The sequence below is a fragment of the Peromyscus maniculatus genome, chromosome 14, assembly GCF_049852395.1.
Source record: "Peromyscus maniculatus bairdii isolate BWxNUB_F1_BW_parent chromosome 14, HU_Pman_BW_mat_3.1, whole genome shotgun sequence".
Taxonomy (NCBI): Eukaryota; Metazoa; Chordata; class Mammalia; order Rodentia; family Cricetidae; genus Peromyscus; species Peromyscus maniculatus.
In genome coordinates this window covers 11,047,193-11,119,281 of record NC_134865.1, presented here as the reverse complement: position 1 = coordinate 11,119,281, position 72,089 = coordinate 11,047,193, and positions in this window count along the sequence as shown.

Sequence of the window (72,089 nt, the reverse complement as noted above, 5' to 3'; positions counted from 1 at the left end):
GTTGTACCATCCTGGGTACCAAATCTCTGACATGTGAACCCTTGGGGGATGCTCATCCAAACCACAGCAGCACTGTAGTACACCTTCCCATCAATGGCTATTATTTCTATTGCAGGCAGAACATCATTTAGTATTCATAAACACATTTGCTTTTGCCTCTTCCTACAGTTTCCCTAAACTTTATTTTTGTCTTCCTTACTTTGCATTATGACATTTTGAGTTTATCTCTAGTTGCTTCTTAGAGACCCTTGCCATGCAAGTTCTACTGTGAAGTGCTGCGCTCTATTTATTGTCTGTGGAGCTAAGAGATTACTTTCAACTTAGTGGCAAATCCCCGACTTCGAAACCTTCAGTTCTGGAAGTCCAGAGTTGGAATGGGTTTCATAGAGCTGTGGATTGGGCTGGGGTGCTTTCTGGAGGCTCTACAAGAGGGTGTGTTTCCCTGCCCTTCCCATCTGCTGCAGACTACGTGTGTTCTTTGTTTTGGTGTCTTCTTTTGTGTATCACATAGATAGATAATTTTCTTCCCCCTTGTACTTCTTATTTTTAACCCTAGGGATTGAACCCAGGGTCTTGAGCATTTCAGGCAAGCAAGCACTCAATCAACTGAGCCAGGCTTCCCAGCCCTTCTTGATAATGAAGAACTCTTGTGACTTTGAACTCATCTAGATAAATGAGAATGGATTTCCCTATTGGAAAGTCAACTGTTTACTAACCTTAATTCTACTTATAATTTTAATTACCCTTTGCCAAATAACAGGAGGAGCAATACCATGTTCTGGGGGTAGGATGTAGATATCTTTGAGGCAGTGGTACTGATTCTGCGTCCTTCACTCAGTTGAGTGCAACAGTTACATTATACTCGGGTTCCAGCTGTTCCTTCCCACCTTTCCTCCATTTGTCTAATCTCTGCTGACTCTGAATGAATATATACAAACAATAGCTTTGATTTTTTTCATTTAAAGCATAATTAGAATAACTTACTTTGATATGTAAGTATTTTAAGAAAAATAGATAAATATTAATCATCCTTTCCCCTTTATTTAAATTATTTATATCAGATCCATTTTCTTTCTTTTCTTCTTTCTTTTGTAGTAGGTAGTATTTTATGCTGTAAGAGACATGGAGATCACTTTGAAAACTAAAACCGCTGCTGCATGGAAACATTTGGGTTACTAATGTGTTTTGTTTTTATGCACAACATATTTTTATACCATTTTTTTGGTGACTTGATATGAGGGTCACAAATGATTTGGACTTGCCTCCTTCTGAGTTGACTTTACTAGAAATCCATACAGTTCTGCCAGAGTCCTTCTGTGTTTCAGAACATACCACTTCTTTTCTCCCCTCTCCATTAAATACAAAGGTCCTAGCAATATCTTGAGTGACAAGCATTTGGTCTGAAAGCACGCAGATGATCGTCAGTAATTAAAACTGTAAGCTGCCAATGTCTTGATCTGATTGTCAATATTTAACATACATTATCAGGTAGTAAGTTTGCTATTTATGCCATTATTGATAGTCATTCTTAGGCATGATATTTCAGGCTTAGCAATAAGTGTATTTTCATATTTGGGATGTTCCTTCTTAAGGTAAAGAGAAAAGTACATATTTTGACTTCCCTGAAACAACTCCAGACCAGACTTACATGGAACTTTGGACTCCAATCAGGAACAGAGTCTTGGGAATTTTGGGCAAGGAAGACTTTCCTCCAGGTTTAACTTCTGCATAGAGAAAAGATATTCCTGTATATTAAATTTCAAGTCATTGTGCTCTGTCTGCTCAGAATGAAGCTATCCTTTCACACAGTCAATGAAACCAAGCAGAGCGCTGAGTTCAGTGCACATTAATAGTCACTGTCACTGCGAGTATGTTCTCTACTCACAGTGCTGGCAGAAAATGACCCCTTGCATTTTTAAGTTATATGGATACATTAGCTCTAAGATCTGAACTATCAGCGTAACCAGCTCCTCAGGTTGACTTCTCAGTTGCATGCTCTGAGAAGTAATTGGGACAGCCAGTCAGGTCATTTCTTTTCTGTGTGCATGGATAGGGTTAGTGTTTCTCCATTAATTAAATAGAGAGAGAGATTTTTTTCCATGGGTTTCAAGTTTTTTAGTTGCTTTTATAAAATGAGTGGGGAATTTGAAAAGAGAACCAGGAGATGGTCTGAGTAATAATACAGTAGAAGGACCACTGGGAGAAAAGGAAGGGTTCATTTATTATTCCAAATGCTGGAGATTTTACCTGAAAATGGTGTAAAGGTTCTAATAGTCATTTGCACCTGGTTCATATGCAAAACATGGCACAGTTGAGTAGCTACATAAACTGTGAGCAGCAGAATCTCAATTTTTAGTTTTGATACATCTGTGACATCCAGACAAGAGCTGGTAGGTGTAGCTCTTTAACTTGAAATAATGAGGGAACTTTCTCCTTTCTGAATTAGTTAGGAAGTTGCCACTAAAACAGCCCCAAGGCATGGACTGTGAATCCAAGTGTATCCATAGCAATCTGCCTTTCATTTAAGTCTGTTTAATAAATCATTGTCCTAACTGGAGCTGGGGGTATAAAAAAAAGTTCATGCCTCTGGCACACCGAAAGGGAGAAAGGGATCAGGAGCATGGGGTTTAAAAAAATGTAGTATTTTCAACTTATGTTTTCTCACATGTAAGGAAAAATCCCATTTAAAAAAATATTTCTACCTGAATAAGACAACTACCCTTTGGAGGTTAAAAATAGTATTTGGAAAGTCAGAAATGATTTGGCTTTGTCCAGGGTTTAGTGGATATCATGGAGGAAGGATGAACTGATAGTTCATGAGGCTAGATGACCATTGTTTGCCAACAGAATTAGTGAAAGAAGAAAAATTTCATTTCTTGACTTCTTCATATCCCAGTAAGCTATTTTGATATGTATAAGGAAATAGGATTTGTTATCATTGTTAGAGAATGATTTCATAAGAACATTTTTAAAATTTTTTCTTATATTACAACCCTACCAGTTTCCTCTCCCTCTTCTCCTTCTAGTTCCTACTTCCCCCCTACCCTGTCCTCTCATCCTCATTTCTCTTCAGGAAAGAGCAGGCTTCCCAGGGATATCAACCAAACACGGCATATTAAGTTACAATAAGACTAGGCACCTCCCCTTATATTAAGGCTGGATGAGGCAACCCAGTAGGAGGGAAAGGGCTCCCAAAGCAGGCAAAAGAGTCAGGGACAGCCCCCCACTCCCACTGTTAGGAGCCCCATAAGAACACCAAGCAACACAACCATAACATATGCAGAGGGCCTAGGTCAGACCCATGCAGGCCCCCTGATTATTGGTTCAGTCTCTGAGAGCCCCTATGAATCCATGTTAGTTGATTCTGTGGGTTTTCTTACAGTGTCTTTGACCCCTCTGCTCCTACAATCCTTCCTCCCTCTTCTTCCCCAGGATTCCCTGAGCTCTGCCTAATGCTCGGCTGTGGGTCTGTGCATCTATTTCCATCAGATGCTGGATGAAGCCTCTCTGATGATGATTATGCTAGACTCCTGTCCCAGAACATCTTAAAAGCAGAACAAATTGTAGGTCAAAGGTTTTGTGGCTGAGATGGTGTCTCAATTCCTCCACTGGAAGTCTTGCCTGGTTCGAAGAGATGGCCAGTTCAGGCTCTTTATCCTCCATTGCTAGGAGTCTTATATAGGGGTTACCCTTGCAGATTCCTGGGAGTTTCCATTGCACTAGGTTTCTAGCTCATTTGTGAGATGCTCCCAAATTCCAGTTGTCTCTCCCAGTATTCTCTCCCTCCATCTTCACTGCTTCCCCTGCCTGATACTTCCTGTTCCTGTCTCCCCTTCCTGCCCCCAGTTACACCCCCATGTCTATTCTATTTTCCCTTCCCAGGGAGATTCATGCATTTCTCCCCTGAGCCCTCCATGTTACTTAACCTCTCTGCATAGGTCTGTGGATTGCAGCATGATTATCCTTTACTTTACAGCTAATATCCACTTATAAGTGGGTACATACCATGTTTGACTTTCTGGGTCTGGGTTACTTTACTCAGGTCAATTATTTTCTAGTTCCATCTATTTGTCTGCAAATTTCATGATGTCATTTTTTAACATCTGAGTAATACATGATTGTGTAAATGTACCACATTTCCTTTGTCTATTCTTCAGTTGAGGGGCTATTTTATTTCCAGTTTCTGGCTATTGCAAATAAAGCTGCTGGGAACATAGTTGAGCAAGTGTCCTTGTGGTAGGATGGAGCATCTTAGGGTATATGACCAGGAATAATATAGCTGAGTCTTGAGATAGGTTGATTCTCAATTTCCTAAGAAACTGCCATATTGATTTCCAAAGTGCCTATACAAATTTGCATTCTCATCAGCAATGGAGGAGTTTCCCCTTGCCCTACATCCTCACTAGCATGAGCTATCACTTGTGATTTTGATCTTAGCCATTTTGACAGATGTAAGATGGAATCTGAGTAATTTTAATTTGCATTTCTCTGATGGCTAAGGATGCTGGATATTTCTTTACATGCTTGTTGGCCATTTGAGATTCCTCTGTTGAGAACTCTCTGTTTAGGTCTATTCCCCATTTTTCATTTGGATTATTTGGTTTGTTGATGTCTAGTTTCTTGAGTTCTTTATATATTTTGGAAATTAGCCCTCTATCAGATACGGATTTGGTGACAATATTTTCCCATTCTGTAGGCTGCTGTTGTATCCCATTGGTGGGTCCTTTGCCTTACAGAAGCTTTTCAGTTTCATGAGGTCCTATTTATTAATTGTCTGTCATAGTGCGTGTGCTATTGGTATTCTGTTTGGAAGTTGTCTTCTGTGTCAGTGCCTCAAGGCTATTTCCCATTTCATGGGGAGCCTTCCCATTTGTCTATGGCCATTCCTCTTTCACTTTCCCCCCAGGGTACTCTTGAGGAGGGTAAAGTGAGAAATACTTAGATAGAAGGATAGAGGGGAGAGAAGCAAAAGCACAGAATAACCTCGGGAGGGCTGGGTTACTATCCACTGGCCCCTTCTCTTTCTTTTAAAAAGCCTTTTATAAAAATGACAAGGGGTGGAGCAAAAGACCTCCCTCTAGCACAGCCAAATGCAGACCCTTCCCAATCACCTGGTAACCACACACATGGTCAAGCAATCTTCTATGGCAGCCCTGCTGGGTAAAGCAAGCTCAGATCTCACTAGGGAACCTTTGTGGGCCTCCACACCACTTTCTCTTCTGCCACGTTCAGTGTGTCTGGTTTTATATTGAGGTCTTTGATACACTTGGACTTAAATTTTGTGCAGGGTAATAGATATGAATCTATTTGCATTCTCCTACACTAAGACATCCAGTTTAGAGCAGCACCATTTGTGGAAGATATTTTCTTTTTTTTTTTCATTGTATAATTCTGGCTTCTTTATAAAAAAAATCAAGTGTCTGTAAGTATATGGATTTACATCTGGGTTTTCAACTCAATTCCATTGATTAAACTTCCCTGTTTTTATGCCAATACCATGCAGTTGATTATTATTATAGCCCTGTAATAGAGTTTGAGATTATGGATGGTGATACCTCTGGAAGTTCTTTTATTGTGGAGGATTGTTTTAGCTATCCTGGTTTATTCTTTTTACATACAAAGTTCAGTATTGTTCTTTAAAGTTCTGTAAAGAATTATGTTGGAATTTTGATGGGAATTGCATTGAATCTGTAGGTTGATTTTGGTAAGATTATCATTTTTGCTATGTTAATCCTACTGTTCCATGAGCATGGGAGATCTTTCTATCTTCTGATATCTTCTCCAATTTTTTTCTGCAAAGACTTGAAGTTCTTGTCATATAGGTCTTTCCCTTGTTTGGTTAGAGTTATCCCAAGATATTTTATATTATTTGTGGCTTTTGTGAAGGCTGTTGTTTCCCTGATTTCTTTCTCAGCCAGTTTGTTATTTGTATATAGGAGGGCTACTGATTTTTTTGAGTTAATCTTGTATCCGACTACATTACTGAAGGTGTTTACCAGCTGTAGCAGTTCCCTGGTAGAATTTTTGGGGTTGTTTGTGTTTACTATCATATTATTTGCAAATATAGATATTTTGACTTCTTCCTTTCTAATTTTTATCCCCTTAATTTCCTTTAATCATCTTACTGCTCTGGCTAGAGCTTCAAGTACTCTACTGAATGGATAGGGAGAGAATGGGCAGCCTTGTCTTCTGATTTTAGTGATTTTTCTTCCAGTTTCTCCCCATTTAATTTGATGTTGGCTATAGATTTTCTGTAATTTGCCTTTATTATGTTGAGGTATGTCCTTATATCCCTGATTTCTCCAATACTTTTTATCATGAAGGGTGTTGGACTTTGCCAAAGACTTTTTCATCATCTAATGAGATGATTATGTGTTTTTTCCCTTTAGTTTGTTTATATGGTGATTATGTTGACAGATTTTTGTATGTTGAACCATCCCTGCATCTCTGCACTGAAGCCTATTTGATCATGGTGGATGATCATTTTGATGTAATCTTGCGTTCAGTTTCTGAGTGTTTTATTGAGTATTTTTTTCTTATAAAGGAAAAACATTCAATTGGGGTTGCTTACATTTTCAGAGGTTTAGTTTATTATCATCATAGTGCAACATGGTGGTGTGTAGACAGACATGGTGCTGGAGAAGTAGCTGAGTGTTCTACATATCGATTTGCAGGCAACAGGAAGTGGTCTGTATCACTGGGCATGACTTGAGCACATATGAGACCTCAAAGCCCACCTCTACAGTGACACACTTCCTCCAAAAAGACAACACCTACTCCAACAAGGCCACATCTCCTAATAGTGTTATTTCCTTTGGGTGCTGTTTTCTTTTAAACCAACATATTCCACTCCCTGGCTCCCAAAGACTTGTAGCAGTTTCAAAATGCAAAAACGCATTCTCTCCAACTTCAAAGGTCCTCATAGTCTATAAAAGTCCCAAACAATATTTTAAAGTCCCAAGTTAAAAGTCTCTTCTGAACTGTGAACCAAAGGCTGAGGGGCCCCCAACTGGATCAGGCCCTCTGAATAGGTGAGACAGTTGATTGGCTTGATCTGTTTGGGAGGCATCTAGGCAGTGGTACCAGGTCCTGGGCTCGCTGCATGAGATAGCTGTTTGAAACCTGGAGCTTATGCAGGGTCGCTTGGCTCAACCTGGGAGGAGGGGACTGGACCTGCCTGGACTGAGTCTATCAAGTCGATCTCAGTCCTCAGGGGTGGCCTTGATCTGGAGATGGTGGGAATGGGGGGTGGGCTGGGGGGAAGGGGCGGGGGGCAGGAAGGGGGAGAGCGGGGAAATCTGTGGCTGTTATGTAGAACTGAATAGTATTGTAAAATAAAATAAAAAAAGTGAAAAAAAAGTCTCTTCTGAGATTCATGAAATCTCTTAACTGTAATCCCCTATAAAACCAAAAATCAAAAAGCAGATCATGAACTTTCAACATCTAAAGGCACAGGATGTACATTCCAAAACACAGGAAAGAGAGCATAATGAGGAAATATTGGACCAAAGCAAGACCAAAAACCAGCTTGTCAAAGTTCAAACTCTGCATCTCCATGTCTGATATCAAAATGCTTTTCAGATCTCCAACTCCTTTCAGTTTTGTTGACTGCAACAGAGTTCTTTATCTTGGGCTGGTTCCACTCCCTGTTAGCAGATTTCCTCCAGAGGGATCCCATGACTCTGGCATCTCCAGCATTGTGAAGTCTGTAAGGCAATTCACAGCTTCATGCAATGGCCTTTCGAGAACTCCATTCAGGGACATCCCTGACACATGTCCTGCCTTCCTTATTTGTGGCTTACATGCAGCTTTCCTTATTTGTGGAGGCAAATTCCATAACCTCTTTCTTCTATCCTTCACTCTAAAGCCAGGACCATGTGGCTGAAGCTGCCAAGTTCTGATGCTTGCTGGGACTGGAACATGGCCCCCTCATTCAATTGTATCTTTACCAGCATTCTGCTTTTTCACCTTTACTGCCTAAACTTGACTGTCCAGAAACTAGATCTGTAGGTTAGGCTACCTATTGAACATTTTTGCATCAATGTTCATGAGGGAAATTGGTCTGTAATTGTCTTTCTTTATTGAGTCTTTCCTCTTAACACCACTTTCATTGTGTCCCATGTGGTTCATTCATTTTCATTGAATTATAGGAAGACTACAATTTCTTTCTTTATTTCTGGCTTGACCTAGTAGTCATTCAGTAGGGAGTTGTTCAATTTCTATGTTTTGTAGGCTTTCTGTTGTTTCTTTTGTTGTTCAAACTGAGCTTTAATCCATGATCATCTGACAGAATTTTCTCATATATATATTAGACTTGCTTTGTGACTGAATACATGGTTGGTTTTGGAAAAAGTTTCATGAGGTGTTGAGAAGAAAGTGTATTCTTTTGTGTTTAGATGAAATGTCCTGTAGATATGTTAGGTCCATTTGAGTTATAATGCCTATTAGCTCCATTATTTCTCTGTTTGGTTTTTGTCTAGATGACCTGTCCATTGGTGGGAGTGGAGGATTGAAGTCTCCCACCATTAATATGTGGGACTTGATGTGTGATTTAATGTTTAATAATTTTTTTAAACAAATGTGAGTGACCTTATGTTTGGAGCATACATAATCAGAATTGAGACATTCTCTTGATGGATTTTTCCTTTGATGACTATGAAGTGTCCTTCTCCATTTCTTTTGATTAATTTTTGTTGGAAGTAAATATTATTAGTTACTAGAATGCCTACACCAGCTTGCTTCTTGGGTTCATTTGCTTAGAAAATCTTTTTCCAACCCTTTACTCTGAGGTAATGTCTATCTTTGATGTTGAGGTATTTTTCATGTATGCAGCAGAAGATAGATCCTACTTTTGCATCCAATCATGTGCCTTTTTATTGGGGAATTGAGTTTATTGATATTGAGAGATATTAATGACCCAATAATTATTAATTCATGTTATTTTGTTGTTGTTGGGTGTGTGTGTGTGTGTGTGTGTGTGTGTGTGTACGCGCGCACGTGAACACACACACACTTCTTTCTTTTGGTTTTGATGGTGTGATATTATTTATTTCTTATATTTTCATATGTATAGTTAGCCTCCTTGGGATGGAATTTGTTTGTATAGTGTTGGATTTGTGGATAGACATTGCTTAAATTTAACTTTTTCATGAAATATCTTGTTTTCTCCATCAATGGTGATTGAAAATTTTGCTGGGAATGATAGTCCGGGATGGCATCTGTGATCTCCAGTCTGCAAATCATCTGTCCAGGTTCTTAGTTTTTAGGGTCTCCATTGAGGAGTTCGGTGTAATTCTAAGGTCTGCCTTTGTGTTACTTGGGCTTTTTACCTCACAGCTTTTAATATCCTTTCTTTGTTCTGTATGTTTAGTGTTTTGATTATTATGTGGCAGGTGGACTTTCTTTTCTGGTCCAATCTATTTGTAAGCTTTTTATACCTTCGTAGGCATAATTTTTGGTTAGGAAAAATTTCTTCTATAATTTTGTTAAAAATATTTTCTAGGTTTTAAAATGGAGATGATTCCTCCTCCTCCTCCTCCTCCTCCTCCTCCTCCTCCTCCTCCTCCTTCTATTCCTATTATTCTTAGATTTGGTCTTTTCATAGTGTCCCAGGTTTCCTGGATGTTTTGGTCAGAATTTTTAAATTTAACAATTTCTTAACCAACGTATCAATTTCTTCTATCATATCTTACGTGCCTGAGATTTTCTCTTCCATGTCTTACATTCTGTTGGTGATGCTTGCATTTTTAATTCCTGTTCACTTACCTAGATTTTCCATCTCCAGGATTCCCTTGGTTTCTGTTTTCTTTATTGCTTCTATCTCCATTTTCAGGTCTTGAATGGTTTTATTCATTTCCTTCTCCTGTTTGTTTGTTTTTTTCTTGGCTTTTTGAAAATCTTTCTTAAAGGATTTTATTTGTTTCCTCCCATTGTTTGTTTTTGTTTTCCTGAATTTCTTTAAGGGATTTATTCCTTTACTCTAATTGCTTGTGTTTTCCTGGATTTCATTAAAGGATTTATTAATTTATCATCTATCATCTTCATGAAATTGGTTTTAGGGTCAATCTCTTGTGCTCCAGATGTGTTGGAATATCCAGGGCTTGCCGTGGTAGCATAGCTGGGTTCTGGTGTTTCAACATTGCTTCTGTTGTTGATGACTGTGTTCTTTCCCTGGCCTCTAGTCATGTGGGTTTGGGGTCAAGTGCCCATTTCTGAGTTTATCTTTGTTGGATGGATGTTTTTCCCCCCTTGGTTTCCATTTCCTTTCTTGTCTTATGGCCTTAGTAGCCTGTAGTTCTGGTGACTGGTGAGTCCTCATGGCTAGTAGGGTGTCTGAGCTGAGGTTTTGGTACCCTTTGTGATCTCTGGGGTTCTGGGTTTCTGGGAGCTGGCATGCCTCTGAGCTTCTGGATACTAGCATAGATTCTGGAATTCCAGGTACTGGTGTGACATTTGGTAGAGCAGTGGGCTTCTGCCAGAGTTGTAGGCTGGGTATGGAGAAGAGAGGAGGGGGTGATGTTGGGGATACTGGGAAGGCTCTCATCTTCATAAGAACTCAATAGAAATTTTATAGTTGTTCATTAAACAGGTTTGCAAGCCATTCAAAGAAGTGATGTGGCTGATTTTAGATGCAAAGTTTTGGTATTTTTTTTTGGTATTTATCTGTGCATTTACTAAGTATATTTCCTCAATATCTGTTCTGTGACAGGCAGTGAGAAGTGCCCTGGACACAAAAAAACACCACAGCGTATGTAGCCTTTGGAACAAAGATAGGTACCCGGTTATCATCCATGTAGCCAGTGAACATGCTTTCCATAGATGAACAAATGAAGAAAATGTAGAACATGTGGACAGGTGGCACACACCTTTCAGACTTAGCAGGCAGAGGCAGGTCTGTGAGTTCATCCACACAGGGAGTTCCAGGGCAGCTAGAGATACCGAGTGAGACCTTGTCTCACAAAAATAATGTGGTATATATAAATAAAAGAATTTTATTCAGCTATAAAGAAAAATGAGAGAATGGTTTTTGCAGAAAAATGGATGGAACTGGAAATTACTATGTTAAGTAGAATAAGTTAGAGCTGTAAGGAGAAATACCTGTTATACACACACACTCTTCCCATGGGATGGAATCATGAAGCTAGAAAGGGACCACCTGCCTGGACTGAGTCTACCAGGTTGATCTCAATCCTCCAGGAGTCTTTGCCCTGGAGGAGATGGGAATGGGAGGTGGGCTGGGGGGAAGGGGAGGGGGGGCGGGAGGGGAAAGAACAAGGGGATCCGTGGCTGATATGTAGAATTAAATTATATTGTAAAATAAAAATAAATAAAATTAAAAAAAAAGAAAGGGACCACGGGGAAAAGAGATTATAGGTGTGTTTTTGGGAGGAAGCAAGTAACGAAATATGTCGTGAAAGTAGAGGGGAATATTCGGGGGAGGAAGCATGAGAAGGTGAGAGGAGGCTGGTCACAAGAATAAAGAATGTACGAAAACCTCACAATGATACCCATTTTTTTTAAAGCCCTAATTAAGAAATACTTAAAAAGCAACACAGAGTAAGTGAAATAAAAGAGGAAGGAAGATCAGCGAACCACGGAGTATATAAGATAGAAATCAGACTCGGAACTGTGATGTTAGTAAAGGTTTTCAAGGATCAGTAACATCTGAGTGGCAGCAGGCTTACTTGTTAAGTAGGAGGAATCCCCAAGCCAGAGACAGAGAGTGTTAGCAGCAGGGGGCGGGGAGGAGGGGGTCTGTGAGCACTGGGAGCTCAAAGCACTTCAGCAGAGTGGGAAGAGGAGAGATTGACCCAGGGAGCAAGGTCTCAGGAAGAAGGGCGGTGAAAGCCAGGCCGGGGACTTGAGATGGTGTACTTAGGGTCTAACTGGGACAATGACTGAACAAATGAAAGAGAAGTACCTGTGATAAGAAGCTGCGGAAGGCTTTAAAAAAAAAAAAAAAAAAAAAAAAAAAAAAAAGACACTGCTGAGGGAGTAGCAGTTTGCAGTTCTTGCACAGGCTGTACTGTGGAAAACAGGTGAAGATTCAAGACCAGAGGGAAGTTCAGAGTAACCGTAGGCTCAGTCTACATCAGTGATGTACAGTGCCCTTCAGATGAGGTAGACATGTAAGTGCAGCGTTAGGTACCTATGGGCTAATCGACATACGTTATCTAGGAGACAGTCAAATGTGTAAGCTGGAAGCGTGCAAACATGTTCTGAGTGAAATGTGGTGATATTGTGTTCCCCAAAGTATTGTGTACCCTAATAAACTTATCTGGGGTCAGAGAACAGGACAGCCACTAGATATAGAGACCAGAAAATGGTGGCACACACGCCTTTAATCCTATATACTTGGGAGGCAGAGATCCATCCGGATCTCTGTGAGTTTAAAGCCACATGGGAAACAGTCAGGCATGGTGATGCACGCCTTTAATCCCAGGAAGTGATGGCAGAAAGCAGAAAGAGATATAAGACATGAAAACCAGGAACTAGAGCTGGTTAAGCTTTCAGGCTTTCGAGAAGCAGTTTAGTTGAGATCCATTTGGATAAGGACTCAGAGGCTTCCAGTCTGAGAAAACAATATCAGCTGAGGAATTGGCAAGGTGAGGTTAGCTGTGGCTTGTTCTGCTTTTCTGATCTTTCAGTGTTTATCCCAATACCTGGCTCCAGGTTTGTTTTTATTAATAAGACCTTTTAAGAATTCATGCTACAGTGAAATATGCATATTTACAGGTTATCGGCCTAAGGGTAGAGACAGACATAGTGGAGATTGATCCTGCTGCCTAGAGTACACAGGGATGATTCTTACAGCATGATCTTTAGAGACAGATGGTGTTTTTCAAACAAATAAACAGGAGGAGGAATTGAGGGAGGTGGGGTGATTAGATAAGAACAAGTCTATCGAGACAGTGTGGAGGCGACATATGTACCAGATTTAGATATAATAATGTGCCTTTGTGGGGAGGGAGGGGGACAAGGAAAGTGAGGGAAGGCATTCTCTCCCCCCACCCCGTGTATGTGTGTGTGTGTGTGTGTGTGTGTGTGTGTGTGTGTGTGTGTGTGTGTGTGTGTGTATGCATGTGCATGCTGGTGCCCAGAGAGGCTGGATGAGGATGTGGAATTTCTTGGAGTGGAGTGAGAGGTATTCGTAAGCCACATGATATGAATGTTGGGTACCACACTCTGATCAGCAAGAACATCAAGTATTCTTAACTTCTGCACCACCTCTCCTGCCCTGGAAAAAAACCAACTTACTTTATAAGAATGCCCAGTCTTGCAGATAGCACGTTGGGGTGGTGAGAGCAGCAATCACACTCTTAAAACAGAGGAGAAGAGGGCAAAAGTGAGCACACTGATTTTGAAATATGGCGTGTAAGGGGAGTCGAACAAGGAGATGGCACCAGGCAGGTAAGTGAGCAGCAGGAAGGTACATGTGCTCATTGCATAGATTTCTGTGTTTTGTTTCAGCGTGTGAAGCGAAAGTGTTTCCAACTGTGGATGGGGACAAGAGCTTGAAGATGCAGTAGGAGGCGTGGAGGAAAGAAGGTGGCATTGTGAAGGAAGAAGACCTCTTGGGGAAGCAGGCACAGGGCACCAAGAGCAGTTGTACTGTGGAAGGGGCTGGATTTTGGCAAGATAAATGCGGCCTGGATGAAAATGGCGTGGGTTGTTGTTAAGAGGAGGTGTGGGAGGCTTGAAGAAATGTTAGAGATGGCTGCTGCGGAAAGCAAGAAGGCTGAAGGAGGAGGAAAGAAAAAAAACAGCATCAGGCACCCAGTCTACGGTGAGTGCCAGGAACCATGGCACCAACGCTTCTTTCTTCTCTTTCTTCCAGAAGTGTCCAAGACCTGAGCCAAGGTGAGGAGAGAGCAGGCATGGTAGGCATTTCTGGCTGTGTGTGAGTGGAATGCAATTGGAGAAGGCAGCTGGGAACCCTGGAGAGGTGGCTGTGCAACGGACCAGGCATTTGTTCAGAAGTCTTTGTTCTTATCAAAAACTATCCTTAAAAGAGAACAAATCGTCATCTGCTCATATATTTTTGAAGCTGAAATAAAAATGTTAACACATAACATAGTTGTAAAATGTCTTATTGGTTATTTTATGTAATATACCTAAGTTAAATGTAGTCTTATTCAAGTCTTGGAGCATAGATTTAGCTCAATTTATAGATCTTGTCCTTCGGATAACCAGGCCTCATTGTGAAACTAGTCAGCCAAATCATCTGGTTACTTTTCACCAGAAAATGTTTGATTTCATTTTACAATTCCCACATCTGTCTTAAACCTCTGTTCTATGACAGGTGCATTGGTGGATGGATGAATGACCGGTAGTTAGTTGTTAGGTAGGTGGCCAACACCAGGTGCTGATAGGCTCTTGCCTTGTTTGTCCCTTGGTTGAAGGAAGTTCCCCTCAAACGCTTCTTCCTGAAGTTTATTTGGTTTAACTCCTAAGGATCTCCTTCAGGAGAGTGATTCTAGATGTGCCCCTCTTTATGACATCCTGGAATAATTCACAAAATAGGATTTAGGAGAGGGAGGGCATGCCTCTGTTTTGTGAAATGCAGAAGGAGAACACTTGAACGGTGAGAAAAGAAAGACTGTTAGATCCCAGAGTTTACAGGCTGATCAGCTTCAGGAATGATTACGAGATCTGGAAACTTGCTCTCTCTGCCTCAGCCTTTAGGGTCACAGGACAGGCTTTGTGTCTATACTTCAGCTTGAAAACCATTGCAATATTGGGTCAAGTCTGGACAACAGAAAGAACATGGGTGAGAGAAAGGGAGAGTTTGAAACAGAGCTTGTTGACTCCTGCTTGCAAGTCTATATTCAAAGCCAAAGAGGCTTTTGATAATGTCAGTATATTGAAGTCGTTCATTGTTTTGTTTCTTTTCTTTTGTTTTAAAGCAAGCAAAGTTTATTGAAAAGTAAAGGGATTGTGTGTTACAAGGGAGGGAACTGGAAAGTGAGCTGCCTAAGACAGAAGGTCCCACTGGGAATTGAACCCAGGATCTCCTGCTTATGAGTCAGGTTCTTTAACTCATTAAGTCATAGAGACGCCTGGCTGTTGTTTAGTTTCAATTGATTTGCTTCAAAATTAGAGATTCTGTGTTATGTTATACTGAAAGTGGAAGTGTTAAGGTGCATTTGTGGCTTGTGTGTCTGTTGGACACAGTACAGAGACTGGGCATTGGGGCCAACACACTTGATTTGTATCCATACTGTACCATTTCTTCACCATGGCCACAGGCAAACCAGACATCTTCTCTGTGCTCCATCGTTCTCATTTGCAAAATGGAAAAACAATATCTGCCTTTAGGCAAGCATTCAAGTGATAAATAGTTGCTTATTTTTACTCAGGTTTTATTCTATGTGTTACAAGGGATAATGAGTATAAAATGCACTTATTTTTAACATAAAAATAGATGAATCATTGGGAACGGATAGGATCATGTTTAGGAGTGAGAAGCCTGGTATACTCTGCTGTGATACAAGCACAGTAGTAATCAGGTCAAAATAGAAGGGAAATCATAAATATTCAGCATTTATTTTTTTCTTGAGGTTCATAAGGTTCTTTGGTTTTCTTTCCTTCCCACTTTTATCAAACTATATAGCAAAATATAACTTTTAGAAAGTTAAAAATATGAATCTTGTGCAAATATAAATAGTTGTCAATATTTTTATCCAAGTCATTTTTAAAATTAAAGAACCAATGTAAGGGTAAAACAATGCCCAAGAGTCCAAGAGTATTTGGGAAACAAAAGTATATGTGTTTGCTTATATGTATGCATATACATGGATCTATCTATCTATCTATCTATCTATCTTTCATCTGTATACCTATCTATTATTTTATCTGTCAGTGGCTTTAGAATAATATGTTAGAAGGATTTTAAAAAGGTTTGCTGTAGCCTGTCACCTCTGTTTTTTAATTTTTGGACATTCTTCTTAAACTCTGGAACCACCCTGTTATTGTCCTTAGTGCTGCAGAAATCACTTCTTTATGTTTTAAGAACAGCTTTGAGACTTTCTGAAATGTACAGATGACATGTGCATTATAATATATTCAATTAACACTCTTAAATTTAGAAAGGCTTTGGGTAATGCCAACGTTCTAAAAATAATATATAGGTCAAGAGAAACAAGGAAATGGAGTAAAGACAGAGCTTATAATGATTCTTTTGGGGCATTTGAATTAATCTCAGAAATCATATTCCTAGAACCAGTTCCCACATTCAATATTATAAATGCATATTGTATAATATGGCATAAGAGTAAACGAACCAGCACTGTCAATTTCGAAAGGTATTTGTCCAGAAATAGCCATGCTTCTTAGAAACAACCTTGTAGTTGGGGCAGACATATTATAGCTCTCATTTTAAGGATAAAGAATGTGAATTAGGAAGTGGTTCGGCAGCAGGGCCAAGGCTGTAAATCAGTGCTGCTACCCGGCTCTGATCTATTGGGCCTGACAGGCGGGAGATGCTTGTGAATGCAGCCTCCAGTTTCCACATGAGTTATGCTCCTAAGGATCATTTGTAGGCTCATTGTTTTGAGCTGGACACATTTTTTTACCCATTGAAATTATGAGATGACTAAAGGTTGTATTTCTAGTCCAGTCTGCCAAAACCTTTACCCCAAAATGTGTCCATACCTTAGCCAGACAGGGTTGTGTCACTGTTTGTTTCTGCTGGAGAATTAGAGTTCAGAGCTGTCATTTGAAGCACTTTTTACACATCTCCCCCCTCCCCACTTTCTACAGGAGCACTAGAGTTGACTTGCAGTTTCCAATACCTCACAGCTGTGGATGCTCTGGTGGTGGTTGGCTGGCTGGCTGGTGAGAGACACCCACCATGGTGTTTGGAAGGAAGCCTGTAATACAGAACTGTAGCAGAGCGAGCCACAGATTTCTCTGAGGGATGGAGGCTGGACTATTGGGGAGGACTGGACCACAGCCTGTGTGATGCGTTGACAGAAGCAGTCTATAATAAAATAGATGTTGGCAGAGGAAGGAATGTCCTCACCTCTTAACATGTATGACAAGTGTGTGTGTGTGTGTGTGTGTGTGTGTGTGTGTGTGTGTGTGTGTGTGTTTATGCACTCCCGGAGACCAGAGGTCTTTATTGAACCTGATGTTAGGCTGCTGGCCAATAAACCCCAGCATACCTCCAGTTTCCACCTCCCACCTTTGAGTTATAGGCATGCACAACTATACCCAGTTTTTTATGTGGGTCCTAAGGATTAGAACTCAGGTCCTCATGCTTCAGTCTCTTCAGTCCAGTGTGTAGCAGCTTGATGAATAAAACTCACAGAAATGTTCGCAGGTTCAGGAACGAGAATGAACAAAGTTGCTTTTAATTTTTCCATTGAATTCCATTTATTAAACAAAACAAAACAAACAAACAAACAAATAAACAAACAGGGTAGATATCCTTGTTGCTATTATAAAATGTAATTTTACTGAAGTGGAAAATTAAAACAGTGTCTAAAATTTAAAAATATTAATCATACAAATTTCTTCACTAACAGATGAGCATTACTGATGCAAAAATTTTTAATCAAAATCAGGAAAGTGTTATAGGAAAGAGCCTAGAAATGATTTCAGGAATGTCTCAATAAAGGATTGTAGGGTCCAGGTCTCACTTGTTAAGAGGTTCAGTATTCTTTATTATTTTTTTGGGTTAGGCAATGTTACGATCCTCCTCTAGTCTTTATATTTTATGCCATGCATAGATTGTACTATGTAATTTTTTTCTTAGGCTATATAAATGTCTTGCCATTTCCTTTCACTTAATATGTAGGAACTATGACAAACTGAACAAGTTCCAAAAAACAAAATCTGAGCTCAACATCTCAAAATGTTACGTTTTTAAAACTTTTGAGATTATAGTATAATTACATTTCTCCTTTCCTGTTCCTCCCTCCATCCCATCCTGTCTTTCACATTTGTGATCACGTTTATCATTAATTTCTATTGCACGAATTAATGTCTATGTATAAATATAACCTTCCCAGTATGTATAATGTTACTCATATGCATGTTTTTGGAAGTGACCATTTGGTAATGAATAACCAATTGGTGTGTTTTTCCATGGGGAAGACTATTTCTCATACTTTTGGCATCCCTTCGTTTCCTGGGGTTCTTGTGTAGGGTAGAGGCCTCACGGTCTACCTCCCACATAAACCGTGTCTTTGGCATGTCTGTTGGTGTCATCCTTGTTTAGCTCATGTTACAGGAGTCAAATTGGTGAATTTTTATGGGAGTAGTTCCTGACGTTACTAGGAGACAACTTCATTGCAAACTCTCTGATTTTCTGGCTGTTAAAATCATTCTGCTCCCTCTTCTGCCATGTTGCATGGTTTAATGGGAGTGTGTGCCCATTTGTCCACACCCTTGCCAATAGGAGCATTTGCCAATGTTTTTTTCAGGGGTTCTTAGCACTCATAAAAAACATTTTTTTTTCCTGTTGGGATTCCTTATTAGCTCCAATTTTTTTTCATGTGTAGGTGACAGTTATAACAACAGTTACGATTTGAAACCAGGAAAAAGGAGGTGACCATATGACAGCAGCTGTCCTAATCTCCATGGAGGCTCACAGTCCCTGTGTGTCTTTGTCTGCTTATATGGTAATGATGGCAATGCTTACTCTATTGAGCTAGAGAGATTAATTGAGATAGTACACATGAAATCATTAGCAGCATGCCAAGAACATGATACACCATCAATAAATGTCCATCAGTATTACCCTTTCCTTGTAAGATGAAGCAGGTGAATTAGATCATCTCCAAGGTAACTTCCAGGGCTACATATACAGATCTACAACACTGAAAATGGTTAGCTGTCCTTATTTGATCTATAATCTAGAAAAAAAGATTGAGGACACAGCAGGTTTTAAATGAGCAAAAATGAGCTGGGTAATTGCTCTCAATTTAAGCAATATCTGCAGTAATATGAATCAGGAGACTAATATAAATAACATAACCTATAAGAAGTGGCTTTTACACAGTGAAAGACACAATCAAGCCACTAGAATACAGCTGACAGCATTTAAAGCCACCTGTTTTAACTTGGCTTACACGTTTACTGTGGAAGATGGGAAAATAGCTCAAAACCTTGCAAGTAAATTCTGTGCAACACAGAGAACAGTTATCAACTGTCATTCATCTCAGCCTCTACTGAAAATCAACAACTCTTATGCAGAAGCCAAATGTAAACATTTGAAAAAGATGGAGCATGGCAGGCTTATCAAACAGAGTTAGAGCTGTTGACCTGTCAATATTTTGCTCTTGCAAGCCAAGATCTTTGTAAGCTCTTCTCAGTACCTTCAAATATTGAGCATAGTGATTTTCCTATGGGGTATTTCAACACTCCATAGTTATTTTATTTGACTTATACAGCAACATCCTTCATCCTAAGGGAACTAGTGATCTGAAGTTGGAATTCTCTAATCCTAGAATTTAAAGGGGCCAGAGATCTAATCTTTTCTACAAAATATCTAGTGATATTTCAACTTGGCTTAAAGCTTATAGAGTTAGGTAGGCATTATAAGAACTCACTAGGAATTATGTCATCTTTCTTCTTCTAGATACTTGGGTTATAATGTGCCCTATATCCTTAAAATTAGACATGTCTTTGGACTGCTTTGGCCAATGAGATTTCAGTGGAAATGATAGTAATTTGTTCCAGGAAGAAGTGGTTAAGTTTGTTTTCATTCAAATTATGTTTCCTTGCTGTGACAGCCTGGGGACCTGTATTAGAATAGTAATGTTATATGATGGCAGAACCCCCTGCCATCTTAGGTCTCTGAGAGCTACCATGAATATATATATATATATATATATATATATATATATATATATATATATATATATATATATATATATATATATATATTGTGTTGGGCAGATAGCATAAATAAGAAGCTTTCTCTGACATACTATTGAGATTTGGGTTTTTTTTTTTTGTTGTTGTTGCTGGAGCACACAAAGTAGGCTAACTTGATCAATACTTTACAAAACTTTACTTTTATGTAAGCCCCTTTTATAGCTGGACAGAAATATTATTTTCATGTTCTGTCTTATATTGAGCTAAGATATAGCTTCATATAAAATTTAATCTTTTTATGCCATCTGGAGCAGAAAAGAATTGTCATGTTTGTTCATCCACTTGACAATCCCTCAAATATCAGCGCATAAATATTGCTCTCACCATAACTCCTCTCTTTGTAAAGAAACACCGTGTTTCTCCTAGCACATGGTCCTTTTACTTTTTAACCACAAAGACTACTCTTTGCATAATTTTTGCTTTTTGGCTATCCCATTAAAACATAATGAGTAGAATTAAATAGAAATCTTATAAAATTATGCAGGTGAAGAGACCATACTTTTCTTTTGGAAAAATGGGATTGATGTTGGATTATGGTTATTTATTAGAAGCATATTATTTTAGAACATTGTTTCTTTTTTTCGTTGTTGTTACTGGGAGTTGAGCCCAGACTCTCATGCATGCTAAGTATACACTCTACTTTGGTTATACTCTAAGCCACAGAGCTAACATTTTAAGATAGATCCCATCCTTGGGTCTGGTTATTGAAGGTTTTGTCCCCATCTATCTTCACTGTAAGATGAGATTCTTTCAAGATCAATGACATCAGGAACAAAATGTGCACCATATCATGTCTGTGACTCAACTCATGCAAAACAGGAATTACCAAAGATTTTTAGTGAAACTGTAATAGAAAGATTCGTATCATAGAAAACAATTCTGAAAAAATGAAAATCAATAAGCACTAGGTGAAAAAAAAAACACTTGGAAAGGGGTGAAACTAAGGGCAAGTAGATTGTTCAACCAATCAACCAATCAGCACAATTGCTTAAGGGTCTGCAATTGTAACCAATTTGTGGCCCCTGAGTAGTGGCATGTACCAATGATAGCTAAAAATACAATCCAACACAAAACAATAAACTTACTTAAAATATGAGATTTAATTCTTGCCATTTTTTAAACTTTATGAAACTATAGACCATCCTAATGCTGCAACCTCCAATTATAAAATTTTTCATTGTTACTTCATAGCTGTAATTTTGATACTGTTATGAATCATGATGTAAGAATCTGATATTCAAATGGTCTTAGGTGACTGTGGTAGTTTGAATGTAATTACCCCCCCCCCCCGACTCACAGGGAGTGGCACTCTTAGGAGGTGTGGCTTTGTTGCAAAAGCTATGGTCTTGTTGGAGGAAGTGTATCATTATGGGGTGGTGGTGGTTCATATATGCTCAAGCCACATCCAGGGTTCCTAACCACTTCCTGTTGCCTGTGGGTTCAAGATATAGCTCCTTCTTCTCAGCTCCTTCTCCAGCACCACATCTGTCTGCATGCTGCCATGTCCCTCCATGATGATAGTGGACTAAACCACTGAAACTGTAAGCCACCCAATTAAATATTTTCCTTTCTAAGAGTTGCGGTGGTCCTGGTGGTTCTTCACAGCAATGGAAACTGTAACTAAGACGGCAACTCCTGTGAAAGGGTCATGATCCATAGGTTGAGAACAACGGCTCTACAGTGAACATTGAAGTAGATGACAATGTTGTTTTGTAACGTCCAAAGCTTGGGCACCTGGTAGGCAGTCAAGTGAGTGTATACAGTATGTGGATTGGTCCATGGTGCATAAAATCTTGTTACTGCAGACATCCAGTAACATATGTCAGGAAAGCAGGAAATTAGTTCAACACCATGATGTGAAGATCAGGCAGTATAGGGTCGTATACATAAGCAAACTGAAAGAATCAGAGGCTGAGATTTGAGGACAAGATTTCTAACATGGAGATTTGAGGAGAACAAGTCAATGAAGAAAAAAATATTCATCTCACATGGTTTAAAAACATTTAAAAATGTAGTAGTAGAGTCGTCTCAGAAATTATCCAGTTAGGGACTGGTCCTACTCCTACCCTACTTTTGGTTCTTTTTATTTCTTAGCAGCTTCTTTAGGATGTTTTTTCTCATAGTAAAATAACAGGTATCAGTATTAAAAAAGGATTTATACTTCCTAATCCACACCTAGTGTGAAAACTGTCCATTTTTATAATCAGTGCAAGTTCTGAGTTTTGTTCACATAGGATGGCTCCTAAGACACACATAGTTCTGAAGGGGGAGCTAATGTCCAGCTTATTAAAAAGCATGTAGTAAGTAGGGGATGAGTTGCTCTTGAAATGAATTGTTGGACATAATTTCCTAGAGCAGAGGTTGAGATTAATGCTGTATAGGGAGCTCACTAATACTCATTATATGGCAGTGGTTCTCAACCTTCCTAATGCTGTGACCCTTTAATATGGTTCCTCACATTGTGGTGACCCCCTAAACATAAAATTATCTCATTGCTACTTCATAGTAATTTTGCTACTGTTATGAATTGTAATGTAAATATCTGATTTGCAGGATATCTAATATGCAACCTCTATGAAAGGGTCTTTCGACCCCATAGGGGTCACAACTCGCAGGTTGAGAACCCATTGCTATATAGTGTACAGAAAAAAATGTGGCCAGATTCACCAAGACAGAATATTCTTTTACTATGATGGCATGGTAATGACTGGACTTTAGGGACTAAAGAAAACACTGGTATGAATTCCTTATCTTAAATACATGAGGTAGAGAATAAATAATTCTTTATACAAGAGATATAGAAGTAGTTTAGGGCACAGAGCACTTTTCATCTAATGAAAAAGAAAGGTACAATCAGATACTGGGTTCTGAGAGACCTTGGGCAAGCCCTTGGCTTAAAAGCGGCATCAGGCCAGACGGTGGTGGTGCATGTCCTTAATGCCAGCACTCAGGAGGCAGAGACAGGTGGATCTCTGTGAGTTTGAGGCCAGCCTGGTCTACAGAGTGAGATCCAGGACAGGCACCAAAGCTACACAGAGAAATCCTGTCTCAAAAGACAAAACAAAACAAAAACAAAAACAAACAAACAAACAAAAAAGGTGGCATCAGAGCAGAGATGATGCTACCCATTCATACACAGGATGTGGCTGAGGACTGCCTGAATCTTTCAACATTGCTACCTCCAGGTAGAGGGTTTGAGACAACTGACCAGTAGCTAAGCAAGTATCAAAGAGGACATTTGTAGCTTGGAAGAAAGTAAGAAAAGACCTAGACCAGCAAGGAGAGGGAGATAGAAAAGAGGGAAAACAAGGCTCCCCTGTGAAGCCTTTCCCTGCTTTCTTCAGTTGAGCGGGCTGCTTCTTCTACGTGTGTTTTCCAACTAGTCAAGTGTTTAGTTAGATCCTAACTAGGACTTGTGTGTTATCACCGTTTCAACACCTGCGAGTGGAGATCCAGTTCCTAGAACTACAGATTTCAGTGAAGCAAACATTGTTAGCCTTCAAAACCACTTCTGAGCATTAGATGCTTCAAAACCACATGTGTGCATTAGATGGTGCTCGTTTTTCCATAAGTGAAATAAGATAGACACCCACTGCCTTCAGTTCTCTGTCCACAAGTAAACCTGCTCTTGCTAACTGTCATACTGGGACCCCTCTTTTTTTTTTGTCAATTTAGCTGAGAAGTGGAACTAGGATTGGTTTGAAAATCCACTTCCTGGGAGCCAGGCACCTATTTCTATATGGAAACTCTTCGTCTACATTCAGGAAAGGAGAAAGTATATTTTTCACTGTGTTGCCTTCTCCTAGAAATATTTCCTCCTTCGCATTTTTTAAAAGTTGTACGTAGCTAGGATGCCCTTCCTCATTCTGTGTGCCAGTAGGTTCATATCTCTCCTCCATGCTCCTATGCAGAACGTGATTGACACACACTTTTTCTCTAGCTTTAAATGGTACCCACAATGTGCTTTTACTCTCACTTCTATATGAGGCACATACCTCATTAAGCATTATTTAATACTTTATAGATTGACATGGAGGATTCCTGCCTCCAATTTCTTAAGTAATTTTTTTGCTTTGCCTTTTAGCATATGCCAGTCTCTGTCTGAAGTGTTTGGCTATGTGTTTCTTCTAAGTTCACTCATCTAACACTCATAAGACAGATTCTACCATGTCTCCACAATACAGTGAAGGTTCACTTCCTATACCTAGGAATATGGCTGTTTCCTCTGCCCTGTAGCCTCCCAGGCACTAGCATGGTATCTTGGTAATAATTTCTGCCAAATATTTAATGAAATAAATTTATTATAGATAAATGAATGCATATCTAATTGTATTGTGCACACTAGATGATGAGGATAATCATTTTTAACTTTCAAATATAATACTTTTGCTAACTTGCCCTAACCCAAATCTTTCACATCTTGTCACTGTTAGGAACAAGGCAGTGTTTTATACTTTAGCACTGACTCCTGTAGCACGAACAAACTTGTAGCAGTGTGTTACTGTCCTCCTGCAGTCATCATAAAAGTAGCTAAATACAAAGTTGCCCTCTACTAAGGCCTGTTCTTTTTCAGAGTCCTCAGCACTCTACTGTTGACAGTCATCATGGTGATTAGAGCACACACCTCATAACGAACGTTCAGATCATTTATTAACCCAAGTGAGAATATCACACAAAGACGTGAGTCTCTTAAAAATTCTTATGGGAAAAAGAATTCTGGTGTGGTCTTGGGTTCATGAGTTAACAATTGGTGAAAGGCAAGAGAATTTAAAAGTTATAAATTGGTTAAATTCTGAAATATTGTATATATTTTGTAAATAGTCCTCAACTTATCATGGAACATACCTACATTTAGAGAAAATGCTGTAATTCTTATACCTTATGAATATTCCATGTAAGATAATTCTTTATGAAAGTGACTTCCTGGTAGGCTCTTCTGGAAGAAGTACACTATAAAATAATGTTGAAAGTTTTATTGTCTGATGCAGTTGAAATCTTTATGATTTCTTTCAAGACGGAGTGTCTAACTGTCAGCTACACTACAATATTCCTAAATCTATATTTTATTATTCTTCATATTAAAAGAAAGGATAATAGTACTATTAGCACAATAGCTGTTAATCGAATGGAACATGTTTTAGTTTTACAAGGCAGCCTTTGTAAACAGTCATTAATCTTTGGAATATTGAGATAAAAGCTTTAGAAATGTTATTAATTTTTCAAGATATTATAAAATGAGTTGTAATGTCATAAAACCCATAAAACTTTATATTTTGAAATATTTTATCATGATAGTTATATAATGAAATAAGAACTGGGTTCAAATATTTTTGCATCCTTGTTTGTTCAAACTCACATTATTGACCTAAATTTATAGATGTATTCATAGCGCTAAATCTCCTAAACTAGAAAAGTATTTCCTATGGAAGCAAAGGGTAAATATTTATTAGAGACTACTTTTGCCTCAGTTTTGAGCACTTGAGAAATATAGTATTATTATGGACATGTTTGAGCAGGTCCATAGAAATGGATTTTTTAAAGGTCTTTCCAAAGATTTTATAAAAGAATAATTTTAAGGTTAAGAGTGTGATAATATAGATTTCCCCCACTGGAACAAATATTAAAGATGTGCCTAATATTAAATTTCGTCCTGGAAATAGTGAAGCATGAAATTGAAGGTGTGAGAGCAGGAACTCTTTTGTTCAGATGACCAAGTCAATAAAGGCTAATGTCAAAGGACAGAATTAGACATTCTGATGAATTTCCAGGACCCACTGGATTGATCTGCTATTTCATTTCTTTATCATCTCATTTCCTTTTGAGGCTTTGAGATTGAACTGTGTACTTCAGTCAAAAATTATATTAACTTGGCAAGATATGGAATTTGCAGCCTTTCACTTGGAGTAATGAGATAGAAATTCTAGAGTTTTAAAATAAATGCATTTATTTAGCCTTTTAAAGAGATTTAAAATATTGTTAGTAGTAACAGAAAGTAAAAATACTTTAATAATCTATGTATGACTTTTTATTTTAAATGTAGCAACATTCTCAGTACAAAGGAAAAACTACTGATATTTGTTTATCTAAAATTTGGCCTCTAAATATTCTTAAACATGATAAAATAGAAACAGATACGTTAAAAGGACCAATTTGTTGAGATGATTAATATTTTGCCTGAAAAAATCAGAAAGCAGCAGAATTATATATTTCTTAGGCCTTTTTATATCTCCTATATCTCATGGCTAAGGAAGAACATTCATGAGAAAAATGTAGGTGGTCCTCAAAGAACAAAATTATTCATCTAACATTTGATTTCATATGGGATGATATTGCCCTAAATTTAACAATTTATCCATGGAATGTTAAAATTCAGTGTCTATATTATACCATGTAAAATGATAGCGTCTTAAATTTGCCCCTCCCCCAATCTCCAGGATCTATGAATACTATGATAAACTATATATGACAAAAGACAAATTAAAATTATTGATGAAATTAAGTGTGCTAACCAGGTCACCTTGAAATAGGGAGAGTATCCTATATTATCCACGAGGCCTATGTAATCCCAGGGATATTAAACGCACAAGAGCAACAAGAGATCCTGGTCCATCCAGGTCCGAGTTAGAAAGACTTCAATAGCTGTAATTGTTTTGAAGATGGGATGAAACAGGAGGTGAGAAACTGAAGTAGTTTGTAAAAGCTGGAAGAGGCAATGTGTTAGTCAGGGTTCTCTCTTTCTACATATAAAGGGGGTTTATTAGAATGGCTTCTAACAGTTACTGTCTACTGATCAAAGGTCCATGAATCCAATAGTTGTTCAGTCCACGAGGCTGGATGTCTCAGCTGGTCTTCAGTATACAAGAAGAAATAGGTCCTAATGGCAGTGACAGAATAGACTTGCTAGCAAGAATAAGCAGGCAAAACTTCCTTCTTCCATGTCCTTTATACAGGCTGCCCGCAGAAGGTGTGGTCCAGATTAAAGGTGAATCTTCCCACCTCAAAGATCCTCATTAGTTAGAAGTGGGTCTTCCTACTTGAAGTGATTTAATTGAGAAAAAAAATCCCTCACAGTTGTGCCCAGCCATTTGGATTTTAGTTAATTCTAGATGTAGTTAAGTTGACAGCCAAGAATAGCCACCACAGGCAAGGACAAGTGTCTTTTCCTCAGCCTCTAGAACGACAGAGCCCTGGTTGACAGGTTGATTTCTGGCCTGTGAGGCTCAGCTCAGACTCCTTGCTCATCTCCATGGAAGCACAATTACTGATTTGTTTTGTTTAGGATTGCTCAGTTTCTGGTAAATTTGTTACAACAATGCGTTTTAATAATTTTTTTTTGAAATGAGACAATTAAAAATTTGAGATCTTTGAGGATACTGTGGTCTCCAAAGAGAGTTCCAGGACAGCCAAGGCTACACAGAGAAACTCTGTCTTAAAAAAGAAAAAAAAAAAAGAAAAGAAAAGAAACAGAAAAAAAAAAAGAAAATCGAGACCAACTGAAGTAGAGGTGCCTAGCAACGATAGCAATATGTCAGCCACTTTGAGTTTACAAAACTCATCTGTGTGCAGAAGTAACTCTTCAGCCATACACAATAATTTAGCTAGTAGAACGGGGACACACAGAGTAACATGCTTATCTAGGAAACACCTCAAAGCAGTGAGGTAACACAGAAAGAGATGGGGTCCCCATCCCTTTGACATGTATGTGAGTACCCAGTCTGGGAGGCACAGAGCCCTTTGCAAATGGAGTTTGTTTCTCTTTCCAAAGATTCAATCTCTGTGGAGAGGCTTGGCAGCTACTTGAGTTTCTGATCAATCTTAAAAGTTATGGATATCTTTGAATTTACTCTCAATAAATCTTTTAGTGTTTTGTTTGTGGATAGTTGACTAGGAAGAGATCACAGCTTCTTGTGAGTTTTTATGACCTTGAGAAAATGATGAATAACCTCATTTGTTTCCAAGCTGAGAGAAATCTTGTACTTGTTCAGCTGCTAGGAAAATTGACAGCGAATGAATAACTCCCCTTGCTAGGATTTTTTTATTTTAAAATTGTCTATTTATTTGCATAGTTCATCTTATTTTAAATTTAATATTATTTATTTAATTTAGTTTTTAAATTGTAATTTGTTTTACTCATCCAGCAAAAATTTCTAAACTGTTACTAAAGATTGACAGAGGGCAGAAAGCAAAGGAGCATGGTGGTCTTTTGAAATGGTTATGAAATTCAGTTCTGGATCCCTCTTTTTTCTGTGTGATTTTGAGTTAAGTCATTTATCATTATGTATGACAACATACATTCAACTGTAAAATGGAAGTCACAAAGCATTAATTTACTAGTTTACACAAGTATTAATTCAGACGTAACATAGGAAGTACTTACAAAGATGCTTACATCATTGCTTATATTATTTTTGTTGTGCTGAGGACTGAACTCAGGGTCTTGCACATACTAGAAAAGTGCTCTGCAACTGAGGTAAGCCCAGATCTTACTATTGATTTTAATTTATCACTATTGAAAGTGAAGAACAACCTCCCTCAAGAACACAGATTAACTTTGATATTATTAATCTGTTTTATGCCAGTTGTCAGCAAATCCAAGGGAAATATATTTGCATTTTATGAAAGCTAATGCTCATCTGATCCTCATAAGGATTGTTCCCTACAATACCAAATAAAATTGAAATCTTTAACTCAGAGCTATTTAGCTATATTAATGGAGATATTCTTATATGTTATTTAAAATGCACGCTATTACTAGGACTATAAAAATAGCCCAGAGGTCATAGTAGTTCAGTGGCAGAGAAATTACTGAGGATGTTCAACTCACTGGGGTCAATAGAGCATCTCTGTGTAAATGTATTATGCTATGTATTTAAGTCTGAGGGAAATTTCAAAGCAATCTTTGTTGCCCTGAAGAGCAGTGTAGCAACATCTAGCAATGTTAAAGGTGTTTGTGGTCTAATACATGTATTTCACTTCTGCATGTACTGTAGAAAATTTGTACACCTGTGCATCAGAAGACACCTACCCTGATGTTCAGTTGTAGCCTTATTATGAATAACAAGTACTTTGTGGTGGGGGCGGGAAGCAGTTTTTCATAGGAGAAGGAATAGCAATGCATTATATACAAATATGTAATATATATATTACAAAAAATACCACAGAGTAGTAAGTGAACTAAAGCTAGAGTGGCTAATCCTCAAATGTTGAGGGAAAACACAAGTTTCAGGTGTGAATACCATAGTTTGATACATCACACAAAAGGCTGCATATTCTTTAATAAAACTGTGTGTGTGAAATTAATGCCCACACGTTTGAAGATAGCAGTTAGATTTAGTGTGATAGGGAGAGAAAAGAATGAGGTTGAGATGGGTTATGTAGAGAAATCTTCAATGCTTTCTATAGTATTTAAATTTTAAGTAAAAAATGACCTGGAGTAATTGTGAGTATAGTTTTAGATGTTTATAGGTGAATCATTTCAGGATTTCATAATATAAATGATATAAGAATTCCTTCACTTGCTGACATTTAAATTATAGCAGCTCTCTATAAAATGCGTGGTATTGGTCCTTGTGCAGACTTTAGTACATTTTGTAGCCTATGTACCTAAGTTAGCTTTTTGCTGTGACAAATTAGCACAAAAATGTTGACTGAAGATCACAGAACTTAATCCTTCCCGGTTCTGGATCATGGGCAACTTATCAGTAGCACACCTCTGAAGAAAACTCCTTATTCCCCGGAAGCCACTCATTCCCAGTAGCTCTTCAGCTGCCCTCCCCATAGGGCCTTGTGTGGTCCTCTCTCCCCCATGATGGAATGCTGACAGGTTCTATCTTTGCAGGTCTTCTGAAAGTAATCATAGCTGCTGTGGGTTTGTGAGTGAAAGAGTGATGTCCGAGAGATAGCATTTCCTAGCACTAGTCCCCATCCAACAGTCTTCCTGTTCCCTCTTCCATGATGTTCCATAAGCATGAGGGTGTGTGAGAATGATACACTTCCCATTTAGGGCTGAGCACACAGCATTCACTTATTCTCAATACTTTGACCAGGTGTGAGTCTCAGAACTGACTGCATCCCATTGCAAAAAGAAGCTTCTCTGACCAAGTTTGGGGACATCACTAATCTATGTATATAAACATAAATATTTAGAAGAGAGTTTGACAACGTGTCCATTAGTAGTAGGTTCCGTTTAGTGTCAGTGACCTCTTCAGTGATGGACGTTTGATCTGACTTACAGTACCAGGCATGAGTTCCATCCTGGAGCCTCAAATCCAGTCCCAAAGTGGTTGGTTGACCCATAGCAATCATTTCACTGTTGTGCCAGTGGAACTATATTGACTGGCAGGTCACTATTATAGCATGCAGAGTCCATTGCTTAGTAAAACTATTGAGGCTTTTCTTCCCCCAGAAACTTACAGAGCAGAGTCTAAAATGTAGCCAGTAGGGAAGAAGTTCCAGGTCAGTTCCAGATTTCTCTATATGCTATAGCCAAAGTGTGAGCTATCTTTGGCAATAGGGTGTTAATAGTTTTTCTTCATAAAGGAGTACAGCTAGCGTTTTCCTGGTCCTGCTCGGCCCACAGTCAGGACAAATCTCTCTCACCTGCCAGTCCCACAACTGCTCAAACCCAACCGAGTAAACACTCAGAGAAGTCATCGTCCTTTACCGTACATTTGCTTACAGACTGTTTACCTTGTTTACATGAAGCCTTAGTCCTTAGGTTATTTAGGTAGATAAAACTTATAGATTTATAGTCACCTATGCTTGTCATCTCTATAGTTATGTTAGTTAGGTTATCCAGATTTACAGATACATAGGTCAGATGGACAGGTAATATTCAAACACTTCATAGACCTAGAGAATATGGCATTTAAATAACTTAGAATTCCATTGACATGAGACACAATTGCTCCTGGTAGCACCAATTTGATCCCAAGAGAATGTTGGGCTTCTAAGACATTTCCATTTGGAAGTTTGTCTTCTTGGCACAAAATGGCCCATTGGGCAAAGAACTGCCCTTGCCTCAACTGCTGACAATACGAGTGCTGTCCTTCTGGACAAGCGGGACACAAGGAAAAGTGGCATCTGAACTCTGCCAAGACAGGGTAAGATGATCTTTCAGAATTCCTGCTTCTGAAAATGGTCTGTCAGATACTCTAGGCCTGTAGCCAATTTGAATGCACCAACAATGCTGAGAAACATTATGTGACTGTCCAGGCTGCCAGCTGTCTCTGTCTACTCTTGCAAGATTCCCAAAAGTTGCTTACATCCATCTTCCTTTTCTCAGGTACCATTATATTCCTTCTCAGGTCTTTAATGGGATTGAAGACTAGCAGTTATAGTTACAACTTTATATATATATATATATAAAATATCTTAGATAGAATATATTAAGTATTAGATTCAGATTCTTTAGGATAGGACACCTTTTGGAATGATCTTTGTAACACACCATTTACCTACACTCTAGACTTCTCTGGATTTTAGTATGTGTTTGTTGCTTGATATTGTTTGCATTGGTTGTAGTTCCATCTTATCTAGGTCATTATCCCTCATTACTCCTTGATAATATTTGATAACCATTCCTTTGTATATAGTCTTGTATTAGGTTAGAACCTTCTTATTTAGACAAAAGGGGGAGATGTAGTGGGTAGCCATTCCAGATTTGATCTGGAAGTTCCAACCCCCACTGAGGTAATGGTCACACCTACAAGGTGGGGCCAAGAGAGGACTCTGAAGACCCAAGATCTGAATGGACCAGCTCTCTTGGTTCCTGGACCCTGGATGCTGGAGGTAAATTAAGCAGAGTTCTCCAGGGAACACCGTTGGACTGCGCCACACATTTCCCAGACCCTGTTACCTATCCCTTCACTTGTAAGTTACCCCACAAAATAAACCTCCCTTTTAACTACGTGGAGTGGCCTTAATAATTTCACTAATGAAGGAGTATTATGTTCCTTGTTTATATATAATAATTAAACAATAGAAAAAGAAATATTTTTAAACATTTATGGTACTCAGGATTGAACCCACATGCTAAGCACATATTCCGATACTGAATCACACCCATAGTTTAGTCATTTGAACTTTTAATAGAGTAGTTTATGGTTTAAAAGTCCAAGTTCATGAACTGAGAGTTTTTTTTTTCTGAAGATCAAAGCCAAAATCAAATTAAGAGAAGCAGGATAGTGATAGCTTCTTTGAGTTGCTTAATTTATAAAAAAGTGTGCTGTTAACGAACCAAGTGGTGCTTACAATGAACACACTAAATTCAAACCTCAGCACTAGAGAATTACAGAATTCTTCCAATGAGCCATCTTGACTTTGATCTTGCCTAGATTAATCTCTGAAATTTGATGAGAGTAATGAAAACATAAGGCATAATTGGCTGTTTTGAGGGGAACCAGTTAAATATAGTATGATTCAACCAAAGAGAGATTATCAGTACCAAAACTGTTTAATTCATAATTTCTGTTTTATGCTTTCTGTTATGGTTACTATCTAAATATATATCTTCTTCCATCAGACTCTATTACAAATAGCCCAAGTTAAAAAAAAAATCTAAGATTAAGTCATGTTTGTTTACTTGAACTGAGTTTATATTTTAAATGAACAAGTGAGCAAATAGAGGGGGTTATCATCTAAGGATCTGCAAGACACGAACTCCACCGGAAGCTATTTGTTATAATTGTTCTTTGATTAGATGAGAGCTGTCCTAGCATGGCATGCTCATAGCACACACTTTTCTCAGCAGTACCATTTGGGTATAAGCAGGCCTGACAAATACAGATCTTAAGAGCAGGTTTACAAGTAATCCACACAGATAAAGTGTAATCACACAAATACACTTCATTTTCCAGGCTCACGAAGATATTTACCTCTTTCAGATAAGTTGACTTAGTATCTCAAATCAATACCAGGATTTGGATCAGATGTCTGGAAGATTCTTCCATCTGTGCAAAGACTCTCTCCCAGTGAATTGCATTTGATATTTATATTTCAAATATAGTTAATATTTCAGTCAGAAACCAATGCTGTAATTTGTAGATACTGCCCCCCCCCCCCCCCGCCTCTGTGTGTGTTCCTAAGGATTCCCTTTGTGTACCACAGTTGCATTTATATTACTTTCATTCAAGGATATAGTAGCATGAAATAATGAAAGAATATGCACTGAGATATAATCAAGTATAGGAAGATACCCTTAAAGTGGAAAGATGCTTTCAATTAAGTAGCATGTGACTTGGAGGTAGAATAGGTGACTTCCAGTAAGATGAAGATGAACTCACATTTGAAGAGCTCATGGTTTTGTTTTGTTTTTCCATTCCTCCCAACAAAAACCGACCCTTTTCCCCTAGAAAGGAACATAGACCAGGGTTATTTGAACTTGTCTTTATTTTGGCTGTGTGGTATTATTTACTTCTGAATCCAAATCTTTTGCATGCTTTTTTTTTTTTTTTTTTTTTTTTTTTTTTTGAGACAGGGTTTCTCTGTGTAGCTTTGCGCCTTTTCCTGGAACTCACTTGGTAGTCCAGGCTGGCCTCGAACTCACAGAGATCCACCTGGCTCTGCCTCCCGAGTGCTGGGATTAAAGGCGTGCGCCACCACCGCCCGGCTCCTGCATGCTTTCTTTTAGAGTGAGATGAAGCTCCATTTCCTTAATGGGATTCACCAAGTGATTTGTTCAGTAGGATTTATTGATCACATTGTTTACACTAATTGCCTAGTTGTGGAGATAATATAGATGCCACTCAAGAAGGCTAGGCTTGGCCCAGGGTCTGTAGGAGAAACAGAACAGAGAGGTGGATGAAGCAAGAGCATCTCCTGCTTGTCTTGCACAGTGACATTCCAAGATGACTGTTGCTAGTGTGTGGGGAAAAACATGACTATCCCTAGGACAATGGCTGTCTTTTGACAGATGGGTGGGGATCTATAGGCCGCTCTGTGCACTGAGGTCCTTGCTTATACCTTCCACATTTTGGAGGATTATCAAAGGCAAAAGAACCAAGAGAGTTAAGACCAGAGACACTAACAAGACCCAGAGCCTATGCATTTTAATTCTAGGGCAATGTTTGCTTCTCTGAGACTAGATTGATGTTTTTATTCTCTGAATGAATGGGAAAGGATTTAGTTTATATTTTCCCTTAGGAAGAGGAGGATTTTTGTAGAATCCAAGCATTAAGGAATTTTAACCCTCCTTCCCTTATATAACTAGTCTGTAAACACTGAATTAAAAAATTTGGCTTCTTCTGAGATCTGCTTTCTTTAGTGGATTTGTGTTTAAAGTATGTTGACTTAGTTTAGTGTTCAATTTTCAGAGGAAAGCAGAAAATACTATAGCAATGTATTTTGTTCAGTTCAAGCCATGTCTGGTCTTAGGACCCACAGATAAAATTAGGAAACAGTTATTCAAGTAATTCCAAGTCTGTTCTCACCACACTCACTTGCCAGCTTGGTTCAGGGAGCTTGGCTTTCCACCAGTTTTCTTCTGAGTGTGTTGACCATTTTGGTGAACGGACACGGTAATTGAAGTTTATCCTTTTATTCTGGTGATTTTTGCTTACTTAGCATTTATTTTGGGTGTCTTGTTTTTAAAATTCTTTCCCATTGTTCGATGATTTCATACACGCATGTGATATGTTTTGAACAAATCTACTCAAATCCTCCCCCTTCAATTCTTCCCCTCTCCCCTTTCCAGTCCACTTAAGGTGCTTTATGTTAAACCCACCGAGTCCACTTAGTGATGCCTGAAATCTTTTAAGACAGCAGCAAAATATTATTGTCAATACTGGCATTAAATCTACCTGAATGGCTTTGGTGGACAGCCTTTTATTTTTCCACTTCGCCTTGCTCTTATCTGGTAGTGTGTGAGGCCACCAAATATAGAGTATTTAGATACAGAACGGTAAACAACAAAGTTGTAATTGAGAACAGTCCATGTGTTACTGTTTCCCTTGGAGTTTTCTAGTACCTTGCTATGCAGTGAACAGAGTTCTCACTTGGAGACAAGTTCACATCTGAAAGCATGGCCAGTGATATTTTTCTTTTCTCAGCCATTTACAGACTCCTTGTAACATATGTTTCTCTTTCAAGTACAGCCTGCAGAGCTGATGAAACCAACTACATGTGGACATGAGTGGCTTTTCCCCATTTGAGTTGTGGTGGGAAATGTATTTGGTGGGAAATTTATTTGGCACTGCTGGCTGGTTTACATATCAGCTGGCTCTTGGCTGGTCTGTACAGCCTTTTTCTTAAGCAGGAGGATCTACAATTTATCTCACGTATCAGAAACTGGAGAAGCTAAACAAGAGCTCATGTGTTGTGTGTGATTTAATTCTTAACTTTATAATTGCATTAGGAAAATCTTCACATATGGGATGACTATTTCAATGAGACTGCAGATGCTGGAAGAGAACAGAAGAGGGTGTCAGATCCCCTGGACCTGGAATTACATGAGCATACTGATGTGAGGACTAGCACCTGAACTCAGGTCCTCTGGAAGAGCAGCATGTGCTTTCTATTCTGAGCCATCTGTCTAGCTCTAGGCTATAATTTTTAATTTGAAAAATTTTATGTTCTTCATTAGAATGAACTAACAGAAAGCTGACAGTTTATTAGCATCCATAAGTGTGCTGATATCGTGTGCCCCAATATATTGTGCATCTTAATAAACTTATCTGGGGTCAAAGAACAGATCAGCTGCTAGATAGACATAGAGGCCAGAAAATGGTGGCGCACACACACACCTTTAATCCCAGCATTCTGGAGACAGAGATCCATCCAGATCTCTGTGAGTTCAAAGCCACACTGGAAACAGCCAGGCATGGTGACACATGCCTTTAATCCCAGGAAGTGATGACAGGAAGCAGAAAGGTATATAAGATGTGAAAACCAGGCACTAGAGCCTGGTTAAGCGTTTAGGCTTTTGAGCAGTTCAGCTGAGATCCATTTGGAAGAGGACTCAGAGGTTTCCAGTCTGAGGGAACAAGACCTACTGAGGAATTGGTGAGGTGAGGTTGGATGTGGCTCATTCTGTTTCTCTGATCTTTCAGTGTTCACCCCAATTTTTGGCTCCAGGTTTGTTTTTATTAATAAAACCTTCTAAGATTCTTGCTACACATAAGAAGTGAAATTCTTCACAAATATCATAAATAATGAAAGCATGTGTGTGTGTGTGTGTTGTGTAGGTGTGCACTTATGAACATGTATGAGCCAGAGTATGATATTGAGTATCTTCTACTCTCTTTGCTTTATTACCTTGAGAAATGGTCTCTTACTGAATTGTAATCTCTCAATTTCAGCTAAGCTGGTTGGCCACCAAGCTCTTGGGATCCTCCTGTCTCTGGCCACTTATGTGCCTACAAGGACAACTTGTGAGCAAGCCCTTACACTGACAATAGCAAAAATAAAAGCGTCTCTCTAAAGGGCAATGAATCTGATTCAGCTAAGCTGTTGTTCACAGGCACATGCAGTCATGCCTAGTTTTAAACCTGTGCTGAGGATTCAAACTCAGGTCCTTATTTTTCAGAACAAGCACTCTTATCCAATAAGCTATATCCCCAGACCAGATTTTTTTTTAAATATAATAGTTTTGAAGAAAGAAATCCTACAGGGCATGCAAAAAGACAATAGAATCAGGGAGGACTATTTGAACACTTAGACACAAACAACAAAATGAGTTGAGAATGTTCTACATGAAGAAAATCTTAACTCTGAATTTTCTAAGTACTTTAGCACCTCTGTAGAGAGTATCTTTTTTAAAATGGAAAAAAGTTTTTCATACAATATATTTTGAACATATTCTTTCCCCTCCCCAACTCTTCCTAGAGGCTCCTCACCTCTCTACTGACCCAACTTCATGCTTTCTCTCAAAAACAGAAAACAAATCAAAACAAACAAAAAACCAATATGACAAGAAAACTTCCAAACCCAAACAAAATAAAACAAAAATCACACAAAAACTCCACAGAGTCCATTGTCTTTTTAGTTAAATGTTGCTGCCGAATCAGCAACTGCAACTCCATCACTACCAGCAGCTCTTAGGCTGCAAGGGCCGTAGCTGGAGGGAATTCTGTTCTCTCTGGCTCCAACTCTTGCAAAGCTATGAAGGGAGCTTAACTGAACTTCTGTCCCTCTAAAGATCTCAAGATTCAAAGGTTAAGGTGGAATCCTGCTCTTAAGAGAGGCTGAATAGCACGTAGCTCACCTCCTCTCTTTGCTAAACCCTTCGCCACCTGGCTCCTCCCTACCACTTCCTGTCAGCTAATTGCTGACTCAGCCTCCTGACCGCAGATGAATTTTATTTAATCAAACACATCTTTTCATCATTAAACAAATGTTCCAGAGCAGAAATGAAAGTAACACACTTTAAAATAATATTCTACAACAACAGTCCATTTTGTATGAGCCAAATAATCCTGGGTGTGGGGCCTGTCTGGAGTGGTTGTTGTACCCAGAAATGGGGCAGAGCTTCTCAGTAAAAATACTATTGCTTATAGAAGAGGTGTTTAGATGCTGTCTTAGTCAGGGTTTCCATTGCTGTGAAAAGACACCATGACCATGGCAACTCTTACAAAGGAAAGCATTTAATTGGGGCTGGCTTACAATTCAGAGGTTTAGTCCATTATCATCATGGCAGGCAGCATGACAGCATGCAGGCAGACATGGTGCTGGAGAGGTAGTTAAGAGTTCTACATTCAGACTGGCAGGCAGCAGGGGGGGAGAGAGAGAGAGAGAGAGAGAGAGAGAGAGAGAGAGAGAGAGAGAGAGAGAGAGAGAGAGAGAGAGAGAGAGAGACTGGGCCTGGCTTGAGCATTTAAAACCCAAAACTCACACAGAGTGACATACTTCCTCCATCAAGCCCACACCTCTTAATCCCTGTCAAGTAGTGCTCCCTGATGATGGAGCACTCAAATATGTGAGCCTATGGGGGTAATTCTTGTTCAAACTACCTTGGAGGACAACCGTTTTACATTTGCTAATCACAAAAAATAATGTTCAGAAGATTACAAATGACTTTATATGATGGACAGAAGATCATTGTCAAAATGATGTAAACTATTTAAGGATCCAATTAAAAGAGGATGATTATTTCACTTCCATTATTTTAAATCTCTGTATAATAAATACAAGGAAGTAGTTTGCTTTTAATGTAACAAAAAAGATTTTCTTTAAGGCAAAATCGTTTTCTTGAAAGTGTTTTTTGAATAGAAGTGTTTAATGAGATCACTGTGACAAAAGCAAGTTATTGATTAATGAACAGAAGTTTAAATTAGTGCTGGGGAGAGGTCTCAAGGGATAATAGTGCTTGCTGTGAAAGCTAGAGGACCCAACATCAAGATCGCCAGCACCTGAAAAAGGCTGCATATGCTTGTAATTCCAGTGACAAGGAGTAGAGAAGAGGGACCTCAGAGCGCCATCCATAGCTTCAGGATTAGTGAGAGATCCTGTCTTAAAACCTAAGGTGGGGAGCGATTGAAGAAGACACTAACATTCTTCCCTGGCCTCCACAGGTGTGCTCATGGGTGAATCTGCACACACAGGTACACATACACCATAGACATATCTCCACATCCCATATACTAAACACAAAACAAAAACATTTGAGTTATGTAACTTTGGTTATTTTTATAGCCCATTGTACTACTAGTAGTGTTTTTATCTGGATGATGTTTCCTCTTCTTTACATATTAGTTATTCCACAGATAGGACTTTTAAATGTTGCTCTCAGCAGACACATATGGCCCTGATGGAACTCTTGATTTCGAGCAGAGTCTCCTTGCTCCTTCAGGGTCCTTTTAAGTTGGGTGCTACTGCTGCTTATATATGGGTTTGAGCAGACTTTGGGGTCCTGAAGTGCAGACTCGCGTGTGTGGGTTTTACAATGGTTTCCTCTGCTCAGCCAGGACCAAAGTGATACTCAGGTTGGAGGAGAAGTGGGAAGAATGTTTTCTCATGCTTGGTGTGTGTGTGTTGCTAAGAGATCATAAAGTAGCATGGCTGTGCTTTCTATGACTGATAGCGTTTTAGGTGAATACACCTTTAAGTTTCTTTGACATCACTCCGTTTCTAGGACATGTCTAAGGACTTTCCTGTGGACAGAGTAAACTATACTCATCATCACTTCCTTCTGGCAGTTGAAGTCAGTCTTCTTTAATTAGTTTGCCCTCAGAGACACTTTTGGTTCACTACAAACAGTCACTTGTCAGGGCATCCCTCAAGATTCCCAGACATTTTAGCAGTGGCACGATCTACGCTGTTTCCCTGGAGGTTTCTGAGCTTTCCTTTGCAAGTAGATTTCTTTCAGATCTGTCTTAGCAGTGGAAGTCCAAGTGCCCACAGACGCAAGTTGAGAGTTCACTGAATTTAATAAGTCATTCTCTCTTGGAGTGCTCAGCAGTATCTATCAGGCATCAATTGCTATGCATACAAGATTTCTGAGTTAGTCCTCATGTTTAAGGAATCCAGCTTGTTGATACATAATTAACCACGAACTAGGATAAGATAAATAACAGCACAGCAACAACAGTATGACACTTACACACACACACACACACACACACAGAGAGAGAGAGAGAGAGAGAGAGAGAGAGAGAGAGAGAGAGAGAGAGAGAGAGAGAGAGAGAGAGATTGAGATTCAGGCAAAAAGACAGAGACATGAAAAAGTTCACAGCAGACAGAGATATGCCTGTAGCTAGGGAGGGATCAGAGGAAGCCTGAGATTGGAGAGGATTTACATAAACTGATTCCCAATTATTCCTTCCAGAATTGTGCCCACACAAAAGGACCATATAAGCTAGTTTGGCTGACTACTCCTACATTGCTAGGCCTGTTTGGGCAGGCTGGTGAACCTGATACTTGAGTGAATATAACACATCTAAATCAATGTTCTGAGAAGTATTTATAAAAATGTAGGCTTTATTAGATTTTGCTTTATTCAGGGAATAGAAGCTTTGTCAAAATCATGAACTTTTTAATAATAAGTATTTCAAAACTGCCGAAGAAAGGAAACATATTTTGCTTTTTTTTTTATAGAATCACTGTGTATCAGAAGTGTGTTCGATGATTTTTTTTTTCTGAAATTACCAAGGGAAGACATATTTTGAAATATGATTTATATTATAATATACAATCAAAATCCCATTGATTTTTCAGTTCCTGAAAGTGTGGCTCAAGTTTGATCAATGCTCAGCAGAGGATCAGTAATTAAACAGTAATGATTTTTTGAAATGGAGGTAGTTAATATTATGGTAAATTGCTTTTCTCTTAGTAGTTCAGGGTCTTAATGTTTTTGTAACTGACTTTGGTGAACAAAAGCAAGCTTTCATTACATTATTATTTCAGGCTTTGGACCATGAAACTTAAAGAAAAGTATATAAACCTATCACTGCCAAAGGTGTGTGACAACCTGAAAATTACTAAGTCTAGAGACAGCATCTTCAGAGATGAAAGAACCCTCTGCTTCTGTGATGTCTCACTTGCCACCTCATATGAGATGTGCATGGAAAGTGAACAGTTGCAGAGGGCAGAAAGACAAAAGCAGACAGGAAATGAGCAAGCCTCCAGTGAGACTGTTCTTCATAGTGTCCGCAGTGATACCACTAATCTCACGACGGCAACACAGGAAGCAAAACATCCTCAAACTCTTTGGCACAGAATCCAAACCACTCTTCATCTAGCTCATATTGTACATTCTCATTGTACTGTCTCAGAAATGCCAGGAGGCATGTCTGGAGGTGCAGGTCTGAAGCTGTTTTGAGATGTTGCTTTAAATTTTTGGTAAATGAAGTTTGGAAAGAGAGGGTGGGGGTAGGATTTAATGATGATGCTTCTTTGTACCGTCAGAGAGACAGATCTGTTAGTGACACTGATCTATATGCTTTGTATGTGGGGGGAATGGAAACAAGTCTTAGAGATTCAACATGTTTGAATTCTGTTGGCCATGAGGAGTAATGTGATGTACAATGGGAAAAATCTACCATAGAATATGTTCTAAAATCCCAGACATGGTATCTACACTCTCTTTTCAGTCTACATAGAAGTGATGGGTATAATGTACTTTAGTGTATAACTCTGAATAGATCTGGAGGCTCTCACTGCAAATCCCAGGCATTATACAACTTTACACATAAATACTTCAGTATGTGTCTCTAATACATAAGAAGCTTTAAAACAGAGTAACTTCAAGAACATCAACATGTCCAACACATTTAATATTTACTCTTCTAGATCACTCAACAACTAGTTCATGTTCTGTTGTCCCTCATTATCTCAAAAATGTAATTTTTGTTATGTTAGAGTTTGAACCCATGGACTTATTCACATTAGGATGGAGCTATAACTCTAGCTCTCAAGAATATCTTTTATACTTTTGGGGGTCAAGATCTTTTTTTTTTTTTTTTTTTAAAGATTTATTTATTTATTATGTATACATTGTTCTGTCTATACATATCCCCACAGGCCAGAAGAAGGCACCAGATCTCATTACAGATGGTTGTGAGCCACCATGTGGTTGCTGGGAATTGAACTCAGGACCTTTGGATAGAGCAAGCAGTGCTCTTAACCTCTGAGCCATCTCTCCAGCCCGGGGGGTCAAGATCTTAATGAGACCCACACATTGCACTTGTTTTCAGTGTCTCATGTTTCTCCTCCTTTTGATTTTTCTCTTCATGTCTAACAGTTCTCTCCTTCTTCCATTTATTCAATACATTAGATCATTAATTGTAGTTGGAAGATTGCCTGTGTTGGTGATCCAGACAAATCTCTCCCACTCATGTCCCCCAAGTAAACACACAGAGGCTTATATTAATTATAGCTGCATTACTATGGCTCAAGCCTTTTGCCAGCTAGCTCTTATATCTTAAATTAGCCCATAACTATTAATCTATGTATCACCACATGTTCTGTGGCTTTACCTGCATCCCATTACATGTTGCTCCTTGGGTGGCTTGCTGGTGTCTCCCCACTCAGCCTTCCTCTTCCCAGAATTCTCATTGTCTGCTTATCCCACCTATACTTCCTGCCTGGCTACTGGCCAATCAGCATTTTATTAAACCAGTGTACAAAAGCATTATCCCACAGCATTTTCCCTTTTCTGTTTAATTGAAAAGGAAAGTTTTAACTTTAACACAGTAAAATTATGTATAACAAAACAATTGTCAAACAAGAATTACAGTTGCAATATCTAGTCTATTTGTATTTGGCAAAAATTAAAGAAAATATTCTATCTATCCTTTATTTATGAGTTAAGGTTTTATATCTAACTTATCTTTTATCATAACTAAGGAAATTATAACGATCTAGTCTTCAACCACATCAAAGACCTCAGAAGGATATAATATTACCTGAGTATACATGAAGTGCATTGTAAGCAACTCACAGAGACCCACTTGCCTCTGCCTCCTGAGTGCTTCCATTAAAGGTGTGTTCTGCCAGGCCTAGTCTTTAAATACTGGATAACACTTACTGAGATTTAATCGTAGGAGGGTTTTCTGCCCAAAGTAGAGTTCTTCCCTCTCATAGGCCTCTTTCTAGTTTTCTGGCATCTTCTCTCTTTCACTCTCATGTTGATGTAGAAGCTAAGATTCTTACATGAGAGAGACTTGTGGGTTTTTTTTTTATGAGTCCGGGTTACTTCATTTAGTATGTTTTCCAGTTCCATCCATTTTCTTGAAAATTTCTTAATTCCCTTTTATTCACTGTTATTCATTAAATCTACGCTGACTCCATTTCCTTGACATCAGGTGTGGTGCAGGAACGAAGCTGGGTGAGCAAATATGTCTTATAGATGTAATTCTAAAAGGTCTTATTAATGAAAATAAACCTGGAGCAAGGTATCGGGGTGCATGTTGGAAGATCAGAGAAGCAGAACAAGCCACAGCTTCCTCACTTCACCAATTCCTCAGCTGATCCTATTTCCTCAGACTGGAAGCCTCTGAGTCCTCATCCAGAATGAATCTCAGCTGAATTGCTGCTCAAAAGCCTAAAAGCTTAACCAGCCAAAACTTCTAGTTTCTGGTCCTCATGCCTTATATACCTTTCTGCTTCCTGCCATCACTTCCTGGGATTAAAGGCTCTTGTTACCATGCCTATCTGTTTTCAGTGTGTCTTTGAACTCACAGAGATCCAGACGGATCTCTGCCTCTGGAATGTTAGGATTAAAGGCATATGTGCCTCTATTTTCTGGCCTCTATATCTAGTGGCTGTTTTGTTCTCTGACCCCAGATAAGTTTATTAGGGTGCACAATATTTTGGAGAACACAATATCACCACAAGTCTGTGGTAAGATATGGAGGACTTGGGATATTTGCTGAGGAGTAGTGTAATAGGGCCGTACAGTAGTTCTACTTTTAGTTTTTCTTAAAACTGTATTATTTAAAAAAACACATTGAAAATAGTAATTTAGTTTATTGAGAAGTCTTCGTTGCTGCTTTCTATAGTGTCTGTACCAGTTTACACTCCCACTAACAGTGGATAAGCCTTCCTCTTTCCCCAAACCCTCTGCAGCATTTGTTGTCATTTATTTTTCTTACTTCAGAAGTTTTTTTTTTGATAATTTCATACATGAGTACTGCATCTCTATGATTAACACCCTTTCCTTACCAATAAGCACCATTTATTATTAGTACCAATTCCTCCTATGTCCTTTCTACTCCTTCTTAAATTCACAATCTCTTAATTATTATTGTTGCATATAAACGTAACATATGCATGTATAAAAATAACTTGCTGAGTCCATTTAATGTGAATGTGTGTTTGTTTAGGGCTGGCCAACTCGGATTGGAGAATATCTGGAGTCTCATTCCTGGTGAAGGCAGAACCTGTCTTTTAGCTGCCATTAATTGCAGATCTTCATCTAGGAGATTTCCCCCATCCAAGCCAGCATGTTAACTGCTGTCATTGTGACAGTCTTGTTTTGGTGACCGTATTGCTGAGGTTTCATAGGCAAATTTCTGCATTATATATAGAAGACACTACTTCACAGCAGGCATTCTGGTCCTCTGGCTCTTAAAATCTTTCTTCCTGCTCTTTTGCGATGTTCTCTGAGCCTCATGGATAAGGGTTGTGTTGTAGATGTATCAGTTGTGGTTGGGCACACCACATTCAGTTGTTTCCTACATTGTGACCAGATAAGATTTCTGTAATTGTCTCTGCTGAAAAAGAAGCTTCTTTGATGAAGGTGAGAGCTGCTCTTATGGATGGGTATAAGGACAAGTATTTCAAGTGCAGGTAGAAATTACATTGGTTTAGGTAAGTGGCCGTAGTAGGGTCCATGACCTCACAAGCTAAGGTAAGTGGCTAGATTCATAGTACTAGGCATGAATTCTCTCCTATTGACAGTCCTTGAGTCCAATCAGATGGCTGCGAGTTATCTCCAATATATGAGAGCCACTATTGCATGCTTGAGGTTATCATGCTGTGATGGTTACTGTTGTGGTCCATAGGCTTTACAGCTGGCTAGGACTATTGATTTCTTTTCTCTCTTGGTATCTTGCATACCACTTTTTAGATAGTGCTAGTCCTCAGAGAGGAGACTTCTAGGTTGGTTCCAGCTCAATACCAAGTCCTATATTCAAAGTGTGTGGTGTCTTCAGCAATGGGGTCTGACTCTCAAATTTGGAGAGTCAACAAAAGGCAATGTCCATAGCTCATATTGTTTGGAGAGTCTATTGGACTTCCTTAACCAATTACTCAAAGCACATGTTTCTCATGCTGGGTACTAGAGTCATTGTGAGATAGCCTATGGCTTTTGGGGAGAGCATTAATATCCCAAGTCATATGAGTTCATTGAAAATAGGTGTATGTACAAATGTACTCCCACATACACATATACACACATGCAACATATTTAAGTAACATAAGATGATATGACTCCCTCTGGCTTTTCAAACATCTTTAATGTTATGAAAATCCCCACATCAGTTTTCCCATAGCATCTTCCATGGCACCTGTGTCCTACTGTCCTTCTCTTTAGATCCTATCCTCATGACCACTTTTCAGTTTCCTAGTTCTTCTGTGGACTCCTCATTATGTGTTCACATCTAAAGATTGAGAGCTAGAAACCACAGATGACAAAGAACATGTGGCGTTTGTCTTTCTGAGTTTGGGTTACCTTTCTGCATGATATTTACTATTTTATCCATTTACCTGCAATTTTTATGATTTCATTTTTCTTTGCAAAAGAATTGAATTCCATTATGCATAGGTACAATTTTCATTATCCATTCATCAGCTGAAAGACATTTAGATTGTAGCTCTTGTGAATAAAGTAGCAATGAACACAACTGAGCAAATACCTGTGGAGTGATGTCATGGCATTTGTAGCATTGAGGTCAGCCCTTCTACATGAGTCAGATGAGTATTTAAATTTGCATTTCCCTGACAACTAATGATATTAAGTGCATTAAAAATATCTAGCAGCCATTTGTATTCTTGTTTTCATAACTCTGTTTAGTTTTATAGCCCATTTAAAAGCTGGGTTGTTTATTTTCTTATTGTTTAATTGTTTTGAGTTCGTTGCATATTCTATTCTGGCAAAGATTTTTTGTCCCATTCTGTATTCTGTCTCTTCACTCAACTCATTTTCTTCTTGTACAAAGCATTTTACATCCATGAGCTTCCATTTTTTGATAATTGGCCTTATTTCCTGAGTGACTAGAGTCTTATTAAGAAAGTTTCTGAAAAAAAAAAAAAGAAAGTTTCTGCCTGTGCCTATATCTTGAAGGCTACTCACTACTTTTTCTTCTGGAAAGTTAAGAGTTTCTGTTTGTATTATGGTCTTAGATCCATTTAGAATTAATCATGGTGCAAAGTGAAAGATAATGATCTAATTTCACTGTTAATAAATGTGAACATCTCATTTTCCCATGTTTTCTTTTCTTCAATGAACATTTTTGGATTCTTTGTAAAAAAAAAAAAAAGCAGGTAGCTGTAGTTGACTTTTTACAGGTAGCTGTGGTGGGTTATGCTTGGGTTTTTATTCCGCTTATTGATCTACATGTCTGTTTCTATTGTATAGCTTTGTTGTATAGCCTATAGTCTGAAATTAAGTATGGTGATATATTTAGTGTTAGCATTTTTTCTTTGGGTTACTTTGGCTATCTGAGGTCCATTGGCTTCAAAATGAATTTTAAGATAGTGTCCTCTATACTGGTAAAGAATGACATTGGCATTTTGGAGACTGTAATAGTTTTGTAGATTACTTTTGGTAAGTTGCTTGTTCTCATAACATATATTCTTACAACTCCTGATAACTGGAGGTCTTTCCATTTTCTGTGTCTTTTTCAATTTCTCTCTCTAGCATTTTAAAGTCTGCATTATAGAGGATGCATTTTGTCAAAAGTCTTTTCTGACTATGTTGAAATTACCATGTGGTTTCTGCCCTTCAGTCCATTTATGTGATGAATTGTATTTGCTGACTTGTATATGTGGAACAATCCTTAGATCTACAGAATAAAGATTACTTGGTGGTGGTGAAAGGTCCTTTTGATGTGTTCTTCAATTTGTTTTGCAAGTATTTTGTTGAGAATTTTGAACTCTGTGTTCATCAGGGAGATGGTCTGTAATTGTCATCTTTTTGTTGTGCCTATCTGGTTTTCTATCAGGATCACACTAACTTCCTAAATAGAATTTGGTGGTGATCCTTACTTTTCTGTTTTGTGGGATAGTTTGAGAGTCACAGGTGTTAGTTCTCCTTGGGATGTCTGGTCGAATCTAGCAGTGAATCTACCTGGGCCTGGACTATGTTTACTTGGGCCTTTAAAAAAATTATTATTGCATCAATCTCACTGCTTGTCATAGATCAGTTTAAACTATTTATCTGGTTTTATTTTTGTAGATCATATGCATTTAGAAATCAAGTGGTGGCAGGAAGGGTGAGGGAGAAGGGGATGAACTAGGGAGTACAGGGAGAGAGTGTTAAGATGAAGGGCCTTTAAGAGGTAGTATGGGAACTTAATGCAGTGGAAACTTCCTAAAATATATACATATATGAAAGGGATCTTAATGAAATCATCAAACAGTTGGGGAGACAGCTCCTCAATTGGCCATTTCTTGTCACCAAATGAAGCTCCTAGTGCCAGAAATGGTTTATGTCTAATCGAGTTGTCGGCCAAAGGGGTTCAAATGATTACTATCGGAATCCCCTAAACAACCTAGGCTGTTACCAAGCCTATAGTTTGCTCTCCACCAACTGATAGTAAGGCTCTATTGCTGAAGACAACACCTACAGAATGCAATGAACATGGGAAAGTCGAGTTGGTGCCCACACACTTAGGAGTTTTCTTCCTTACATTCTAACATCTTTGGTACAGGAGGGTACTCTGCATTCTGCCAAATGAGAAATGTAAACACAAACCAGGGTGTGAACCATTGACCTATAATGGTGCCTTGCCTGTAAAATATGCTAGCTGTAGAACAAAAATTATGGGAGTAACCTACCAATATTGATTTTACTTAAGGCCTACTCCACAAGATGGAATACTTGATACTGCTTGGGTGACCAAGAACCTGAGACAGATAGTCCAGGAACCTAGAGTAAAACCAAGTACTACTGTCCTAAAAAAAAAGTAGCTATAAAATGACTCTGAATGACATTCTCTTCTACTCACAGATCAGTTCCTTACTCAGCCATCATTGGAGAGGCTTCCTCCTGCACCAGATGGGAACAAATACAGAGACCCACAGCCAGACAATATGTAGAGAGTGAGAGACTTTGGAACACTCAACCCTAAATGGGGTATTTCTATCAAATCTGTCTCGTCAGGGCGCGGGAAATTCTATGGAAGAGAAATTAGAAAGAATCTAAGAGTCAGAAGAGATGGAGGAAACTTAAAAGGTCTTATTAATAAAAACAAACCCAGAACCAGGTATTGGGGTGAACGCTGAAAGATCAGAGAAACAGAATCAGCCACAGCTAACCTCACCTTGCCAATTCCTAAGTTGATCTGTTTCCTCAAACTGGAAGCCTTTGTATCCTCACCTGAATGGATCTCCACTGAACTGCTGCTCAAAAGCCTAAATGCTTAACCAGACTTTAATGCCTGGTTTTCACACCTTATATACCTTTCGGCTTCCTGCCATCACTTCCTGGAATTAAAGGCATGTGACACCATGCCTGGCTGTTTCCAGTGTGGCTTTGATCTCACAGAGATCTGGATGGATCTCTGCCTCCAGAATGCTAGGATTAAAGGCGTGCGTGCCACCATTTTCTGACTTCTATATCTAGTGGCTGTTCTGTCCTCTGACCCCAGATAAGTTTATTAGGGTGCACAATATATTGGGGGACACAATATATCACCACATGATATCAAAGAAACAAGGCCCTCTAACTCAATAAGATTCACACACCTATGACCTCACAGAGACTGAGGCAGCCTGCACTAGGCCTGCACTGGCCCTCTGGGTATATAGTATGGCTTCCAGTTTGACGTTTTTACAGGATTCATGAGTGTGTGAACAAGTGGGTCTCTGCATCTGTATCTGTTTTTTTTTTTTTTTTGTGTGTGTGTGTGTGCCTTTTCTTGGCCTCTTTTTCTTCTGTTTTCTCCTATTCTGATGTGTTAGTTTTTGTTTTTGTCATATTATATTATATTACATTATATTCTTGTAGAAGTCTGTTTGTTTTCTATTGAGAGACAGTAGGTGGGTGGAATCCAGATGGAAGAATAGGTAAGAGGAATTGGGAGGAGCAGAGGGAGGGAAAACCATAATGTGTTTTCAATAGAAAGAAAAACTTCCTTTTTTTTTAGATTTTCCACGTTAGTAGGTTTTCTCTTTCTTTGGTTTAGTTTGCATAAATATGTACAGATATTATTTATCTTTAAAAAAAAACCTCTTCATTTAGTTGATTCTTTGTCCTTTTTTTTGCTTCCATTTTATTTATTTCTACCCTGATCTTGAAGATTTCTTCCCATCGACTTTTTAAAATTTGGTCTGTGTGGTGGTTTGAAGGAAAATGGCCCCCAAAGGGACTGGCACTATTAGGAGGTGTGGCTTTGTAGCCATGAGTGTGGCCTTGTTGGAGAAAGTGTGTCACTGTGGAGGTGGGCCTTGAGGTCTCACATATGCTGAAGCCACACCCAGTGTCTCAGACCACTTCCTGTTGCCTGTGAGTTAAGACGTAAGAACTCTCAGCTCCTTTTCTAGCATCATGTCCACCTGTACACTGCCTTGTTTCCTGCCTTGATGATAATGGACTAAGCCTCTGAACTGAAAGCGAGCCACCACCATTAAATTTTTTCCTTTATAAGAGTTACTGTGGTCATGGTATCTTTCACAGCAATGGAAACCCTAGATAGGACAGTCTGTTCTTGTTTGTAAGAGGCTCTACAGTGTATTGTTTAGTTATCTGAAACCTTTCTCTCTTTTAATGCAGTCACTTATTGCTATAAATTTCCCTCTTAGGACTGCTTTCATTGTATCACTATATATCACTGTGTTTCATTTTCATTTGGACTCATTTTACGAATTTCTTGACTTATATGTTGATTTGTTCAGTGACATGTTTGTTATCCATAGTTATCTAATCTCCAAAAGTTTCCATGAGATTCTTTAATTTTTATTAATTTTTAACTTCAGCTTACAAGACAATAAGTTTTATTTTGGCATCCTCATACACATGGGCTTATTCTTGTCCATTCTCCTCCTCCACTGCCCTCCTGCATCCCTTCTCCCCTCCATGTGATTCCTTTTATTTCCCTAATTAGTCATTCCTCTGCTTTCCTGTATGTATCTTATTACCCCTTCTATTTTACACTTTCCTTAAGATCTCTCCCCAGTCTCATGATTCCTCTATTCTAGTTTCATGACCTACAAACTCAAGTAAGTCAATAGAGATGCACACACACACACACACACACACACACACACACACACACATACATACACACACAATTTTAAGTTCACATCATGGATATAAGAGATTACAAAAAACACATTTTTCTGATATAAAATTTTCTTTATTTGTGTTTCTAATTAAATTACTTTTATTATGTTGAGGTATATTACCTCTAGTGTTATATTCTGTAGAACTTTTATCATGAAGGCATGTTAGATTTGTCTTTTTCTGTATTTATTGAGGTGATCATGTGATTTTTTTCCTTTAAGTTAGTTTATGTGCTTTATTACACTTATTGACTTACATATGCTGAACCATTCCTGCATTTCAAGGATAAAGCTAACTTGGTCATTCGGATAACCTTTCTGATGTATGTCTGTACTCTGTATGCAAATGTTTTATTGAGCATTTTTGAGCCTATGTTCATGAAAGATACTGGCCTGTGGTTTTCTTTCTTGTTGTTGTTGTGTCTTCCCTGGTTTGAGTATTAGAGTGATGTCGTGATGTACTGTGTACCCTAATAAAATTTGCCGGAAGATCAGAGAACAGAACAAGCTACTAGATTAAACACAGATGCCAGCCAGTGGTGGCACACATCTTTAATCCCAGTACTTGGGAAGCACACACAACTTTAATGGCTTGGTGGAGCAAGGTATATAAGGCATGAGGCGGCAGGAACTGGAAGCCTTTTTGGCCGAGGAAGCTCATTTGGCTAGAGCCCTATTGGCTGAGGTTTTTCAGGCTGAGGTGTCCTAGAGGTAAGATGTGGCAGTAGCTTGTTCCTTTGTCTCTCTGATCTTTCAGCATTTATTCGATATCTGGCACTGGGATTAATTATTAAAAGACCTTTTGAAATTTATGTTACAGAGTGACAGGATTTTGGAAGTGTCTTGGAAACAAAATACCTGCTTGATATTTCATATTGTTGGCATTTTTGTGATGAGATCTGGTTATGTAGGCATCTTTTAATAATTCTAAGTCTAATATAGACAGAACAGGTCATGTTAGAAGAGAGGATTTACAGGCAGGTTGGGTCTAGAGTTTGGAAATGGCTTGGGTGGAAATGCAGCCAGGTGGACAGAGGGGCCTGGCCTGGTGAACAGGACGTGCTTCCTGGTCCAAGCCTAGAGTGGAGGGGTAGATCTGGCTGGGTAGAAAAGTTGGATGAGTCTCAGAAGAGACATGAGGGGTGGTGTTGGCAGGTAGAGCATGCTCTGGTGGGAGCAATGGCAATTGATTGTGGTGTTCATGGGTGGGAAGACTAAGTCAGGGAACTGGATGTGGTACTCTGGCTAGATCTGTTGTGTTGGGGAGAGAGAAAGCATGCACTGGGAAGTTAGGGAGACTCACTAGGCTAGAGAAATCTGGCTGCAATTTCAATTTTTAGCTCACCTCTCCCACAGTACTTTGGGGGGTTTTATGATGCCTGTTTTGTCCTCTGGATAGGATGCTGATTCTGGCTACCCTTGCTGTGTCCTGTGGCTCACTTCTGTGATTCCATCTGTGTAACAAGAGTAAGCAGAGGGAAGACCAAGAGAGAAGAGCACTCTGGATGCTTGGCTCTTTTAGAACGGCAGCTGCTTTTAAGACAGAGAAGTCCTGGCTTTTGTGGATTCCCAAAGCTGTGACTGGCTTCCTGCCAATGGTTCAATCTATTGGAGTAGTTATTCCTTATTTGGTTGTTCAAAAAGCACTATTAGAGAGCTTATGGAGAAAGTGAGGCAAAGAACTCAGAGGATTTCCACATTCCCTTTGACAGCCAGAGGATTATTTTTGGACCTTCAAACCAGAGCTGGTGGGCTTCTCACTTTCTCTCTGCATCACAAAGCTCACATCTTCTGGCTATGTTGAGTTCTAGTAAGGGTATCCTGCAGGGAAAGCGGCGTGCTTGCTTCTAATTTGGTTGTACTCAGAGTTCTGCTAACACCTGCTGTTAATTACTTTAAGTCATCCAAGAGGGGCCTTTGCATCTGTCTAGTCTAGATTTTTGTAGTTGAATTTCATGGGCAGAAAAGGTTGAAGCGTACATACCTTATCTCAACTGGGGTTTAAATATTTTATAAAATTTAATTAAAAACTTGTGACACATGTTTCAAGATCAAAACCATGAACAAGACACTTCTAGAAGACAGACTTCTACACTTGTTTCTTCTTTTCCCCACAGACAACCATATTTTCAAAAATGGGATTGTACTGTCATCTTTAATTCTAAAAAGTTAGTATTGGTATTTGCCTCTGCTTCCTCCATTCTTACAGACAAGTCAATATACTAGTCACATTTTTTTTTGTATCTTAATGTTTTTTTTGTGTTGATAATTTTGTTTGCTTTTTAGCCACTTCAGGCTATACATTTTTTTTGCCTTATTTCTTTTGAAGAATGTGTATATTCTATTGTATGAATTTACCAGGGATTTTAGTTAGTTTATTTTTTAAGGCAGGATCCTGTTTTTGTTTTTTTGTTTTTTGTTTTTTAGATCTGGCTGGCCTGTCAATAGCCCATACTGGCCTTGAAGTTATGGCAATGCTCTTGCTGTAGTTTCTGTAGTGCTGGGTTACCATAGCAGACTAATTATCTGCTCTCCCTGCATCGATTTGGATTAGAATTTCCTCTCCTTACTGTCTTCTTTCCTGGTACCATTGCTGCTTGTGTATGAAATGGCTTATTCTGGAACTTGTCAGGATTCTATTAGTCGGGATTTTTAATATTCACTGTAGCTGTATGAGTATTTTAACAAACATGTAAGAATAAAGCCTCGATCAAAGCATTTCATATGTATATAATTAAGATTGCCATAAGATGTCATAGGGTGGGTCCCAAGGAGACTCTTGAACAGCAAAACTTTAGCAGTAGAGGCTGCTCTGTGACTTTGTGACTCCTGCAGTAACAGGAGCCATTCCACTCTTGGTTTCTGATTCTTTAGATACATTATTCTTATTGCTAATTTTGTTTTATTACCATTTGTCAATTTTATATGTGTTATAATACATTTTGATTAATTTCACCCCCTATTACCCTCACTTATGTCCCCACCAATCTCCTACTTTAATTTTTTTCTTCTTCCAGCCACATTATTCTTGAATAATGTCTATCCTTTTGTATCTTACAGTGTAGAAAAATTCTAACATTTAACTTGAGATATTTCTGATCCCATTCCACTCTGTACTCATCATAATGTTATGACTTGTAAGCTGGCATCTTTCACGGTTTCCTATTTAAAAAGTGTCTTATGATCCTGTGTTTTAGCATCAAGCAATTTAGCCATTTGTGAGTTTGACTGGAAGAAATGGTAAAAAACTTAGATTGTCTTCTCTGGTATAGTAGAATATGTTGAGAATGGCAGGTGCAGCATCATGTTTGGACCGATACTAGCAGCACTAAATTTCAACTTGGCATTTTGATTTTAGCATATTGGTCCATGAATGTCATTCTTTGGGAAGCCATTTCATGTTTAATTCTCCATTGGTCTTATTGCCACATTTGTAGTCTTAAAAATCTAGGTTATTTTGAAGCATTGAGAAGTTTAGAAGTGGTAATTTCTAAGCTGATGACAATTGTTAGTATGTGAGACTCTTTGATATCAGATTTATGCATCTAGTACTGATGTAGTCACTGAAGGAAAAAAAAAGAATGAATCTGAGCCGAGTTATATGCTATATGACAGGCAACATATTGAGTATTTCACAGAAACACCTTAAAGAATTCTCATATCAAAAATTTAGGGACAAATGCTATTACTATATGTCTTAGATTTCTATTGCTGTGAAAAGATACCATGACCACAACAACTCTTTTATAAAGAAAACATCTAATTGAGTTGGTTCACTTACAGTTTCAGAGGTTCAATCCATTATCATTATAGTAGGGAGCATGGTGGTGTGGAGACAGATATGGTGCTAGAGCTGGGCGTTCTTAACATCTTGACTCATCAGAGGCTATGGGAAGTTGACTGACTGTCACACTCAGGGAAGCCTGAGCAAAAGAGACCTCAAAGCCTGCCCCCACAGGGACACATTTCCTCCAACACGCCATGCCTCCTAGTAGTGCCACTTCCTTTGGGGACCATTTTCTTTTAAACCAACACACTATATTAATTTATAAATCAAGAAAGTGAGGTTCATCTGTGTAGGTGATTTACTCAGTGGTGCACAGCAATGGGACAAATGTTTGCATGAATTCAGATCTGGCTTCTTGGGCATTTTCTATTATACCTTATCAAATCCCTTAGTGAGGCAAGGTCAATGTTCAAGGAGTCCATCCCCCAGTGGTGTGGTTCAATGCTGTGTAATACATAAGATCCGTGTAAGATTCTTAGAGCCTGTGTTTATGGGTGTACTTGTAAGTTCCGTAAATTTCACCCTAACCAGCACATTTGATATACTTAGTGTTTGTGGCTGTGGCTGATTGAAAGACATTGCCTGTTGAAATACTATCTTTACTGTTTCTTAAACTATACAACTTAGTTCTTTCAGTGAATTGTTAATTTAGCTAAATATATAAAAATAACTTTTAAAATATATAAATTAAAGTAGTGATTTAGTTAAGGTTTCTATTGCTGTGATAACACTATGACCAAAAGTAACTTTAGGGGAGAAAAGGTTTGTTTTATGTTACAATACTCAAGTCACAGTACATCATTGAGGAAAGTCAGAGTGGGAACTCAAGGAGTCTGAAGGCAGGAACTGAAGCAGAAGGAGTGTTCTATACTGGCTTGTTCTTCATGGCTTGCTCAATTTGCTTTAAAAAAAATTATTTACTTATCTTTGAAGATGTGATGTCAAGTGAAGCAAACCAGTCCACAAAGAATAAATATTATGAAATTCTTTTTATATGAAGTAAGTTGGGTAGAAAAATGCATAGAATAAATGTAGAATGTTGGCTGTTAGGGGAATCAGTACTTAATTGATACAGAAGGTCAGTTTGGGAAGATGAGATACATTGTAGTTGACAACAGCCTGCTTTCTTATAGAGCTCAGTACCACTTGCCTGGGATAGCACCACCCACAACTGACTAGTCTCTTCACATCAATCACTAATTAATAAAATGCCCCAGAGGCTTTCCTACATGCCCATCTGGTGGGAGAATTTTCTCAGATGAGGCTCTCTCTTCTCAAATGACTCTATCCTGTTTCAAGTTGACAGAACACTAGCTAGGAGAAATACTAAAATTGCTTTAATGTAAGAAAAAAAAAGAGAGAAATCTTAGACCTCTAAGTATAGGATATTGGTGACTTTGAGTAGATGATGTGCCAAGTGTCCTTGAGCAATCAGAAGTCATGAGAATATGGGTATGGGGGTGTGTGCAGACCTTATGTTATCTGATGAAAGGTCTCAGAGCCCTGATTATGATGTAAATAAGATGGACTTGAAGTAGAGGTTCAAATATAAATGTGAATTTTCCCATCTCTGGAGCTCTTTGCCATCTTTAATTAAAAGAAGTAGGACTTTAACACTTTCAACTCTGTAAGATGCCACGCGAGTTAGGTTTGTGCTGTCAAGGGTTTTAGATGCCTCAAGTAAATGAATAACTACTGATGCTCGTGAAGGAAAGGATTCTTTGGATGGGTAGGTGGCTAACCTTGTGTTAGAAGAACTATGAGCCTCTGATTCTGAGTAAAGGATGAAACACCAAAAATCCACAGGAACTAGGATTGTCAGGCAAGTACAAAAGAGGATTTTTATTCTACCCACTATATTCCTACACGTAGATCCCTGTCTCCTTTGAAGCACCTAGATGGAGAGAGCTTAATGTAATTGATCTCATACAGCTTGTGAAGGAAATTAGAAGGCCTGTCTCATGCTGAGAGCTGTAAGTTTTCATAAGCAACCTTAGCCTGGGGGTCAGTTCTTACTACCTGAAAATGTATCTACTTGGTTCCCAAAAGTGTATTGTTTAGAACACTGGTTCTACAAGATGTTCAATGGAAAAAAATGTTCCAGAATTAAATCTAATTTGGGAATATATTAACACACACACACACACACACACACACACACACACACACACACACACACACACACACTTTCTCTCTCTCTCTCTTCATTATATGTATGGTAGCATTATGTATCTATTCAACTAGTTTTTCTTCATATAACACACACACATTTTTATTTAAGATTTCATGAACTCATAATTAAGACAGTTTGTTCTGGCACACAGACAGTCTGGGTTTGGAATGGAGGGGGAAGCCGGTAGTAGAGCTAACAGCAAGCTGTGATGAAGGTGGCTCTGTGGTGCAGCAGATAAAGAATGCTCTTTTCAATAAAAGACATTAAATGGATTGGATATCCATGGAAGTAAAAATGATTCTTGCTTCTTGGATGATTAGGAAAGGTAAATCAGCATGACTTTCAGAAGAAAACCTAAGAGAGTATGTTTGTGACATAGGATAAAGCCTATCTTTATGACATGGAAGGAAAAAAATTCTTTATAAGCTATGTAGAGGGAAAGGAATAGTAAATAGTCCTGTGTGTGAACTAAATTCTCTTTATCAAATTAGCTATTAAGGGAATAATATGATAAGATGTAGACATGGGTGAGATATTTGTTTATATACACACATGTATACACACATATCACACACACAAACCACACCCCCACATCTCTCTCTCTCTCATTCACACACATAATACACACCACACATACATACCATAAATACCACACATACACGACACACACTCACTACACACACACACACACACCACATACCACACACCACATACCATACACACCACATAGTCACACATATACACACACCAAACTCACCACACCACACAACGAACACATCACACACACACACACACACTTCAATAAAAACTTTACATAAAGACCAAAGTGTCTACAAATCATTTAAAAGTGGAGATGACCTAAAGAAATGGATTCAGTCAGTCACATATGAGGACATTTAAATAGCCAACAGAGGCCGATGAAACTATGCAAATTGCCAGGCATTGGGGAAATGCAAATGAAGCTGCAACATAATCATAAAGGAACTGTTAAAGTAGAAATTTCCAGTGCAGCAGGGTATGATGGTACACAGCCCAGCTTCTGAGCCTGAGGCGGGAGACTTACCTGAGTTCAGTAGCTAGAATTTATCTTGGGCAGCACAGTGACACTACATCACAAAGAAAACTTCAAGTGCTGGGAAGGAAGTGGGGTGATGGCTCCCACAATGGTGGGAGCATTGACTAGTATACCACTTGGGAAGACTGGCTGGCAGGAATGACTCACAACGAACATATGGCTTGTTTTACAGTCCAACATAATTCAAGGAACTCACAGAGTATATGCCCATCAAAAAAGTACATATATATTTAGTAAAGGATGTGCTAGAATGTTCATGGGAACAGCTCAAATGTTTCTCAACAGTAGAATGGTTGAACAGAGTGTGATGAACTCAATAATGAAATAGCACAGCAGCGAGAATGAACAATGACTATACAAGGCAACATCCAGCACTTGGGAGGCAGAGCCAGGCGGATCTCTGTGAGTTCGAGGCCAGCCTGGTCTACAGAGTGAGATCCAGGACAGGCACCAGAGCTACACAGAGAAACCCTGTCTTGAAAAACCTAAATAAATAAATAAATAAATTTCTCAAATGTAATTTTGATCAATTGCATTCATACACAAAGACAGTAATACTGGATGATGCTAAAAAGTTTATTAACAGGAAATATAGTGTTAGATAACAGGACAGTGGTTACTCACAGAGGACTCAAAGAGACTTTGGGAGTGCTAGTAATCATTGTTTCTATTATTTAATTATTATTATTTTTTGCTTGCATATATGTAAGTGTTCTGTTTATGTACCTGGTGCCCTCAGAGGTCAGAGGAGGGCATCAGATTCCATTCCCTGGTACTGAAGTTACAGATGGTTGTGAGGCTCTGTGTGGGTGCTGGGAACTGTGCCTGGGTCATCTGCAAGAGTAGCAACCGCTAAGCAATCTCTCCAGTCATTTCTTTAAAATCTGGGCATTTGTTTCCCTTTTGAAGAGTAATTATGCATTTTCTCGTATATTTGATGTGTAAAAATATAAAGCCTGGTGAAAGGAGGATGTAGCAAAACAAAAATCTACTCAAGGAAAAGATACTTAGACCTAGGTTTCCAAGGAACACACTGGGAAATGTGGACTTATTCACAACCTTTGGTGGTGGTGGTGGTTGTGTGTGTGTATGTGTGTATTTATTTTCCTTACTTTTTACATGAATTCTAAAGCTAAGTTTGGAATATAGCTTAGGTAGTAGAGTGCTTACCTAGCATTCTTGCAGCCATGGGTTGGATACCTGATGGATATCTTGGTACCTGCTTGTAATGGCAGCATTTGGGAAGAGAGTATAGATGACTTGGGGGCCTTGCCACCCCTGGGCAGGTGGTCCTGGGTTGTATAAGAAAGGTTGCTGTGAGCATGAAATTCAACCAATTCCATTATAGTCCTTGTTTCAACCAGTAAATAGCATTCCGATATGGTCCCTGTTTCACTTCCCATTCCCTGTCTTCGTTTACTGTCTCAGTTTCCTTGACGATGAACTGCAACCTGTAAGCCAAATAAACCCTGGTCAGTGTTTTACCTCAGCAACAGAAGGCAAAACAGACCGGCCTATGTGAATATATGTGCACCACATGCATGCAGGTGCCCACATAAGCCAGCAGAGGGCACTGGATCCCTTAAAACTGGAATTACAGGCAACTGTGAGCTGTCTGATGTCAGTGCTTGGAACTGAACAAGGGCCCTCTGCAAAATCAGTAAGTACTCCTAACTACTGAGCCATCTCTCCAAACACAGTTTAAGTTATTTTTAGGCTCAAAAAATGATCAAATGATATTGAAGGGAAACATTAACAGATGTTTTTCCAAATAATGTCCCAATTTTATCATTAAGTAAATTATGGAGGAACAAAACTCTCCATAACTTCATCAGAAATCTACAAAAAGCATTCTTTAGCTAACTGCAATTTCATTTAATCATGGTAATTAAATCATGTTTTTGATAAAGTAGGTTTTATTATCATTGAAATCTAAGTTAATTTGTGCTTATACAAGCTAGTGACATTTTGTCCTCTTCCCCAGTTCTTATTTTACAATTTGAGGGCCATTTCTGAGGACAGCGTGTGTGTTTGGATCACCACATAGGCGCTTTTCCCCCTTTACACTAATTAAATAATTAAATCACTTGTTTCAGAGTCTTGAAATGCCAAATGTCCAGTTTCTCTGTTTCCACAGACTCTGAACTCTTGACAGCCAACAATTCTCTAAGTGTTTGACATTCAGAAATTGGAGAGAATAGGTCAGGGCATGGTGATTTGGTTTGCATTTTAAGTAGGTGAGAGTCTAAAAAAAATAGGAAAGATTTGTGTTGAATAATAATTTTTCTTAGTTATTGTCTGTGTTAACATTAAGACCTTTGGTTTTTTTCAAGTGTAGACAAAACTAAACTAATTGTTTTTACCCCAACTTTACTTTCCTGAAAAAATTACTTACACATATATTTATTATTTATTTGTGTATGTGTGTGTGTTTGTGCACACACATGCACACTCCATGTAATACCATGGCAGTGAGAGGATAATTGTGGGAGTCAGTGTTCTCATTCCATATGTGAGTCCCCTGGGGACAAACTCAGGTCGTCAGGCTTGGCAGCATGTAACTCTTTGTAATACACCATTTCCCCAGCACACTGACTTTTTGTCTTTTGTAGCAATTCTTGTGGAAAATTCCAGCAATATGACCATGATTTTTAAACAATTATAATTATGTTTATAATTTAGTTAAGTGGGACATTTATGCTATCATGTTGCACATTTCTAAAGGAAACAGGGTGTTCCAGTGTGACACTCAACTCTTTTGTGGTGACAGGAACATTACAATCTCTCTGCTTAAATTGCTTTTTATGTAGCAAGCTTACACTTTGAAAATTCCTTTCTCATAATGTAATATTTATATTTAATTCTACTTAATCAGGTTTCTAAAGGAAAAATTGCTTAGAATATTCAAATTATTAACTCAATCACAACTCTTGTGTTAACTAGTGATTTTAATTTTTCTTCTGTGGAAATGTTTGATATATATTTATGTATATATAATAATGTATACATATATACAGTGAGCCTTCTCCAAGTCTATAACAGATTAGAACATCAATGATGGGCAGAGGCTGAGATGTTGTAGGTCCAGAGTCAAATTATCTGGGGCCATTTTAATGTTCTTAATAGCTATTTATGCCTGTCTCTGTATGTGACCTAACAGCCTTGTGACTGATAGGTAAATTGGAAATTTATGACAAGATCTCCAACTTCTACCAACCAAAAAACTAAAGGGTAGAATCCAAGGCCTATAGCAAAGGTCTTCTTATTTAGCTATAACCCATCAACCCAATGTTTCCACTAATGTGTTTAAACAGTGATTTGTTGTATGACTCTCTTTTGTTTGTATAAAATTCATGGATGTCTTATTTTGTCGAAACATGGAATTTGGGATAACCCGAATCTGTGTTCCCAGGGTGTGATCACTCATAACTGAACTCCAGAACAAAGTCTGTTTCATTCCCTTTGAAGTGAGAGTCGTGTTTCTTGCATCAACCACAGGAACCATATAAGCATTGCTATTTGTGTGAATAAATGTGAAGAGGCCCTGCAGGAATATTGCAATCAAAATTCTGTCATACAAATCAGGAGCAGCAATTAAGGAACTTCCCCTTTATTTTATTTTTTTTTTTTAAGATTTATTTATTTATTATGTATGCCGCATGTATGATTGCTGGCCAGAAGAGGGCACAAGATCTCATTACAGATGGCTGTGAGCCACCATGTGGTTGCTGGGAATTGAACTCAGGACCTCTGGAAGAACAGTCAGTGCTCTTAACCGCTGAGCCATCTCTCCAGCCTGGAACTTCCCCTTTAAAGTCCTTTTTATGGGGGATTTTCCTCCTGTCTGACTGCTTCCCACATCACTGCCCTCTACTTGAACAGCACAAAACCTCTCACACAGCTTGAGAGTTGAATTCAGAGAGAACAAACTTTTGTATAAATTCATTGTGATTTATTAGTTTTTAAGGCTATCTTGTGAGTTTTTACATTTCAAACTGGATTTTCTTAGTAATTTGGTTTATAATACATTTGGTTATCTATCAGGCTAATGTGTATTACCTGCCTTATTCTAAGTGTTTCATTGGTAGATGTCAGTGCAACATTACAGTTGGTAATGTCAGTATTTGAATTAGACTTTCAATGTGTATTGCAAGCAACCATTGAAATATCTAAAAAAATTATTGAGCTACTCATTAAACTGTTCACATAGTGAACAGTTGGGAGAACTACAGAGAATGTTTAAAGTCCCCAAAGCCCTAATTGTTTAATTGTTTTAAATTATTGTAAGTCAATTGAAATATGTGGTTTGCAGCTGATTCCAGTGAGAACCTTACTTTTTGGGTAATGAGATGAGACCTAGACATTGTCAAGCTGTGAGTAGATAAGACAAGTTACCTTTGATTCCTAAGAAATGTCATTGAATTCAGTTAACCTCTTATCAAGTGTTAGTCAGTCCTTTCATAAAAGTTGTAAATTATCAAGACTTAATCCCTTTTCAGTGCTTTTTAAATCCCAGGAGTTTTGAATCAAGTTAATTTCTAAGTCATGAAATTTGAGTATGCTAGTATTTTCATTTAGCGTTTTGAGGTATCATTTTAATTTGTAGTCTTATATTTAGCTTGGAATCCAAGTTCCCCCTTTCTCGCTTTTACTCCGTTGCATGATTTTGCCTCTGATTTATGCAACAATAATGACTGGATTCATTATTCATTAACTGATTTTTTTTATAGGATGCTGGAATTAGGGAAACGGCTCCTCCGGCTTTTAAATAGCTTGCAGAAATTGCATGTCTGTGCTATCTATAGCAGACAGTGTGTATGCTACTGTTTCATATAGGAGGGCACAATGCTCAGTTTTATATTCAGAAAACTACAAAATAGTGGAAGATGGATATTTATGGTTACAGCAGGCAGTGTCAGTCCAGTTACACTGATGTCCTGTGTATGATGTTAGTGGCAGCAGTGGCTGTGACTGTTCCAACCCTAGTGAGAGGAAACATGGCTATTTATCACAGGCATATAGAAGTGTACACTTGTTTTCATCTTTTTGGACATACTTTTGATTTTGTGTCATGTTCTGGAATGCATTCACTAAGGGAAAGTTCACTGAAGCAGATAACAAGTACTGAAGATCAGGACCCTGGAAACTGACCTTTCTACAATGTTTGGGAAGTTTCCTGGGAAACTGATCTGTGCAGCTTGAAGGGATGACATAGGTACACCCTATGGTGATAGTCAAGAGGAAGATGATGAACAGTAGAGGAAGGGGAATCTTAGGTAGCTTAATCTCAAAAGCCAAAGTGGTCATCTGACTAATGTTATTAGTTGTATTTATGTTTGGTTATCAGGGCTGTGGTATTGGTGCACAGGCATTGGCTAAGAATCTACAAATGCACAGCAGGGATCTAGGCTCTTAGGATGCAAGAGAATCGATTAAAGAATACTTCACAAAGATTAGTAAGAGGATCTAGATATGGACCCGGGGTTCAAGGAGAGCACAGAGTGTTTAGAAATTTGGCATAGTTAGGGGAAGAAGTTTGATTGTTGCATAGTAGGAAATCAGCTATTGGGTATCAGTACAGAATACTATTAGCATGTGGGAACAGGCTGGCATTGCCTGGGAAGAGCTTCTTAGCTGATTGATGAATTAGCAATCGTAATTGATCATAGTAGGTGATCATATTGATCATAGTAGGTGATCATATTACAGAACCACAGATGTCATAGATGGCACCCAATCCCATTGTTAAATATTTGCCAGCAGACTGTAGGGTGCAATAGAGTGATCAGGGCTTTGAGGTTGAACGCCTAAGTAAAATACTGCTCCTTACTTCCTAACTATGACAAGTTATAAATTCCGTTAAACTCCTATTTTCTTAATTGAATTAGCTAACCCGAAAAACATCCAATCACATTATGGATCTTTAAGGTGTTTTTGACTCTTTTAAGGATTTTAAGATACTTGCAAACTTCCTTTCTCTGTGGAATTGGCCCAAGGATCTGAGCTGAGGATGAGTTCTAATGGATGTCAAAACTCTGTGATTATGAGGAGAGAAAATAGCCCAGAATTGGGACTTCAAGAAGGAAGTTTTATTTCAGCAAAGGCCCATCCAAAATAGTTAAACCCAAGTATCTTACTGTGGTAAGTTAGGAAAAAAATGCAGAGTAAAAGCTCCTACACAGAATCATGTAATCAGTGAAGAGACAGGAATTGCTTCCTATCTTCTGTTTTCAACAGATGGGCTGAGCTAAGTAGAAGTCCAAATCTGGAAAATTGAAACCGGTGACTGGAACTCAGAGGGACCACTGCTCATAGTTCTCCAACAAACACTGTATTCTGTCTTGGGCAAGACACCTCACCCTCCAGTCCCAATACCTCAGGCAGCATGAAAGTGGAAAAGGATTCTGAAAGCCACTGCCTCAGATTGAATAAAATGGAAATCAGAAAAATTCCTGCATACAATGTCAAAAAAGGCACATGGTTAGGAGAGATCTTCCACATTGACACAACCATAACAAAACAAAAATCAAAGAATGCAACATGGAGTGACTGATACAGAACCCCAACCAACCATCCAGAAGTCTGCACATGAGCCAAGGAGAGAAGAGTCCAGGAACTTCTCATACCCAGCATAGTCAGAAGAAAAACACTTTCAGAGTATACACTCCCGCTGACTGATTCTACAGAGAAACTCCCTGAAAACATGAATCTATTAACACAATGGAACAACTATGAGATGAGGAGTGGAATGGGATAGAAAGGGAGACTGCTGAAATGAAAGAGCCAAACAACCCCACTACAGACAACAGTACACAGACTTGTACCTCAATTTAAGAGATGGAGTAAAGGCTTAAGGTAATTTCATTAATCACAGAAATAAAGGGGGTTGTCATTTACCAATATCTCTCAAAGAAGAGCTTTTATTCTTGATTTTAATTCTCTTACGATATGAAGGGGGGTGATTGTCCAGTCATAGTTATTTCTACTTGTTTTCACAAGCCTTGAACAAGATGAAAAAGATGAAGAAACAACCTTTTATTGAAGCGACTCCCATCGATTACCTCTAAAAATGTCCTTTCCAGGGCAATAATGAAGTTATGTTATAAATCTCTTATATTTTATAAGGAAATATGAATTCTGGGATTACCTGAGGCTAAAAACAATTCTCATTTTCTAGACTTTGGTTAACAATGTGTATGCAGGATGTTGCCGAATGAAACTTTTATTGTTTTGGGGATTTTTTTGCTAAAACTTCAAAATAGAAAAATAATAGAAACTCTACATTCTAGAGAGTTATCAATTAACCTTGTGATCTCCCCATTTATATTATTTGTATAACAGGATAGTCAAAAATATAAAGTACAAAAACTACTCCTAAAACATAATAGATCAAAAGAGACAGTTGAATTTGCTAGCTACTCCACCTATAACCACCTACAGATATAAGCTAAAGATTGTGGGTCCAAAGAAAGATGCAAAAGCATTAATTATGGGTCTTAGTTCTTGACTTGAAAGGACTGTTGTGTCTTGCCCCTTCCTCAGAGCCATCCAAGTACATGTCAAGAAAATTAGGTTTCAACAGAATACCTCACAGGAAGAGGGGGTGCCTGGACAACGCTGGCATTGATATTGTAAGCCTGGTTTAGACTTTTGCTCCCACAGAGTTGGGTTGATCTGTTCCATGAGTGTGTAACTGACAGGGAGCAAACAGAACAGCTCAAAGCAGAGGAGTGAGCAGTCTAGGCGCTCATGCTCCCATTCCTGAGGGCAGGGTGGGGCGGGATGGGGGCAGGATGGCTTCTAAAAGTTTCTCTACCTTCCACACTTTTTTATTTGATCAGTTTTTACACAGCCTCATGTATGTATACAAATTAAACCTTTGCTGATAATAAATCATAAAGGGATATATTTTAGAACAATTTTTGGCATGCTTATCCTTTTGCCATTTTTTAAAGATGAAAGAAAACATGCTGCTAATGAAACAGACAGATGTGCTCATTTTTACACAAAGAATTAAATATTAGATAGATATTTGACACTGCAGCAAAGCACCCATCAATGTTTTTCAGAATTGATCAGTATTTAGATTTTACAATAATCAGTGTTAAGAATGCTGCTTCAGATAAATATGTAGTACAAAAATGGGAAAAAATGGTTAGGACCATTTTTGAAATTGTTAGAAATCTTATCTTAATCTTAAGCAAAAATTTACTGAACAACTGCTTAAAAAATGAAACTTAAGTCAACTACAATTCAAAATAACTTTCTAAAAGTAAAACGTTCTAATGATACAATACAGATACGCTAATTTGATACCTGCACACTGAAAAATGACAGTAGAAAATATTGTCTTTTTTTTGTAATTAAAGCATTTTGTTTCCACAGGAGAATTTTTTTGAATGCCACTGCAATTTGTAATATGCCATAGTCTCAAAACTAAGCTGAGAATCTTCAGGCAGCATTAATCAGCATTGTGCAAGGACATGGCATGTGTGCTCAGTACCAACGTTGAGGGAGATCCTGTGATACACATGACACATGCTTCCAGGAACACCTTGGGTTCCTTATGCACTTTCAATTACTTTTTGGTCCTTGTACATTCTAAATATTTCACAGGTGTCACTTTTTTTGTGACCTTCTACCTTCTGTTACATGATTATATAGAGGGGTCATAACTCATAGTTTATGAAGGTAAGTGTGATGGATAATCTTGTTATTCTGGCCACATCTATAATCACCTAAAACCCAAGCTGCTTGGCACTCCTAGCATCTGATCTTTTGGATAAGATTATTTGAAGTAGGAAGACCCATCCTAATTTTGGGTGGCACCTTCTGGTGGCAGCCCAGATAGAAGGACCCAGATGTAGGGTGCTTTGCTTTTTAAAGCCTGCTTGCTCTCATTCCCACAGGTAAGTTAATCTATCCTGTTGCTGGGATGTTCCATAGCCAATATCAGAGTCACCCTCTTCAGGTTTCTAAGATTGTTTGAAGATCAGCAGCTTCCAAGGATCCTCCAGGCTTTCAGCACTAGACTGGGGTTGCCTGAGGCATCCAGGGTAGTAGTCTGAGCAATTACCTGATTCCTAGCCTTTTCTGGTCTGAGGTAGCCGTTGTTGGACTATCAGGACCATATTGTGCAAGCCAATCTAATAAATCCTAACATAATATTATGAATATATGCATACATATATTTATATAACACAATAAACCCTAACATGTATATAAGAAACCACACACACACACACACACACACACACACACACACACACACACACACACACACACCAGTTCTGTTCCTTTATATAACCCTGGTGTTTAAGAAACCAAAAGGCAATGATTTTACATTGGGCGATCAGTGTGAAGGAGTCTGATGATCTTGTTGTTTAGCCCCATAACATTGGCATTTGTGACCAGCTCTGACCTGAGTGGTCTGAGAAGGCTGTGCCCTGGAGAGGCAGTCTCAAAAGACAGTCGGTAGAAGTTCCCTGTGTTTGAAAGAGGCCCTTTGATGCATTGGTGCAGACCGCCTTTGGCGGAGGAAAGATGAACTGTGAAGATCCATAACAATGTTTTATGTACATTTCTCTTCTCTAACCCCTACTTCTGGTTCCACCAAAGGAAATGACAGAATGAAAAATAGAGTCAGGAAGGAGAAACTTAAGGTTTGCATGAGTTAAGAGGGTTCATTGAATGTTAAATTGAAGTTTTCAGTTTGAGTAGGATTAGAAAATTTCATAGATCAAAGTTCTGCCAATCAGTTATAGACTGTGGCTCAGATTGTTTTTTGTTTTTGTTTTTAGAATGTGTATAGGGGTTGGGGGAATGGGGGATGGGTGTGGATTTAAAATGACATTCACTGAAGAAAATAAAGCAGTTTATGTTTGGAACCAGCTGAATTCAGACTGTTCAATTAGTTTGTCAAAGTTTGAGCCCTCACCCTCACCCCATGCAACTATAGGCATTTAACTTTAGATATCCTTGGCTATGATGGACACATATAAGATTAGAAGCCATATGGAATTTTTTAATTGAGTTAAATCTCAGGAAAAAGATGATTGACTATATAGTGCTTATTATAAAAGGAAGCTTTTAGCAATTTCTGGCCAGTCTTGAAATGAGGGATATAAATTTTACAGATAAGGCTTTAGACTTTGCACCCCACTCACTGTTTCTAAACCAAAGGAATGCAGATATCAAGAATGAAAGGAGGGTTGGGGGTTTAGCTCAGTGGTAGAGTGCTTGCCTAGCAAGCACAAGGCCCTGGGTTCGAGCCTCAGCTCAAAAAAAAAAAAAAAAAAAAAAGCCGGGCGGTGGTGGCGCACGCCTTTAATCCCAGCACTCGGGAGGCAGAGCCAGGCGGATCTCTGTGAGTTCGAGGCCAGCCTGGGCTACCAAGTGAGCTCCAGGAAAGGCACAAAGCTACGCAGAGAAACCCTGTCTCGAAAAACCAAAAAAAAAAAAAAAAAGAATGAAAGGAGGTAAACGTCAGTCATGATTAGAGACTTCAGTCATATCCGCAGACTTTCTAGAAATCTTCTTTGGTACAGAACATTTGAGAGGATGCTAGAAGCTTTGGTGCATGCTGGTCATGGATGTAGGAACAAAGAGTGTATTTACTGTCCATTGGTACGCGTTTTACTGTCCATTGAAGAAGGATGATTTTTTTGCTTCTGAATCAGCAGCGTGTTGCTGGAGGGCTTCTCTCCAGGGTCCACCAAGCCCCGCAGTCCCACAATCCATGTATAAAATAATCACTCAGACACTTATATTACTTATAAACTGTATGGCCGTGGCAGGCTTCTTGCTAACTATTCTTATATCTTAAATTAACCCATTTCTATAAATCTATACCTTGCCATGTCACTTGTGGCTTACCAGCGTCTTTACATGTTGCTTGTCCTGGCGGTGGCTGCAGGGTCTCTCCCTCCTTTTTCCTGTTTCCCCAATTCTCTTCTCTCCTTGTCCCACCTATACTTCCTGTCTGGTCACTGGCCATCAGTGTTTTATTTATATAGAGTGATATCCACAGCAGCAGCAGCCTGCTAAGTCTTGGAATGCCCTAATGATGTAAAATTCTGATGCAAGTGGAAAGCAGAAGTACAGAGACACACTGCGGTCTGAAATGTGAATTAATCAAGCCACGTGATGCTTTTCAAAGAGTTTCATAGAAAATGAAGATTTTGAAACTACAAGGAAGCACCCTCTGCCCTGAAAATGGGGTCTTACTGTATAGACTTGGTTGCCTTCTAACTCATTATGTATCCCAGGCTGGCCTCAAGTTCACAGAATTTCTTCTGCCACAGCCTTTTGAGTTCTGGGGTTATAGGCATGAGATACTATAAACTTACTGTGATCTGGGCTGTAAAACTTACTGTGATTTCTTAAATGCTTTATCCTATGTCTAAGTAGCTCTTGACAGAAAGGTTTGACAAAAGAATTCTTGACAAAAAGGATTCCCCCCGCCTTTTTTTTTTTAACATGTATGCATTGGATTTTTTTTTATTTAAGAGATTTTCTATTCATTATTCATACCAACCACAGATTCCCCTATCCTCCCTCCTCCCACCCCCCCAGCCCTTCCCCACAACCCACCCCCATTTCCACATCCTCCAAGGCAAGGTCTCTCATGGGGAGTCAGCAGAGCCTGGCACATTCAGCTGAGGCAGGTCCAAGCCCTTCCTCCCTGCACCAAGTAAAGTGCAAATAAGTTTGGTGTTTTACTCTTTATGTCATTACTAGACACATTTTGACTTTCAGTTGTTTCAAGAGCTTTTGAAACATTGACATAGGTCACAAATCAGTGGTTAGCCTAAAAACAAAACAAAACAAAAAGATATACCGTTTCAAGTTTTTATTACAAGTCTAAACATGTCTATAGTATTATATAGAAATGGTAATTCTGAACACTTTACTAAAGTTTAAGTACACTGTGAATGTTTTAATTGGTAAACCGACATTGGCATCAGTCACACAGCACACTTGTTGCCTGTTTCTGAAGCACTTCCGCAGAGCCGTGCCCCACAGAGGCGCAAGGAGGAGTGTTTATTAAGTCACGCTGTCATGTAAGCGGTGGGTGCCTTCTGGAATCCATGCCTGATATAAAAACAGATAAGAGTGAGAAGAAAACAAACTAGTTAGGGTGTTCGGCCACCGATCACCAGAGTAGGTCAACTCAGGCACTCTCTCAACTATTGCTAGTAGTCTATAGTGGAGTCATCTTTGTGGATTTCTGGGGACCTCTCTAGCACTCTGCTTCTTCCTATTCCAGTGGAGTCTTCATGCTGAGACACTTTGCTCAGCCTTGGTACAGGGAGGAAGGGACTGGACCTGCCTCAACTGAATATACCAGGCTGGACTGACTCCCCAGGGGAGACCTTGCCTTGGAAGAGGTGGCAATGGGGGATAGACTGTGGGGGAAGGCTTGGGGATGGGAGGAGGGAGGACAGGGGAATCTGTTGTTGATATGTAAAATGACTAGAAAATCTCTTATATAAAATTAAAAAAAGAAGAAGAAAAACTAGGGTGGGAGGTGGCAATGGGAGTATGATGAACAAGAGAGTGAAAAAAATAGTGCATAGACCTGGTAAAGATGTAGAGAGATAACAGAAGTTGCATTTGGTTTCTTCTGAAGAAATGGAACTTGTGGGCCACCTTGCTCTGTAGTTTTGTGGTTTCATGATTGAACAGCTGCAATTAAATAGGTATATGAGTAGCATCACTTATGATTGTGTAGCAGAGTCAAAGCAGCCCACTGCTTGTGGAAATGAATGAGGGCCCTTCCCTTCACTGAACTGTGAGCCTTACTAGCAAGTTGCTACACTGTGATAAATGATTGGAGAATTAATTAATTGAAGGTGATATTATACTGTTAGGACATATTTCTACCAGGAAGCAATAATGAGAACTCATTGTTACTCAATGAGCTTTCAACATTTATGAATGGGGATTTCTCTTCTAGCATTATACATATTGTTTTTGGAATATGTCTCAGACCACATGTTAGAAATGTATTTAAGTGAATAGATACCGATTTCACCTACTATTGAAGGCCACTCCTTACTAAAAGGTCAAGGTCCTTCTAATTTGAGTCTGCTTTACTTCCCTCTCTTATCATCTCATTTCCTCCCAGTAAACTGTAAGCTGATTCAATTACAGCCAAGTTGAATCTACTAATTTCTAGCTGTTAAGCTTCTTCATACGTGTAGAATAATTCATCATAAAAATATCAAATCAGTTTCTATTGTTAAGAAGGCATCATGTTCTTCCTTTCCTTTTTGCTTATTAGCTGCTATTCCATGAAGGATGTTTGAAATGCTCAAATAAGCTCACTGCTATTTCTGGATATCTAGAAATTGTGATAGGAAGACTTGACAGCTCTCTCTCCCTTACATACTCCTAATGAGGGATTTGTGATATGGCAGGTGGACTTCTGAAACCACGAACCTGTGAGCTCACTTAGGGTAGATCGAACAATGAGCCATCATCTAATGGGCGAGGTATACACCAAGACTTAGTGTCTTGTAAAAGGGATGATTTCCTTTCTTTTATAGACAGGAACTATACCTGCCATGGATTGCTCACTTTCCCCAGGTCATTCCTCTGAATAACCAGCATCTCCCCAAGTTGTTCTTTTTTTGTCTACTAAAAAGGGAGAGCATAGTGGGGTTGTTCTTTGTTTGCTTCTTGAGAGGCTAGCAGAAGGGCAAGACCTCTCTTCTGATCCTTATCTTGTACTTGTGCCCACTTATGCCAACATGGTGTTAGTGACTCTGGGATCCACCTTTGAAGGATGACTGCGCTGTGCATCCCTGTGAACTGTGATGTGAGGTTCTTCTTCACTCTTCTGGTTTCTTTGAGGGAAAATTCCCTGCCCCCAACATGCCTGTTCTTCTGCTCCACTCTTCAAAGTTGACTGAACTATGTATCTAGCAGATAACGGCACTCATGTGTTTTTATCAGATCTTAAAAGCCTATTGGTAGTCCTAAATGAAAGATGTTTAGGAAGATGTTCTTGTTCTTTTCCTTATTTTTTCCTGTGGGCCAGAGGAGACTGAAAAGGATAAGTAATTTTCTCTGTGGATTCAAACTTTCAGTGGGTTGCCTCTCTGGGAGTCTGAATGGAGGACCCGGAGTTTCCAAGCCTATCTTTTTCCTCAGCCTTTGTCTACAACAAGGACAATATATTGGTATCCTATGTGTGTCACACAAGTTGTCTTATTTTTAAATGGGTTCAGAACTCAGGAAAGGGATGGCACTGACTGGACCTCCTCAGCTGGGAACATCTCCAACATGGACTGGTTGGTGAATTTAAGCATTGTATGTAGTGCTGCTCTTCTTCAGTGTGCTTTCCATTCATTGGCTGATACACTCTGTTGGAAAGAGACACACCTACAATTCCAAATAGCACTTGGATTTGGTGAATTTTAAGGAAATGCCCACTAGACTGAAGTTCATTTCAGACTCTGTAAACAAATTGATAGATCTTCCTTTGTTACTGGATGCTTAGTTTAACTCCATTTATTAGTTACTTTTCTGTTGCTGTGATAAAACACCATGACCAAGGCAATTTATAGAAGGAGAGGTTTGGCCTTCTAGTTACAGAAGCATAAGAGTCTATCAGTATCCCAGCAGGGGAACATGGCAGCAGGCAGGCATGGTGACTGGAGCAGCAAGCTGAGAGCTCACACTTTAAAGCTGCAAGCAGGAAGCAGAAAGAGCACTGGGAATGGCTAGAGGTTTTTGAAACCTCAAGGCTTGTCCCCCCCCCCCCCCCGTGACCTACTTCCTCCACACCTGATAAACATCCTAAACAGTGCCATCTGTTGTGGAATATTAGTTTAAGATGAGTTACATTTGTTTGTGCTGTGGAATCATTTGTTTAATGATGCAAAGGTATGTTGCATTCTTCTATGTTGCATTTGTTTAACTCTGTAAAGCTGTGTTACTGTGCCTGTCTAAAACATCTGATTGGTCTAATAAAGAGCTGAATGGCCAATTGCTAGGCAGAAGAGTGGGATAGGCAGGGCTGCCAGACAGAATAAATAGGAGGAGAAATCTAGGAAAGAGGAGGAAGTAGTGAGAAAAGGAGAAGGAGACGAGGGGCAACCCAGCCACACAGCCAGCCATGGAGTAAGAAGGAAAGAAAGATATAAAAATAAAAAAGGTAAAAGCCCAGAGGCAAATGTAGCTAAAGAGAAATAGGATAATTGAAGTTAAGTTAGAAAAGCTGACCAGAAACAAGCCAAGCTAAGGCTGGGCATTCATAAGTAAGAATAAATCTCTGTGTATTTATT